The sequence below is a fragment of the Excalfactoria chinensis genome, chromosome 30, assembly GCF_039878825.1.
Source record: "Excalfactoria chinensis isolate bCotChi1 chromosome 30, bCotChi1.hap2, whole genome shotgun sequence".
In the NCBI taxonomy this organism is placed as follows: Eukaryota; Metazoa; Chordata; class Aves; order Galliformes; family Phasianidae; genus Excalfactoria; species Excalfactoria chinensis.
Window position 1 is genome coordinate 334,595 of NC_092854.1, and position 71,303 is coordinate 405,897.

Here is a 71,303-nt window from a genome sequence, read left to right on the forward strand (position 1 = left end):
TCGCTAGCACCTGGGCAAGTATGCGGTTTGGATTATAATTGTGCACGGCAACATATGGTGCTCCTGTGTGAGGCCATAAACTCCGGTGTGCCTTTTTGTTTTCTTTTTGGGGATTTTTCTTATTAGGCGTGTTTTCGGTTTATTTTTTTTGTTTGTTTGTTTTTTATATAGGGGTGTACTGAGGGGACGGCAGTGCATTCCTCCTCCAGCTGCTCGGGGGGACGACGAGTGTGCCTGGGGGTTTTTTAATCTGGGGTGTAGTGAGGTGACGGCATTGCATCCCGCAAGGGAGCGCCTCGGGGGGACGACAAGCGTGCTTTCTTGTCTTTGTAGAGATTGCCTGGGGGGGCAAGGGTCTCTTTTTTCTCTTTTTGCAGCGCAGGTACTCGTGGATTGCGATCGGGGGCGCTATATTTGCGGCAAGAGTTCCGGGGGGACGACGGGACGGGGCGGGACGACGATTATGGAATTTATCAGTGAGGTATTGTTTTCTTTTTGTAAAGAATACTGTGGCGAGACTGCTCCTTCTTTGCAGGAGATTGCTGCAGTACTTACTTATCTTGAACGGGACGGGGAACTTTCATCCCCCCGCGAGATCCTTGACTGTCGTAAATGGGATCCGCTCACTGTTCTGCTTGCAGAGCATGCAGCGACAGCCCAGGCGGCTGCCGAGCTTATGACCTGGGGCGTAATCCTGGGTGCTCTTAAAGCAGCCAGGGAGGAGGGGAAACTTGTTGAATCGTGTTTGTTAGTTGGGCTTGTGTTTGACCCGGAGCAGCCGGGAGGGCGGCCGGGAAAAGCGGCTGAGGACGGTGGGACCCAGGAGAGCCGTCTGGGGAGGAGGCGGGGAGATGGGACGGGGTCTGGGAGAAGCGGAGAAGAAAAAGTTAAAGACGGCGAAGATGGGACGGGGTCCGGGAGAAGCGGAGAAGAAAAGGTTAAAGATGGCGAATTCCAATCGACCACACCCCCTCTCGACTGCCAAGTGGACACTTCAGTCCCATATCCTTTGTCATTGGGGGGTGGGGAGTGCGGGCGCACGGCTAATTCGAGTGGTTGGAGAAGTAGGCGTGTTCCAGACCCGGGGGGAGCGCAAACGTGGTGCTATCCCGGGGGGGGGAGTAGCGGGCGTGCAGCTAATTCGAGTGGTTGGGGAAGTAGGCGGTACGGCTGCTGGCGGCGGCGGGGGAGCTCGCTGCTGCGATCAGTCCGAGGGCCGCCTGATCGGACCCGGGCCCAACTCCTGCTGCGCTGCGCCAACGGGACAGGACCGACAGAGCTTGCAGCTGCAAGTTGTTCGCTCGCTGTGGCTCCTGTTGCCTGCCAGTCATGCAGGGGACCGGGGCTCGATTCGCCGGCGCGGAGCCGCTCCGCCTTCCGGCATCGGGCTGCCGGCTGCTGCCGCGAGTTCCGTTTGCCCCTGGCTTTAAACACACTAAAGACTTTAACGGCGCATGACCCTGTGCTCCCTCACAACACTGAAAGCCTCACATGTGTGATTCTCAAGCTGGTGCAATATACATTCTGGAAAGAGGGGTGGATGACTGAGCTTGGGAGGGTTGTGGCAGCTGAACAAGATGATCCCTTTCACTCTGTGCATGGTATAGACATGCAAGAGGGAATTAAAGCAGAGTGCTTGCAGCTGGTGGGTTTTGATATTCAACCATGTGTTAAGAAACTATGGAATATGCAGAAACTGGTAGGAGCCCTCCAGTGGGTTCGGGGTGCTTTGGGGATACCTGCTCGATTGATGAAGCCCTTGTATGGTCAGCTAAAGGGATCCGACCCAAAAGAACCCCAAAATCCGTCTAGCAAAATGGCTGCAGCTTGGCAAAAGATCTTACAGAGCTGCATGGACACTGCTCAAGGTCTTGAAATGGCCCAGCTAGCTCAGTTGGTAGAGCATGAGACTCTTGATCTCAGGATGGTGGTTTGGCAGGATTCCAACCGTAGTTCACAGGCTGCTGTCTTCACAAACCGAATGGTCAGCGTGCAGATGCTTGAGGTGATGGCTGTGACGGTCGCAGTGCACCTCTGGCGAATGATACCCTCTAACATTGTTGCTGACTCCATCTTTGCAGCCAAGCTGTTGGCCTGGATGGGCCGGGAGGACTTCCCAAGTTCAGAGGCTGCTGGAATTTTAGATGAGACCTTGACCTCTCACACGGCTCCTGTTGCATCCTTATATGTGTGTGGTCACTCTGGGGTGCTAAGCCTTTTTACCAGAGGTAATGCAATAGCAGATACAGTTGCCAGCGCTCCTGTCTTTGGCCTAGGGTCACTGCAGATCTGGCAAACTGGTGTCATCTGGGAGTCTTGCTTGTCTCCCCGTCAAGGGCTGGCTGTTGCTATGAGTGCCTCCTCTTTTGTCATCACGGCCACTCAGCATGTCAGGTCTGGCTTGACTGCAGTCCGATACCATTTGGCAACCGCTGTTGCTATGGTCGGTCTGCCCAGTCACGTTGAGACTGACAATGGGTCCTGCTTCACTTCTCGTTTTACTCAGGAATGGTTGGTGAAGACTGACTATGGGAAGTGGGATAAGAGTTCTTTTCTTACAGGAGCAGTTGGTGGGGAGTCCGAATCTGGTACCTGAGACTGTTCTGCTGCTGTTGGTCTCGGTGATTAGTACCGCTCGAACAACAAGCGCGGGGACCTTCTGGATTCAGTCTAGAATTGTCGGGTCTCAGCCAACAGTAGATTCACACTTATCTGTATTTGCAACTTCACTTATCTTTTAGGATGTGTTCTTCTTATCCTATAGAGTGTGATTCTAGTTACCTAGTCACTACATATCGATTACACGTTAATGTAATGATGGTGCATGTTGCCGTGTGCTGATGAGCTGATGGACGCTATCGAGGCTACGGACAGAAGACTTTGACTACTGTTCACCATACAGAGAAGATGCATCATGCAAGAATGATGAAGAATAGAAAGAAGAATGACAAAGAATGAAGAAGAATAGAAAACATCACGGATGAGAACTGTTTCTCGGATGGTTCCAGACATCAAAGGGACTATCTTAATACACACTTCATTTAACTGTGGTGCTGTTTTCTTTTGCACAAATGTAACTTGCACTACTCATTATATCAGATAGAGCTTTTAAGGTTTATATAAAGTTTATAGAGAGTAAGTTATATTAAGAGTAATATATTAATAGATCTTAAGGTTTATATAAATTTATAGAGTAAGTTATATTAAGAGTAAAATATTAATAGAGTAATAGAGTTATGATAAGAGTAATATATTAATATCGTTAGAGTTGCATTAAGATTAGTATTAGTCTTATTAAGGTTAGATTTGACTAAGTAGATAAGTAATTCAGTTAAACTGAGTACAATAGTATAAGTATATTGCATAGAACATATAGAATAATATCAAATTTATAGTAGATTATACTTGGGATTTTAGTGTTCACATTGAAAAGGGATAAATTGTTGTCTTGGGGGGCGGGGAGATGTTGTAGATGCTAACGAGGATGAACCTTGTAGTACAAGCATATAGGCGGTAGCGGGGCTTTTTCGGGATGTGACGGTGATAGTAATCCAGCCTCTTCCGTCTCAAGGTACATTGGCGCGCATTTCAAACGTGCCCTAGGGGGCATAGACGAAGTAGTAAGGTATATAAGGTATTGATTACTCCTAATAAACGCCATTTTGCCACGTTTCTTGATGAGTCACGGTGGTCTTTTGGCTCTGGCAGAGGTTTCGCAAGAAGCTGGGAAATTGGGGGTTTCCGAGTCACGGCAACATCAGAGCTAATGGAAATGGCAAACAGAGGAGACCAACAGTGTCTGTTCCCAGCTTTCTGATCAGGGAGTGCAAGTGGAAGGCGCCCTTTGCAGGCAGATGGGAGCCTGATGTTGTCAGGCCTGTATCCCCTTTAGGGGCCTTTTTCACTCCAGTATCTGCTGCAGGGACAGCACAGCAGGGCATGTGCCATCCAGGAGATCCGAGGAGAGCACAGATGGCAGCTTCTTGACCAAGCCGTGGTGGTACCAAAGAGGAGAGGTGCTCTGCTGGATCTCATACTCTCCGTCAAGGAAGGTCTGGGGTTAACTGTGAAGGTCAAAGGGGCATCAGGCCATGTGCAAGACACAAATGGATCTCTTTCTATTAATTAATTAATTAATAAATGTTGAGGCTGTAAGCTTAAATGATGATCATAAATGTCAATAAAACAGACAAAGAATTGAAGCCCCGGTGGCGCAGCGGTAGGATTGCCGCTTGCAACACCAGGGGGCCCGGGTTCGAATCCCCCCTGTGGCGCAAGGGGTAGAAGTGCCACTCTGCTACACAGAGGGCTCGAATCCCGGGAGTTGGACTCGATGATCTCTAAGGTCCCTTTCAACTCGCACAATACTATGATGATACTATGATGAAGACACAGATAGAAATCAATGAAAATGTGTTAACCCTTCTCAACATGAGAAAATCTCATGTGTCCTGTCCATTTTGAGTTGTAAATATGAGTACTTGAGGGGATTTTGTGTCTGTTTTTCTTTTCCCATATTTGCGATCTTTTCCAGAACCGTGTTTTCAGGACACAGATGCCTTCATGTTCAGGGACACAGACAGCGGTGCCAGTGCCAATGCCCTGTGACTAAAGCCCGGTGTCCGCCGCTGCTCTTCCCTGCTGCCTATTTGATGTCCCTCATCCTCCATGTGTCTCCAGCTCTCCTAAATAAATGGCCGTGGTTAAGGCCACGTTTTCAGCAGGCCATCTGGACACACGCTCCTCCCACTGCCCTCCAGATTGCTCCATCCCTTGCATTTTGTTCAGTCAGATACCTCCCAATTATTATCCATCTGATTTCTGACTTTCAGGGGGATTACTCAAATTTGCTCCATCTTTCCAAAGTCTGATGGACTGTGTTATCAACTCCTTCACCATGATTCTGTCAATCCCTTCCTATTTATACTTTTTCTTTTTCTTCTCCTTTTTTTCTTTTTCTTCCTTTCTTTTTCTTTCACTTATTTTCCTTTTCCTTTTTTTCTTTCTTATTAAAGCACAAAGTCTGAAAGATGTTTATTAATGTCAGTAAAGGTGAATAAAAGTGTTGAAGACAAAGATAGAAATCAATGAGAATGTATTAACCCTTCTCAATGTGTGAAATACTCACAAGTCCTGTTCAGTTTTAATTTGATACCTCCCAACTACCTGGCTGATTTATCCAAGGAAGATTACTGGAATTTGATCCATTCCTCAAAAGTCTGATGGATTCTGTTGTTAACTCCTTCACCGTGATTCTATCTATAACATCCTATCTGTCTCTGGCTTATTTCTTCTACAAATATTCCCTGTGAAAGAAAAAACTCAATAGAAGCAGCTTGGACATGGCATGGAGCTGATCACTGTGTTTTACTGTTCATTCATTTGCATCATCTTTCCTTTTGTTTTCTGGCGAAAAAGATGGAGAACTCTTTCTTTGCCCTTGTGCAGCTGGTTCTCTGTGGAAAACCAGTGGGAGTTGGTGCAAAGCAGGTTTAACAATGAGTGGGTGGCTGCAGAGGAAAAGAGTGATGTAAGGAAAAGTGATGCAAGCCCCATGGGGTCAATGTGAGCAGAAGTGGGTTGAGAAGGACTTCTGTCCACACAGTAACAGAATAGAATGCATTGGGGACATCCTGGATTGCTACCAGTTGCACAGTGCTGCTTTAAAGACTTGCTTATAAACAAGTATAAATAAATAGATAGTAAATGTCTGCTGGATCCCTCCTCTTCAAGATATGTCCAGGTACCCCTCCATTTTGCTGAACAACTTCTGAAAACCTGAAGAATATGACAGGAAGGCAAAAGGCACAGGAGGCTCTTCAGGTTATAATGGGCCCAAGGGTGCATTTGATGCTGAGTCCATCAACCTGCAGTGCAGAGAGAAGACTGAACAACAAGAATAGTGCTCAACAAGACAAAGGCAGAAGTAACAGTGAAGTTTCCTGGAGTATTAATGGGCCCACTGAGAGGCACTAACAAGCCATCTTCCCAAGGGACTTGTTAGAGCAGATAATTGGAAGCCATGAGTACAGGCAGGCAAAGGCACTGGCATGGTGGCTCAGTTGGTGAGAAACCCCTCTTTTGCCATACAAAGCAAACAGGCCAAATCCTGATTCCCAGACCCTTGGCAAGGGGATCCTGTCCGTCATGTTTGCTCAGGGCCCTTCCTGGGGCAGTGTGATGGAGGTCTGTATGATGCTAAATGAACGACATGGGGACAGAAGATTCCAGGCTCTGCATGGGATGCAAGGATGATGTGGGGTTCATGTCTCATGTGTGCTCCGTCTCTCATCACAGGCTGTGGGATGTAAGAAAGGCCCAATCTGAACAAGCAGTCAATCCTAATGAAACTCTGAACTTCAGATCACTCAGTTCCAGTGTCCTCCTTTGTACACCCTCCCATAGATTGATGTCCTTTATGTTCTGCGGTGCCCAGGAGTGAACCCAGTGCTCCAGGTGAGGCTGTAGCAATGCAGAGCAGAGAGGGACAGTCCTTTCTCTCACCCAGCTGGCAATAACTTGCTTGATGCACTTAAGGGGACAGCTGAGTTTCCTGGCTGCCTGGGCACACTGCTGATTCACGTTCAATATGATGCTTACCAGGACCCCCAGTCCTGTTCAGTCAGTCTGCTCTCCAGTGTCCCATATCCAGTCAGTGTGTATGTCCAGGATTGCCCCTACCCAGGCTCACAATCAGGCACTTGTTCTTGTTATGGTTTATGCACTTGGTGCTTAGGACCAACTGGTACCCACTTCTCTGACTTGTCCGCATCTCTCTGCAAGTCCTGTCCCCCCTCAGTGGAGGCAACAGCATCTCCTCATCTGGTATCATCAGCAAACTTGCTCAGAACATCTTCTAGTCCTGCATGCAAAAACATGAAAGAGAAGTGGCCCTAAAATGGAGCCCTGGGAACCCTGATAGTGACCATCTACCAGCCCGATGGAACCCATTGACTATAATCCTTTGGGCCTGACTTATTGGCCAACTGCTCACTGACCACATCCTGTTTCTGTCTAACGGTATGCTGGACATTCTGTCCAGGAGGGTGCTGTGAGAAACAGTATCAGAAGCTCTACTGAAATCCTCAAGGATAACATCAACTGGCTTCTCTTGGTCAGCTAAGTGGGTAACCTTGTCAGAAATGGACCATAATTAAACAGGACCTTCCATTCAGAAACTTGTGTTGGCTGTGACCAGTTACAGAATTGTCCTTCAGCTGTTTTTCAGTCACTCCCACCATCATTGTCTCCATAATTTTACCAGGCTCTGGAGTGAGACTGACAGGTCCATAATTGCCCCTGTAACATTTCTTGTTCTTCCTTACAATGAGACAACATTTGCCAGCTTCCTGTCATCTGGCATGACCCCAGACTTATGTAGATGCCATTGAAATGAGAGCCCAGAGCAAACTAAGGTGTCATCAGCGAACAAACGTAGATGTGCCATAGCTTTGCAATGCCTTGAACTCCAGAGTATGCCACAGATGGAGCAGAGAGGAAGATCTGCCTCTTCTGTTGTGACCTCACCCATTTTCTAAGTAGAATACCACTACATGATACATGGGGACTGTGGCTCTGCTTTGCTCTGCTCACAGAGGAGAAGTGCAGGGCGTTGCTCTCATGTCTGTGCAGATAAACTCACTTCCTCTTAAACCCTTTTCCCTCTGTAAACTATTCCACTATTTGTACCCTCATTTACACTTCCACATACCCTCTGGTACACTTCCATATGCCATTAACAATTACACTTTATTATACCATCAAAACAGTTTGTCAAACAATACTGTTTTTTAGATCCCATGCACGCCCTTACTACCATATAACTTTTCCATTAACAGTCTTTATTGTTCAGTTTTAAACACCTGAACCAGCCCTGATTGGCCCACCTCTCTCACACAGTTCCTTGCAAGCAGAACATAGTATTACATAAATTGGTTGACACTCATTAATTTTTTTATTTTATTTTATTTTATTTTATTTTATTTTATTTTATTTTATTTTATTTTATTTTATTTTATTTTATTTTATTTTATTTTATTTTATTTTATTTTATTTTATTTTATTTTATTTTATTTTATTTTATTTTATTTTATTTTATTTAAAGTATGTTATGAATAAAAGGAATACTAGGGAGACAGTGGGTACCCTACTAAGTGAGGGTGGTATTCTGTTAACAAGAGATGCTGAGATGCTGTAGATACTGAAGGCCTTCTTTGCTTCTGTCTTCAGTGAAAATGCTCTCCTTCAGCATCCAAACGGTGGATGTGAGCAGTGTGAGGCAGTGCGAGGTGTGTTTCAGCAGTGCTAAGTGTGGGTAACCTTTGCTTGGAACATTTGCTTATGAGCATGGTATGCAGGCTCCTCTTCCCTCCCCTCAGTTTCCCATCGGTGTTCTCCAGGCTTCTCCTGACCTCCTCATGTCAGTCATCTCATTAGGGGCAGCTTTCCACCTACCAGCCTAGGCTCCAGAATGGCTCCTGTGGAACCTGGGTAACTTTAATCCGACCTTTGTGCAGGATTCCTCAACCACAGACCATCCTGGAGGCAGCAACCACCTCTGTGTCCAAAATGGAAGAAGCCATGAAGAAAGCTGTGATCAACGGAGTGGAATTGTGGACAGTGAAGTAAAATCCAGTTGGCGGCTGGTCACAAGCGGTGTCCCCCAGTGCTCAGTGCTGGGACTGCTTCTGTTTAACATCTTCATTGATGATCTGGATGGGGGGATTGAGTGCACCCTCAGTAAGTTTGCAGACAACACCAAGTTGGGAGGGAGTGTTGATCTGCCTGAGCGGGGAAGGGCACTACAGAGGGACCTGAATAGGCTTGATCGATGGGCCAAGGTTAACGGAATGTGTTTCAATAGGGCCAAGTGTCAGGTCCTGCATTTTGGTCACAACAACCCCAGGCAACCCTACAGGCTTGGCGAGAATTGGCTGGAAAGCTGCCTGATGGAAAGGGACCTTGGTGTGCTGATGAACAGTCGGCTAAATACAAGCCAGCAGTGTGCACAGGTGGCCAAGAGGGCCAATGGCATAATGCCTTGGATCAAGAATGGAGTGGTGAGCAGGACTAAGGAAGTCATCCTGCCCCTGTACATTGGTGAGGCCTCACCTTGATTACAGTGCCCAGTTTTGGGCACCTCAGTACAAAAAGTCATAGAGGAACTGGAGTAGGTCCAGAGAAGGGCAACAAGGCTTGTGAAGGGCTTGGAAAATCAACCCTATGAGGAGAGGCTGAGGAAGCTGGGGCTGTTTAGTCTGGGGAAAAGGAGGCTGAGGGGAGACCTTAATGCTCTCTTCCAGTATCAGTAAGGTGCTTACAGAGAGAACAGGGCAAGTCTCTTCTCACTGGTGACAAGTGACAGGACAAGGGGAAGTGGCCTCAAGTTGTGCCAGGGTAAGTTCAGGTTCGACGTTAAGAAACACTTCTTTACAGAAGGGGTAGCTAAACACTGGAACGGGCTCCCAGGGAGGTGGTTGAGTCACCATCACTGGGTGTGTTTAAGAGCTGTTTGGATGAGGTGCTCAGGGATATGATTTAGCTGACGGTTGTTAGAGTTAGGGTACTATGGTTAGGCTGTGGTTGGACTTGATGATCTTCTAAGTCTTTTACAACCTGGGTAATTTTATGATTCTATGATTCTATGAAGCTTGGAAAATTATGATGTGATAACCCATATCCAAGAACTTGTCCTGTGCAGGGTCTCACAGGGAATGAGCAAGAGGGGACGTGACAAACAACATGCAATCCAGCTGCTGCTGCTGGCCTCTCAGAGGCACTGGCAGATGTAAGCCTGAAAGCACAGACCCCAGCCAGGAGCCCAGGGATGGCCCGTCAGCTGTTGCAGGCTGAAGTCACTGTATATTCTGATGAACAGCTTTGTGTTTCCTACCAGACTGTGGGTTTCTGAGAACATCTGACCCTGACAGCTCCAAAAGAAGGAGGACAGACAGAGTCACTGCATGTCCTTTATTCTGCAAGGTTCACAGAGAGCCTGGTTCGTTATGTACAGTGTGTATGGGCTACACTAGAAAAATACAAACAGAGTAGGAATTCATTTCACTAATGATGATTTAGTGAAAAACATTACAGTACACATATATATAAAGAATAATTATAAATTACACATATGAAATGAATGGAACAATCAATAAAAGAGAGCTTGATTCAGAAAAAAAGCTGGATTACATTATATGAATTCCAAAAGATGGGCAGTTCACAGCTTTTGAAACACATTTAGTAATCACTTTCCTCACTGCATCCTTTATCTCCCTGTTCCTCATGCTGTAGATAATAGGGTTCAGTGTTGGAGGTACCACCGAGTACAGAACTGCCACCATCAAGTCCATGGATGGAGAGGAAGCAGAGGGTGGCTTCAGGTAGGCAAAAGAGGCAGAGATGAGAAACAGGGAGACCACGGCCAGGTGAGGGAGGCACGTGGAGAAGGCTTTGTGCCGTCCCTGCTCTGAGGGCATCATCAGCACAGCAAGGAAGATCTGCACATAGGACACCACTATGAAAACAAAGCACCCAAAGAATAAACTGATACTAAAAATGACAAGCACAACTTTCCTGAGATTTGATTCTGAGCAGGAGAGCTTGAGGATCTGGGGGACCTCACAGAAAAACTGGTTGACAACATTGCCTTGGCAGAGAGTCAGTGAAAACGTACTGGCAGTGTGCAGCAGGGAATAGAGAATCCCAGCACCCCAGGCAGCTGCTGCCATGGTGGCACAAGCTCTGCTGTCCATCAAGGTCCCGTAGTGCAGGGGCTTGCAGATGGCAACGTAGCGGTCATAGGACATGATGGTGAGAACGGAAAACTCTGCTGAGACAAAGTAGAAGTAGAAAAAGATCTGTGCAGCACATCCTGTGTAGGAGATGGCCCTGGTGTCCCAGAGGGCGTTGGCCATGGCTTTGGGGAGAGTGGTGGAGATGCAGCCCAGGTCGAGGAGGGCCAGGTTGAGCAGGAAGAAGTACATGGGGGTGTGCAGGCGGCGGTCGCAGGCTACGGCTGTGCTGATGAGGCCGTTGCCCAGGAGGGCAGCCAGGAAGATGCCCAGCAAGAGCCAGAAGTGCAGGAGCTGCAGCTGCCGCGTGTCTGCCAACGGCAGCAGGAGGAACTCGCTGATGGAGCTGCTGTTGGGCATCTGCTGTTCCTGGGCTTGGAGTCCTGTTCAGAGTGCAGAAGATAATGACAAGTCCACACCATTCTCAGACTCACTCCTCCTGCTATACTATATAAGTTCCCCTTTGCCTTTGGAAAATGTTCATTTAACTCCAGAACTTGTATTTGTTTTCATGAAATTCAGCATACCTTAAGGAGCAGAAGATTAGGGAGCTCTTACTTTCTTCTCATTTCCTAATCGTATCTCAGCCTCCTGAATACTTTCCTCTTAGGAACTAATTACATGTCTCATATCTTTACTTCATCAGGTCTTAGAGTCCCCAATCCCATCTTCTTTGCACTTCAATTTGTCTTAGACCAAGATGCTTGTTTTCATGATAAGTGCATTTATTAATGTCTGTAGAAAAGTAAGAAAACTTAAACGGATTATTTCTTTTTAGAAGCAGGACGCTGAAAGCAAAACCTGTGTGACCGTCCACGAAGCAAGCGATTGATTGAAGAAGTATTTGGGAGTAACGTAGTTTTGTTTTAAATTTTACAACCCCTATTAGATTTCTGCCTCCAATCCTTAATGCCTTCCCTATAAACAGAAAATGGAAAAAAAATCTCTGACTTGGCACTCTCCTCTTTCAAAGTACCCTTACAGACATACTGCTGTGCAGTGGAGCTGTGATCCCCTGCCCCAGGCAGCAGCTGTGGCAGCACAAGCCCCTCTACCGGGGGGCTCCTTCCCCCACACGTCTCCCCGCAGCACCCTGGACAGCTTCCTGGGCAGGCTGAGTGCTGAGCCTGGCAGGCGGCAGAGTCCCATAGCCGGCACACAGCCCCTGGGGCACAGCAGGGACCCTGCTCTGCAGGACAGCCCTGGGCACCCGCCTGCAGCCCCAGCTGCACAGCCTGCAGCCATGCAGGGACACGCAGCCCTCAGGGCTGTGCTCTGATGCTGCAGCATGGAAGCCCTCAGCTGGAGGAGAAGGCTTTTTCCACAGTAAAGAAACATGCAGTGCCTGCAGCCAGATCTGCTATGGGATGTCGCAGTTTTAGTTAACCCTCTATGAATAGCATCTGTATGGACTGAAGTGAGACTTACCGTGTCATTGTCTGTCAGCAATGCTCCTGCAGTGAGCTCACAGCCTGCTCACACCGTACACATCCTGCATGCTCTCTCCCCTTTCTCTCCTCTCCTTCCTTTACCTGCAGGCTGTGCTGTGCACTAGAGCTGCTTCTGGGCACAGCTGTCTCTCTGCAGCCCTGCCCATTTTTAAGAGCTCCCTGTGTCCCAGGAGCCCGGCCCAGCTCAGCAGAAGAATATGTCATGTTTATCCTTCCCTCTCCTCTCCCCTGAGATGTCCCTGGGTCCTCATGGCAAACAGCTCCTGAAAGACAACAGCATCATGACAGTACATTAAAATCTGTTGAATTTAACACCGGATTTCTAGTGGTCAGTGACTAGTTCCAGACATGCGGTGAGTCCTCCCAGAGAGTGTTTGCTGAAACTAAAAGGGCACCCAGAGAAGGACACAATATCATTGAATCATAGAATCACCATGGTTTCAAAAGACCTTAAAGAGCATCCAGTCAAACTGTTCATCTACCACCAATAGCTCCCACTAATCCATGTCCCTCAACACAACATCCAGTCATTCCTTGAACACCTCCAGGGTTGGTGACACCACCAACACCCTGAGCAGTCCATTCCAGGTCCCAAAGAGCAGGACGTGGCATTTGGCCTAGTGAACCTCATCCCATTGGCTTCAGCCCAGCTCTCCAGCCTGTCCAGATCCCTCCGTAGGGCCTTGCTAAACTGAGACAGATCCACACTCCCAGGCAATTTGGTGTAATCCACAAACCTACATAGGATGCCCCCAATGCCCTCATCCACGCCATCAATAAAGATAGTGAAGAGGACAGGCCCCAGCACCAGACCCTTGGGGAACACCAGGGAGGCGCACAGGTAGGTGTCCATCTTGAATATCTCCAGACAAGGAGACTCCACAACCCCCTTGAGCAGCCTGTTCCAGTGCTCAGTCACCCTCACCATTAAGAACTTCTTGCACACATTTTTGCAGAACTTCCTACGCTCCAGTTTCTGTCCATTACCCCTTGTCCTGACTTCACACACTGCTGAAAAGAGCCTGGTCTTGCCACCTTGACCCCACACCTCAGATATTTATAGACCTGGATCACGTCCCCTATCAGTCTTCTTTTCTCAAGGCTAAACAGACCCAGCTCACTTAGCCTTTCTTCATAGGGGAGATGCTTCCGACCCTTCACCATATTTGTGGACCTCTGCTGGACTCTTTCCAAGAGATCCCTGTCTTTTTTTGTACTGGAGAGCCCAGGACTGGACACAGTACTCCAGATGAGGCCTTACCAGGGCAGCTAAAAGAGGCGAAGGATCAACTCCCTCAACCTGCTGGCCATGCTCTTTTTCATGCACCCCAGAATGCCATTGGACTTTTTTGCCATGAGGGCACACTGCTGGCTCATGGCCAACCTGTCATCCATCACGACATCCAGGTCCTCTCTGCAGAGCTCCTCTCCAGCAGCTCATCCCCCAACCTGTCCTGGTGCATTCAATTATTTCTTCCTAGGTGCAAGACTCTACACTTGCTTTTCTTAAACCTCATCTGGTTTCTTGCCGCCCAGCTCTCCAGCCTGTCCAGGTCTCGCTGAATGGCAGCACAGCCTTCAGGCGTGTCAGCCAATCCTCACAACTACGTATCATCAGTAAACTTGCTGAGGGTGGCCACTACCCCCTTGTCAAGTTAGCTGATAAAGATGTTGAACAAGACCGGACTCAGCACCAACCCCTGGTATACTACCCAGGAGCTACTTACATGACTCCAACTGTACTCTGCACTGCCAACAACGATCCTCTGTGCTCTGCAAGTCAGACAGTTCACAGACCACCTCACTGTTCCCTCATCTTTCCCACTCTTCCTTATCTTTGTTATAAGGATATCGTGGGAGACAATATCAAATGGCTTGCTGAAATCAAGGTAGACGACATCTACCGCTCTCCCCCCCATCCACCCAGCTGGAGACAATGTCATAGAAGGCTGTCAGGTTGGTTGATCATGACCTCTCCTTTGCGGACCCATGCTGACTACTCCTGACAACCTCCTTTTCATCCAACTGTCGGGAAATGACTTCCAGCACAAGCTGTTCCATCACATTTCCAGGGACAGAGCTGAGGCTGCCTAGCCTGTAATTGCTCGGATCTTCATTCTTGCCCTTTTTGCAGACCAGAGTGGCATTGTCTGTCGTCCAGTCTTCAGGCACCTCCCCTATTCTCCAAGACCTCTCAAAGATGATCGTGAGTGGTGCAGAAATCACCGCTGCTAGCTCCCTCAGCATCCATGGATACACCCCGTAATGTCCCATGGCTTTATGAACATTGGTGTGGCCTAGGCGCTCATGGACCAGCTCTTCCCTGACTAACGGCACTTCTTCCATTCCCTAGACCCTCATACTAATCACCAGGGTCTGGGATTCCTGAGGGAGAGCTTTTTCACAAAAGACAGAAGCAAAGAAGGCCTTCAGTATCTACAGCTTCTCAGCACACTCCATTACCATAACACCCCCCTCACTTAGTAGGGGACCCACAGTCTCCTTAGTTTTCACTCTTAACATAGTCTAAAAAGCCTTTTTTATTATCCAATATAATAAGTGTCAACCCATTTATGTAATACGATGTACTGCCTGTGAGAAAGTGTGTGAGGTTGGTGGGCCAGTCAGTGCAGGTTCTGTGGCGAGATGTTTGTAACTGAACAATACAGACTGTTAATGGAAAGATAGATGGTATTAAAGCTGTTTGTGGAAGAACTGTATTGTTTGACAAACTGTTTTGAAGGTATAAGAAACTGCAATTGTTGATGGCATATGGAAGTGTACTTGAGGGTATGTGGAAGTATGAATGAGGGTTCAAATAGTGAAAGAGTTTACAGAGAAAAAAGGGTTAAAGAGGAAGTGAGTTTATCTGCACTGACATGAGAGCAACCCCCTGCACCGCTCCTCTGTGAGCAGAGCAGAGCAAAGAAGAGACAGCGTCCCCATGTATCAGGTAGTGTTATTCTACTTATACAAGGATGAGCTCAAAAGAGAAGAGGCGGATATTCCTCTCTGCTCCATCTGTGGCATACTCCAGAGTTCAAGGCATTGCAAAGCTATGGCATGTCTATGTTCTTTCAATGATGACACCTTAGTGTTCTCAGGGCTCTCATTTCAATTGCATCTAAATAAATGTAGGGTCATGCCAGTTGACAGGAAGCTGGCAAATGTTGTCTCATTGTAAGGAAGAGCAAGAAAGGCGACAGGGGCAATTATGGACCTGTCAGTCTCACTCCAGTGCCTGGTAAAATGATGGAGAAAATGATGGTGGGAGTGATGGAGAAAACAGCTGAAGGACAATTCTGTCATTGGTCACATCCAACACAACTTCCAGAGGGGAAGGTCCTGTTTAACTATTGGACCTCTTATGACAAGGTTAGCAAATTGGTTGATCAAGGGAAGCCAGCTGAAGTTATCCTTGAGGATTTCAGTAGAGCTTTTGATACCCCTCTGGGCAGAATGTCCTTCATACCGCTAGGCACAAATATAACATGGTGGGTGAACAGTTAGTCAATAGGTCAGGCCCAAAGGACTGTAATCACTGGGTTCCATCAGGCTGGTAGATGGTCACTATCAGGGTTCCCCAGGGCTCCATTTTAGGGCCACTTCTCTTTCATGTTTTTGCGCATGACTTGCATGAAGGACTAGAAGATGTTCTGAGCAAATCTGCTAATGATACCAGGTTATGAGGTGCTGTTGCCTCCACTGAGTGGGGAGAGGACTTGCAGAGAGATGTGGACAAGTCAGAGAAGTGGGTACCAGTTGGTCCAAAGCACCAAGTGCATAAAGTACATCAAGTGCCTGATTGTGCACCTGGGTAGGAGCAACCCTGGACATACACACTGACTGGATATGGGACACTAGAGTGTCTGACTGAAAAGATTGGGTTCCTGGTCAGCATCAAATTGAACATGAGTCAGCACTGTGCCCAGGCAGCCAGGAAGCTCAGCGGTCCATTGGAGTGCATCAAGCAAGGTATTACCAGGTCAGTGAGGGAAAGGATTGTCCCTGTCTGCTCTGCACTGCTGCTGCCTCACCTGGAGCACTGGGTGCACTTCTGGGCAACACAGAACATAAAGGACGTTAAACCATGGGAGGGTGTGCAAAGGAAGGCACTGGAACTGAGAGATGTGAAGTTCAGAGTTTCATTGGGATTGACTGCTTGTTCAGACTGGGCCCTTCTCACATCCCACATCCTGCGATGAGACACAGGGCACACATGGGACATGAACTTCACAGTGTCTCTGCAGCCCATGCAGAGCCTGGGATCTTCTGTCCCATGTCTTTCATTTAACATCATACTGACCTCCAACCCACTGCCCCAGGAAGGATCCTTAGTCAGCATGAGGTTCTCTCTACCAAGGGTCTGGGGATCAGGGCTTGGCCTGTCTGCTTCATAAGACAAAGGAGGGGTTTCTACACATCTAGGCCACCATGCCAGTGCCTTTCATTGCCTGTAGTCATATCTTCCAATTATCTTCTCTAACTAGTCCCTTGGGAAGCTTGCTTGTTAATGTTCCTCAGTGGGCCCATTAATACTCCAAGAAAGTTCACTGTTACTTCTGCCTTTGTCTTGTTGAGCACTCTGTGCAAACTTCTCTCTGCACTGGAGGTTGATGGACTCAGCATCAAATGCACCCTGGGGCTCATTATAACCTGAAGAGCCACCTGTGCCTTGTGCCTTCCTGTTATTTTCTTCAAGTTTTCAGAACTTGTGCAGCAAAATGGAGGGGTACCTGGAGAGATCTTAAAGAAAAAGAGTCCAGCAGACATTTACTGTCTATTTATTTAGAGCTGGGTATAAACAAGTTTTAAAGCAGCACTGTGCAATTGGTATCAATCCAGGATGTCCCCAGTGCGTTCTATTCTGTGTCGACAAATGTTCTTCTCAACCACTCCACCCCATTTCTACTCACATTGGCCCCATGGGACTTGCATCACTTTTCCTCACATCACTCTTCTCCTCTGCAGCCACCCGCTCAGTGTTTAGTCTCCCTTTCAGCAACTCCAACTGGCTTTTCTCAGAGAATCAGCTGCAAACGGGCAAGGAAAGAATTCTTTTTATTTTTATTTATTTTATTTTTTTTTTTTGCCAACAAACAGTAGGAAAGGTGATGCAATTGAATGAACGGTAAAACACACTGATCTACTGCATGTCATGTCCAAGCTGCTTCTATTGAGGTTTGACATTCACAGGGAATAACTGTACAAGAAATGAGTTAGACAGAGATAGGAAGGGATTGATGGAATCACAGTGAAGGACAAGCGATGTGGGCCTGGAAATGAGAAGGATCAGGACACTGAACTTTAGAAGAGCAGACTTCAAGCTACTCAATGGACTCCTAGCCAAGATCCCCTGGCGTGCTGCCCTCAAAGACAAGGATGTTGAGGAGAGCTGGCTGCTCTTCAAGGATGCCCTCCTGGAAGCACAAGAGGTCTCCATTCCACTGAATAAGAAAGTGGGCTCCACTGAATAAGAAAGGTAGGAAACCGGCATGGCTCAGCAAGGACCTGCTGAGAGAACTGAGGGCGAAGAAAGGGGTGTACAAGCTCTGGAAACAAGGCTGTGTCACCTCAGAAGAATACAGGGATGCCGTCCGGACTTGCAGACGTTGGATCAGGGAAGCCAAGGCGCAGGCAGAACTGAACTTGGCGAGGGACATGAAAAACAATAAGAAAACCTTCTACAGGTACATTGGCCAGAAGAGACGGGCCAAAATAGGCGTACCAACTTTGATAAATTTAAAAGGAGAACTGGCTTCAACAGATGAAGAGAAAGCTGAGGTGCTGAATGAGTTCTTCACCTCGGTCTTCACTGGTGGCCAGGATTCTAGTCTTTTTCACGTTTCTAAGCCTTGCACCCCCAAACCTCTATGTGGGGACCAAGGAGGTGAATCCCTCCCCACTGTAAGGGTAGAGCAAGTCCGAGATTGCCTCCTTAGACTGAATGTGTACAAGTCTATGTGGCCAGATGGCGTGCATCCCAGGGTCCTGAAGGAGCTGGCTGAGGTGGTTGCCGAGCCGCTCTCCATCATATTTGCTAAGTCGTGGCTGTCAGGTGAGGTCCCGGATGACTGGAGGAAGGGTCACGTCACTCCCATATACAAGAAGGGGAGCAGGGAGGACTCGGGGAAATACAGGCCGGTGAGTCTCACCTCCGTGCCTGGGAAGATCATGGAACAGATCCTCCTGGACAACATGCTCAATCACATAAAGAATGAGCATGTGATCCGAGACAGCCAGCACGGCTTCACCAGGGAAGGTCATGCTTAACTAATCCTGTGACCTTCTGTGATGGAGTGACAGCTATGGTGGATGAAGGGAAGGCGACCGATGTCATTTACCTGTACACGAGCAAGGCCTTTGACATGGTCCCCCACCACATCCTCATCTCCAAATTGGAAGGGAAGTGGATTTCATGGGTGGACAACTCGATGGATAAGCAATTGGTTGAAAGGCTGCAGACAGAGGGTGGTGGTCAATGACTCTATGTCCAGGTGGAAGCTGGTAGCGAGTGTTGTTTCTCAAGGGTCTGTCTTGGGACCGATGCTTTTTAACATCTTTGTTAATGACATCGATGAGGGAATTGAGTGCACCCTCAGCAAGTTTGCTGACAACACCAAGCTGAGTGGTGCGGTTGATATGGTGGAAGGAAGGGATGCCATTCAGAGGGACCTTGACAGGCTGGAAAGCTGGGCTCAGGTGAAACTAATGAGGTTCAACGTGTCAAAGTGCAAGGTTTTGCACTTGGGCCGAAGAACCCCAGGCACCTGTGCAGGCTGGGAGGAGTGATCCTTGAGAGCAGCTCAGCAGAGAAGGACCTGGGGGTCCTGATGGACGAGAGACTTAACATGAGCCAGCAGTGCGCTCTGGCGGCTCGGAAGGCAAATGGGATCCTGGGCTCCATCAGGAGAAGGGTGGTCAGCAGGGATAGGGAGGCAATTGTCCCTCTCTACTATGCTCTTGTGAGGCCCCATCTGGAGTACTGTGTCCAGGTGTGGGTCCCTCAGTACAAGAAAGGCATGGGGCTGTTGGAAAGGGTCCAGAGGAGGGTCATGAAGATGATCAGGGGGCTGGAGCACTTCCCCTATGAGGACAGGCTGAAGGAGTTAGGCTTGCTCAGCCTGGAGAAGAGAAGGCTGTGGGGTGACCTCATTGCAGTTTTCAGTACCTGAAGGGAACCTACACCCAGGAGGGGAGTAAACTCTTTGAAAGGTGGCGCAAATTTGTCCAGCAAGCATTGTCACTACCAGGACATGGCTTTCCTGAAGGTCCTCAGCTGCATTTGCCAGCTGGCTGGGGGTGTGCTGGAGACCCCAGGGAACTGCCATTCCAATGAGAGCCCTGAATAAACAAACATGTCAACTGTGAGAAAATGTAGGTGTGTCACAGTGGTGGAATGCCTTAAGCTCTGGAATTTGCAATAGATGGAGAATAGAGAAAGATCAGTCTCTGCTTCTGCTGAGCTCATCCATTTGGTCAGCTGAATAACGCTGCACTTTCAGGTGCCCATTACTCGAACATCTGATGTCATTTAGGATGGCCAAGAATACTCCCATGCCCCGTCTGGCCCCTAGCTGATGCTCAGGAAGGAGGTGGCTTTCCCAGATGTTGTCTACTACAGCTTGCAGGCACTGCTGTGCACATCTATGAGCACCACAGGCACCTTGTGCTCATTGAATGACTGTTTTTGAGCAAGTCACTTCCATCTTAAGAAAGGCCAAGGATTCAGACCAGGGGCTCATGCATACTGTCATCTCCTTGTGCACATCTGCTTCGAGTCAAGAGGAGTACCATCTCCCATGGGTCTGTGGGGAAGTGAATCTCCTTTCAACCCCAGGGTTTTACATCTGGACATGAGACACCTGCACTGATTGCCTCATCTGAATGACAGCCCTGCAAAGGGGGAGTCAGAGAGTCCCTGTCCTTGTCTGTGTGTCTTTTTTATTATGGGCCAGGAGCAGAGCTTTCCAGGTCAGGCATTTACACTCCTGCTAGGCAAACGCAATCTGTTAGGACAACCTGATACAGTAAAAGAGTTAGTCTCTGTCATGGTTTTGCAATTTTGTAATTTTGCTATCGGTATTCCACATCATAACATCATGTTAAGCATAGATAATTTTGACGAATCTGCTGCTCACAGAAAGAAGACTACATGTCCCAGGGAGCACCACGGTCAGTCATATGACCAGGACTATATAATCTCACTTCAGTGCTGGACTCGCTCTCTTGGATCCTGCCAGCCAGGGGGAGAGCCGTGTGGGAGCGTTCCAGCCGTTTCGCCTAGAGTTACAGTAGGCCTCTCGGTTTCGGGACTCACTCTCTCTTATTTCACTTGATTTGTTAGCCTTAATTCCAATTATATTGCATTATATTGTGTTATTCTGTATTCCAATATAGTATTTAGTAAAATAGTGTGCCTCTTTAGATCGTTGCCGCTGTATTTATTTTCTCTTTCTCTGTTTTCTTTTCCTTTTGGGATAGCGGCCCTGCAGGCCGTCTATACCCCTGTCATGGGTGCCGGTAGATTTTAGGCTAACCCACGACAGGATTATTGGTGGAGAATGCGGGCAGATTGCCAAGAAATTTGGGCAAAAAGGGGCAAAAGTTGGCAAAAACTGCAAAAGCTGCTGTTTTTCCTGCTGTTCCTTTAGCTTCTTACAGAGCTACGAGTTTTTTTTTTCGTTAAGGAGCTATCTAAAGTTTACGTTTCGGCACCTGGGAGCTTGACCTTGAAAGTCCAGGCGGACTGCCAATACCCCAGAATATTTTGTAAACTTTTAGCTCTGCTATCTTGTTATTGAAGAGAGGAAAAAAAAATGTGTGCTCTGTTAAAACTGCTTGTAAAACTGCTTTTCAGGGGACTGCATGCTCCTTGTCCCTTCCCTGAATCCTTAATGCAGTTTTTGAATGCCCATTTGACCACACTGTTAATTTCCCTGAACATACTGTTTGTTATTTTATTAATCTCACTCAGTATCTGGATTTATAACATTCTGAGGAAGTCTTCCCCAGAACCAGAGAATACTGAGTGGCAGGGAGTGTGGAGAGGCTTTGAGGAGACTTTAAAAAGGCAGACATCTTCAGTGTCATGGAGCTTTACTCCTGAACACTTGAAGAATCCTGAGAGCTTGATCGCATATTTGAGGCAGGAATGTTGCGGCACAGGCAGATCTCAGGAGGCACAAATGATTTGGGGCCTGGCTAATGCCTATTGGGCCTTATTCAATTTTGAAGCTGAGAGAGAGAGTCTCAGAGCTGAAAGGGCAGAGAGGGAAAAAGTTTCTGAAGCTGAGATAGAGAGTCTCAGAATCGAGATGGAGAGTCTCAGAGCTGAGAGAAATGACCTCCTATATCAGCGTGACACCTCCCGGTCCGAACTTGATGCTTTCTGGTCCAGGCAAGACGCACCCCAGTCTGTGAGAGATGCCCTTCGGTCCGAGCGAGATGCCCTTCAGTCCGAGCGTGACACTCTCCAGTCCGAGCGTGACACTCTCCAGTCCGAGTGTGACACCCTCCAGTCTGGACACGACACTCTCCAGTCCGAGCGCAACGCCCTCCAGTCTGAGCACGACGCCCTCTAGTCCAAGTGTAACAACCTCCGGCCAGAGCAAGGCTCCTTCCCGAGCCCAGACGAGGCAGCCTGTAGCGGAGCAGCGCAACCCCAAGCGGACAACACCGGTCTCGGCTCTCCCGGTGGGTCTGTTCCATATCTGGAAGGGGTTGGTGCGCTTCCAGGCTGAGCAGGCGCCCACCGCTATGGCCATGGGGCAGGAGAACTGCACTGCCCCCATCCAGCCCACTGGAGGCCTGGCTGTCCGGCATGAGGGGTGGCCTTAGATGTGGCTGAACGGGAGAGGTGGCCAATGCTTCATCTTTATACTGACTCATGGATGGTGGAAAATGCCTTATGGGGGTGGTTGCAGCAGTGGGAACAAAACAACTGGCAACGACGAAGAGGTAAACCTATTTGGGCTGCTGAACTGTGGAAAGACATTGCTGCCCAAATAAGAAACATTGTTGTAAAGGTGCGCCATGTAGATGCTCACGTGCCTAAGAGTAAGGCCACTGAAGAACATCAAAATAACCATCAGGTTGATCGAGCTGCCAAAACTGAGGTGGCTCAAATAGACTTGGACTGGCAGAACAAGACTGAATTATTCCTAGCTCGATGGGCCCATGAGACCTCAGGCCATCAAGCAACAGATGCAACATACAAGTGGTCCAGAGACCGAGGGGTGGACTTAATTATGCATGCTATTGCTCTGGTCATTCATGACTGTGAAATATGCGCCATAATTAAACAAGCCAAGAGGATGAAAACTTTTTGGGGGGAAGGGCGATGGCAAAAATATAAATATGGGGAGGCATGGTAGATTGATTATATCACCTTGCCATGATCTCGCAATGGTAAGCGTTATGTGCTCACCATGGTGGAGGCAACCACTGGGTGGCTTGAAACATACGCAGTACCAGTACCCCATGCTATCGCCCGAAATACCATATTAGGGCTGGAGAAGCAAGTTCTATGGAGGAATGGTACTCCAGACACTGCCCCAGCAGTTCCACTCCTATCCCTGTCACCTGGGCAAGAAGCAGGAGCTCATGGTGAGGATGGTGTGGATGTGCCAAGTGAGCCACCCCGCAGTGAGGGGGGTCATCCCGCAGCCACGAGGCCTGGGTTCACTGTTCCCCTATGAGGGTTTGGAGCTGAACTCTCCAAACCAGGATGTGAGGCTGCTGGCACAATCGTGTGCCCCGGTGGTGCGGTGATAGAAGTGCCGCTTGCAACACCGGAGGCCTGGGTTCGAATCCCCGCTGTGGCACAAGTGGTAGAAGTGTCGCTCTGCTACACAGAGGGCTCGAATCCCGGGAGTTGGACTCGATGACCTCTAAGGTCCCTTCCAACTCGCACAATACTGTGATACTGTGATCACCTGCTGGGGAGTTTCTTGCTGAGCCTCTCCTTGATGCTTCTGTTCCACTGAAGGGAATGGATGACTTGGAGGATGGCCATACCACCAGCAGTGATGCTGGTCTGCTTCTCCCCTCTGCTTATGCTCTGGGCTCCTGCCCTGACATCCAGTGATGGAGACAGAGGAGGACAGTCCCAAGAAGTCCTCTGTGCAGTGGCCCTGTAGCTTAGGGAAAGGATGAGTGCACCTTGACGTGGGGGACGCCCTGCTAGTGCTGCCTTTCTCCTTTTCTTCCCTCCACCGTTATCATGTTCCTCTTTTTGGCAGTTTTGCCATTTCCTCGACTTAGCAAATAATAGTGTGTTAAGTTACAGAGTTTTATTTTCAGCCTAAAGATTTGCATGAAATAGATATAAGTTGTTAAGAAAATAAGGTTGCTGATTACTCACAACTATATACGTGTGTGTGTGTGTGTAATAAGCATAATGTAATGATGTAGAATAAGGGGTGGAATGTCATGGTTTTGCAATTTTGTAATTTTGCTATCGGTATTCCACATCATAACATCATGTTAAGCATAGATAATTTTGACGAATCTGCTGCTCACAGAAAGAAGACTACATGTCCCAGGGAGCACCACGGTCAGTCATATGACCAGGACTATATAATCTCACTTCAGTGCTGGACTCGCTCTCTTGGATCCTGCCAGCCAGGGGGAGAGCCGTGTGGGAGCGTTCCAGCCGTTTCGCCTAGAGTTACAGTAGGCCTCTCGGTTTCGGGACTCACTCTCTCTTATTTCACTTGATTTGTTAGCCTTAATTCCAATTATATTGCATTATATTGTGTTATTCTGTATTCCAATATAGTATTTAGTAAAATAGTGTGCCTCTTTAGATCGTTGCCGCTGTATTTATTTTCTCTTTCTCTGTTTTCTTTTCCTTTTGGGATAGCGGCCCTGCAGGCCGTCTATACCCCTGTCATGGGTGCCGGTAGATTTTAGGCTAACCCACGACAGTCTCAAAGGTAGAAGACAGGTATATGGGCCCATAAACACGTAGGATGAGCAGTTACATTAAAGGAATAGCACCCTGTACTCTAAATGGAAGAAGCCAGACAGAACCAGACTACTTCTATCAAACATGATGGGGTAAAAGGGACCGAATGAGGAAGACATTGAGTGTTTGCAAGGAAGATGCCTGATTTCATCCCCACGACCACTGCAGGAAGAACCCAGCTACAAACAGCGCATGTGCCAGAGGGAGGGACAGAATGTAAATGAGTTCCTGGAAAATAATGAATATGTAGATGAGTTCCAGGAGATCTGCTGAATATGGATCAGCGTGACAGTAAAATAAGTAACACTTCTGCTTGCTGGTGTGCAAGGAAGAACTGATCCCCTTTGCACCCAGCGCCGAATACATGCATTCCTGCTTTAAAACCTAACTCCAGGTTAGAGAGGTTGTTTCCTCAACTCCAAACCATGCTTCTGGAATCAGTCAGTCAAGTTTATCCGACATCCAAGAGCCTTTTTCAGAGATGACCGTGCTGTCTATCAGGAACATTCAGCTCTGGAGTCCCAGGGAAATCTCCAGAGGAAGCACTGAGGAAGAGAAACTCAAATACTCTGGTGTGCTGAGCTGGGCTGGGCTCCTGGGACACAGGGAGATCATAAAAGAGGATGGTGCTGCAGAGACAGCTGTGCCCAGGAGCAGATCACGTGCACAGCACAGCCTGCAGGTGTCAGAAGGAGAGGAGAGAAAGGGGAGAGAGCTTGCAGGATGTGTATGCAGTGCGCAGGCTGTGAGCTCGGTGCAGGAGCATTGCTCACAGACCATGACATGGTAAGTCTCACTGCAGACTCTGAGCTGCTTTCCATAGAGGGTTAACTAAATGCGGGACATCCCATAGCAGATCTGGCTGTAGGCACTGCATGTTTCTTTATTGTGGAAAAAGACTTCTGCTTTAGCTGAGGGTTTCCATTCTGCAGTACGAAAGCACAGCCCTGAGGGCTGCGTGTCCCAGCACGGCTGCAGGCTGTGCATGTGGGGCTGCAGGCGGGTGCCCTGGGCTGTCCTGCAGAGCAGGGTCCCTGCTGTGCCCCAGGGGCTGTGTGCCGGCTATGGGACTCTGCCGCCTGCCAGGCTCAGCACTCAGCCTGCCCGGGGAGCTGTCCAGGGTGCTGCGGGGAGACGTGTGGGGGGAAGGAGCCCCCCGGTAGAGGGGCTTGTGCTGCCACAGCTGCTACCTGGGGCAGGGGGATCACAGCTGAACTGCACAACTGAATGTTTCTGAGTGTTCTTTGCAAGAGGAGAGCCAAGGCAGGGATTTTCTTTTTCCTGTTCTCAGAGAAGGAAAGAGGATACCAGGGAGAAATCTAAAAGGGGCTGTCAAATTTAAACACAACTCTGAGACTCCCCAGTATTTCTTCAATCCATCGTTTGTTTTGTGAACAGTGACAAAGAAAGTAGATTCAGCCTCTCCTTCCTAAAAGGATACAATCAGTTTCAGTTCTTGTGTTTTTCTGCAGACATTAATATTTCTCACGTACTGCAAATAGTCTGATTTCCCTACGAGAAGCTGAAGTTCACAGAGACTGGTGCTGGAGTCTCGAAGAGCAGTTGAAGTAAACAAGAAAATATCCAGAAGTCTGAGCTAATATTTGGAAATGAGAAGAAAGTAAGAGGTCCCTAATCTTCTACTCATTAAGTGACTGTGAATGTCATTGTCATGGTTTCGCATGAAAATTAATTCAAGTTCTGGAGTTAAATGAACATTTTCCAAAGGGAAAGGCAATTTTTTATAGAACAGCAGTGAGCAGAAAGGAGAACTTTTATAGTATAGCTGGAGGAGTGTCTCAGCGAATGGTCTGCATTTGTCACTATTTTCTTTACTCTGAACAGAACTCCAAGCCCAGGAACAGCAGATGCCCAACAGCAGCTCCATCAGCGAGTTCCTCCTGCTGCCGTTGGCAGACACACGGCAGCTGCAGCTCCTGTACTTCTGGCTCTTGCTGGGCATCTACCTGGCTGCCCTCCTGGGCAACGGCCTCATCAGCACAGCCGTAGCCTGCGACCGCCGCCTGCACACCCCCATGTACTTCTTCCTGCTCAACCTGGCCCTCCTCGACCTGGGCTGCATCTCCACCACTCTCCCCAGAGCCATGGCCAACGCCCTCTGGGACACCAGGGCCATCTCCTACGCAGGATGTGCTGCACAGATCTTTTTCTATTTCTACTTTGTCTCAGCAGAGTTTTCATTTCTCACCATCATGTCCTATGACCGCTACGTTGCCATCTGCAAGCCCCTGCACTATGGGACCTTGATGGACAGCAGAGCTTGTGCCACCATGGCAGCAGCTGCCTGGGGCGCTGGGCTTCTCAATTCCCTGCTGCACACTGCCAGTACGTTTTCACTGCCTCTCTGCCAAGGCAATGTTGTCAACCAGTTTTTCTGTGAAGTCCCCCAGATCCTCAAGCTCTCCTGCTCAGGCTCCTACCTCAGGGAAGTTGTGCTTCTCTTTTTTGGTGCCAGTTTAGGTTTTGGGTGCTTTTTTTTCATTGTTGTGTCCTATGTGCAGATCTTCATGGCCGTGCTGAGGATGCCCTCTGTGCAGGGACGGCACAAAGCCTTCTCCACGTGCCTCCCTCACCTGGCGGTGGTCTCCCTGTTTCTCAGCACTGCCTTTTTTGCCTACCTGAAGCCCCCATCCATCTCCTCCCCATCCATGGACCTGATGGTGGCACTTCTGTACTCAGTGGTTCCTCCAACACTGAACCCTATTATCTACAGCATGAGGAACAGGGAGATCAAGCACGCACTCAGGAAGGTGTTGCAATACGCACTATTTCAGCTTCCATAAAGTGCACATCTTCGTCTCAGGATTCCCAGTGATGGTTCTTTATGTTTTATGCATCTTTGATTGTTTGATATTGTGTGATATAGCAGCCTGAAAAAAAAAAAAAAAAAAAAAAAAAAAAAAAAAAAAAAAAGTGAACGAACTTATAAATAAAAATTTATTTCACTTCTTTCCTACCTCATTTCCATTTCTCAGTCCAAGAGCAGATGTAAACATGGAACCAGATTCCCTGAACTGGTTAAGGGATTTTTAAATGCACTCAAAATAGATTTTCCTTAGCTCTTCTCTCTTCCTACCTTGTCTGTCTATGGAGAAGGTAGCCACAGACAGCAGCACAACGTGCTCTTTTCATTCCTGTTCTCTTTACACTGCCGCAGTGCTCTCACATTCTCTCATTTGTGCAAGCCTGAAGATTTCGTGTGTCTGACAACAGTCCTGTTGTCTCTACAGCAGCACTGCTGTGCTGCGGTCAGTAGCCAGCAATATGAACGGCTGTGTCAGAGCTGGTCTCCTTGTTGGCACTGCCATAACAAGAGAGCCACTTCAGAGCAGGACCAGAGAACTGGAGGCCTCTTCCAAAGTTGGTGTAAGGAATATACCTCAGGAGCTGCTCCCTGAGTAGACCTCGAGATCTTCTGGTGCTCTTCACTGAGTGGCAGGAATAGTTTCAAGAGTCCCTAGGAGATCTGTAAGAGACTGAGGGCAGTGCTGTGTTTAGAATTTGTTGAGTTAAATCTATTTACTGTGACAGAGAAAAGGGAAGGGATTATGATTATGACATAGATCTGTATCTATATATATAAACACATGCTAACATACGGTATATTTTCACATATATATAACATATGCAGCTGCAAAATATTTGCATAGCTACTGACACATATGCATATCTGTTCACAAGTCCAGGAGTTGTTGCAGGGGTTTTAACAGCCACAGGGTTCACTGTAGGAGCTGAAGTGGCTGTCAGGCTGTTGCAGGAGCTGGAGTAACTGCAGAGCTCATTGCTAGAGCTGGAATCACCACAGGATCTGTCAATGAATTTGGAGCAGCCACTGGGCTCATTGGAGGGGTTGGAGTGACCACAGGGCTGTACCTCCTGGCACAGTGCACCTCCCTTGGGAGGAATTTCTTTTATTATCTTATCGCAATACTTGGAACAGCTACAGGACCTGCAGCAGGAGTGACTGCAGAGCTCATTATGAGGGGTGGAGTGACAGCGGGATCTTTCCCAGAGCATGGAGCAACTGCAGGATGTGTAGCAAAATCTTGGAGCTGCTGCATGTGAATATGTAGATGTGTTCCAGGAAATTTGCTGAATATGTATGAACTTGGCTTTGAAATATGTAATGCTTCTGCTTGCTAGTTTGCAAGACAGATGGAGTGATCCCCCTTTGCACCTGGCACCCAATAAATGCAATCCCGCTTTATAACTTAACACTGGGTTATAGAGTTTGATTCCTCAGGTCAATTTGGTGGCCCAGATGGGACCAGCTCTATTCGGCGGCAGGGCCAGCTGAGAGGGGGGACACTTTTGGTGCACCCTGAGATTTCTCTGATGGACTCCCTTCCTCTCCTGATCACTGCAGGGACAGACAAGGACCATCCATAGGCAGACCAGGTACATGTGTATGGTAGGGGGAGCCCATAAGTCTTGAGGAGACATCCTACTCAGGGTATACCCATCCATGCTGCCCCTAGAGAGGTGAGATGTGGGGTGAGTGCCGAGTCCCGATCCGTGTTTCCTTCCTCCTGCAAAGGAACTGGGCAGAGACGAACAAAGTGAAAGACTCTGTGTTGTCTGTCCACTCATATGTATGTTCTGCTTGTATGTAAGAAGACGGGAGTTTGTACTCTATAGATTAGGAACAGGGTCCTGAGGAGAGGTTTACATTCAATCCGAAAAATGAGTGTTAATGAATGTCAACCCATTTATGTAATACTATGTACTACTTGTGGGGAAGTGTGTGAGGGAGGTGGTTAAGAGAAAATTAAGGTTCAGGTGGATTAGGGGATTGTTGAGGGAAAGTTATGTGGTATTAAGGGTGTATATGGAATCTAAAAAACAGTATAGTTTCACAAACTGTTTTGATGGTATAAGAAAGTGTAATAGTTGATGGCACATGGAAGTGTACTTGAGGGTATGTGGAAGTGTAAATGAGGGTACAAATAGTGGAATAGTTTACAGAGGGAAAAGGAATAAAGAGGAAGTGAGTTTATCTGCACTGACATGAGAGCAGCCCCCCGCAACGTTCCTCTGTGAGCAAAGCAGAGACAGACTCCCCATGTAGCATGCAGTGTTATTCTACTCACCAAATGGATGAGGTCACAACAGAAGAGGCAGATCTTCCTCTCTGCTCCGTCTGTGGCATACTCTGGAGTTCAAGGCATTGCAAAGCTATGGCACATGTACGTTCTTTCACTGATGACACCTTAGTATTCTCAGGGCTCTCATTTCAATTGCATCTAAATAAATCGAGGGTCATGCCAGTTGACAGGTAGCTGGCAAATGTTTTCTCATTGTAAGGAAGAGCAAGAAAGGTGACAGGGGCAATTACAAATCAATCCAGTCCCTGGTAAAATTATGGAGACAATGATGGTGGATGTTATGGAAAAACAGCTGAAGGACAATTCTGTCATTGGTCACAGCCAACACAACTTCCAGAGGGGAAGGTCCTGTTTAACTATCGGACTTTTCATGACAAGGTTAGCAAATTGGTTGATCAAGGGAAGCCAGTTGAAGTTATCCTTGAGGATTTCAGTAGAGCTTTTGATACTATTTCTCACAACACCCTTCTGAGCAGAATGTCCTTCATACAGCTAGGCACAAACATAACGTGGTAGGTGAACAGTTGGTCAGTATGTCTGGCCCAAAGGACTATAGTCACTGGGTTCCATCAGGCTGGTAGATGGTCACTATCAGGGTTCCCCAGGGCGCCATATTAGGGCCACTTCTCTTTCATGTTTTTGTGCATGACTTGCATGCAGGACTAGAAGATATTCTGAGCAAGTTTGCTGATGAGACCAGATGAGGAGGTGCTGTTGCCTAAAATGAGTTGGGGAGAGATGTGGACAAGTCAGAGAAGTGGGTACCAGTTGGTCCAAAGCACCAAGTGCATAAAGTATAACTAGAACAAGTGCCTGATTGTGCACCTGGGTAGGGGCAATCCTGGACATACACACTGACTGGATATGGGACACTGGAGAGTGGTCTGACTGAAAAGGATTGGGGGTCCTGGTCAACATCAAATTGAACATGAGTCAGCAGTGTGCCCAGGCAGCCAGGAAGCTCAGCGGTCCATTGGAGTGCATCAAGCAAGGCATTGCCAGCTGGGTGAGGGAAAGGATTGTCCCTGTCTGCTCTGCACTGCTGCAGCCTCACCTGGAGCACTGGGTGCACTTCTGGGCACTGAAGAGCATAAAAGTCATCAAATTATGGGAGAGTGTGCATAGGATGTCACCAGAACTGAGAGATGTGAAGTTCAGAGTTACATTGGGATTGACTGCTTGTTCAGACTGGGCCTTTCTCACATCCCACATCCTGAGATGAGACACAGGGCACACATGGGACATGGACTTCACAGCATCCTTGCACCCCATGCAGAGCCTGGGATCTTCTGCTCCCATGTCTTTCATTTAACATCATGCAGACCTCCATCCACTGCCCCAGGAAGGATCCTTAGTCAGCATGAGGTTCTCCCTGCCAAGGGCCTGGGAATCAGGGCTTGGCCTTTCTGCTTCATAAGAAAAAGCAGGGGTTTCTCAGCATCAGAGCCACCATGCCAGTGCCTTTGCCTGCCTGTAGTCATGGCTTCCACTTATCTGCTCTAACAAGTCCCTTGGGAAGCTTGCTTGTTAGTGTCCCTCAGTGGGCCCATTAATACTCCAAGAAACTTCACTGTTACTTCTGCCTTTGTCTTGTTGAGCACTTTGTGCAGTCTTCTCTCTGCACTGCAGGTTGACGGACTTGTCAACAAGTATCGCCTGGGGCCCATTATCACCTGAAGAGCCTCCTGAGCCTTGTGCCTTCCTGTCATCATCTTAAGGTATTCAGAACCTGTACAGCAAAATAGAGAGCAATATGGAGAGAGCTTAAAGTGGCCGAAGCCAGCAGTCGTTTATTTATTTATATTTGAGTTTAAACAAGTCATTAAAGCAGCACTGTGCAACTGGTATCAATCCGGAATGTTCCCAGTGAGTTCTATTCTGTTACTGTGTGGGCAAATGTCCTCCTCAACCTCCCCACCCTATTTCTACTCACACTGGCCCCATGGGACTTGCATCACTTTTTTTCACATCAATCTTCTCCTCTGCATTCACCCACTCAGTGTTAAAATTCATATGCACCAGCTCCAACTAGTTTTCCACAGAGAACTAGAAACACATGGTCCATGAAAGAATTCCTTTTGTTTTTGGCCAACAAACAGCAGGAAAAGTGTTTCAATTGAATGAACACTAAAACACAGTGGTCAGCTGCATGCCATGTCCATTTCGCTTCTGTTGAGGTTTGTCTTTCACTGGGAAAATTTGTACAAGAAATGAGTTAGACACAGTCATGATGCTGTTGACTTTCAGGAGCTGTTGGCCATCAGGACCCAGGGATATCTCAGGGGAGATGAGTGGGAAGGATGAAAGTGTCATCCTATTCTGCTGGGCTGGGCTTCTGGGACTCAGGGAGATCATAAAAGTGGGCAGTGCTGCAGAGAGACAGCTGTGCCCAGGAGCAGCTCTTGTGCACAGCACAGCCTGCAGGTGACAGAAGGAGAGGAGAGAAAGGGGAGAGAGCTTGCAGGATGTGAATGGTGTGAGCGGGCTGTGAGCTCGGTGCAGGAGCATTGCCCACAGACCATGACATGGTAAGTCTCACTGCAGACCATGAGCGGCTTTTAATAGAGGGTTAACTAAATGCAGGACATCCCATAGCAGATCTGGCTGCAGGCACTGCATGTTTCTTTACAGTGGAAAAAGCCTTCTGCTCCAGCTGAGGGCTTCCATGCTGCAGCATCAGAGCACAGCCCTGAGGGCTGCGTGTCCCAGCATGGCTGCAGGCTGTGCATATGGGGCTGCAGGCGGGTGCCCAGGGCTGTCCTGCAGAGCAGGGTCCCTGCTGTGCCCCAGGGGCTGTGTGCCGGCTATGGGACTCTGCCGCCTGCCAGGCTCAGCACTCAGCCTGCCCGGGGAGCTGTCCAGGGTGCTGCGGGGAGACGTGTGGGGGGAAGGAGCCCCCCGGTAGAGGGGCTTGTGCTGCCACAGCTGCTGCCTGGGGCAGGGGGATCACAGCTCCACTGCACAGCAGGATGTCTGTGAGGGTACTTTGCAAGAGGAGAGCCAAGGCAGGGATTTTCCATTTCCTTTTCTGAGGTGAGGCAGGAAGGATGGGCGGCAGAAATCTAAAAGGCTGTCAATTTTGAGCACAGCTCTGAGACTCCCAAATATTTCTTCAATCCATCGTTTTGTTTTGTTTTTTTTGTTTTGTTTTTGTTTGTTTGTTTGTTTGTTTTTTGTTGTTTTTGTTTTGTTTTGTTTTGTTTTTTGAGCAGTCACACAGAAAGTGCTTTCAGCCTCTCCTTCCTAAAAGGATAAAGTCACTTTAACTTATCATTGCTTTCTGCAGACATTAATAGATGATTTGTCCTGCAAACTGTCTGATTTGTCTAAGACAATTTGAAGTGCACAGAAGCTGGATCTGGGGCCTCGAAGAGCAGCTGGAGTAAAGAGGAAAATATCCAGGAGGCTGAAATGTGATTAGGAAATGAGAAGAAAGGAAGAGCACACTAACCTTCTATATGGTGAATCTCATGAAAAGTAAATTCAAATTCTGGATTTAAATGAACATTTTCCAAAGGGAAAGGAGAACCTTTATAGTATAGCAGGACTGTCTCTGAGATTGATTTGGACTTGTCATTATCTTCTGCACTCTGAGCAGGACTCCAAGCCCAGGAACAGCAGATGCCGAACAGCAGCTCCATCAGTGAGTTCCTCCTGCTGCCGTTGGCAGACACGCGGCAGCTGCAGCTCCTGCACTTCTGGCTCTTGCTGGGCATCTACCTGGCTGCCCTCCTGGGCAACGGCCTCATCAGCACAGCCGTAGCCTGCGACCACCGCCTGCACACCCCCATGTACTTCTTCCTGCTCAACCTGGCTCTCCTCGACCTGGGCTGCATCTCCACCACACTCCCCAAAGCCATGGCCAACGCCCTCTGGGACACCAGGGCCATCTCCTACGCAGGATGTGCTGCACAGGTGTTTTGCTTTTTCTTATTCCTCTCAGCAGAATTTTACCTTCTCACCATCATGTCCTATGACCGCTACGTTGCCATCTGCAAGCCCCTGCACTACGGGACCTTGATGGACAGCAGAGCTTGTGCCACCATGGCAGCAGCTGCCTGGGGCTCTGGGGTTCTCAATTCCCTTCTGCACACTGCCAGTACGTTTTCATTGCCTCTCTGCCAAGGCAATGTTGTCAACCAGTTTTTCTGTGAAGTCCCCCAGATCCTCAAGCTCTCCTGCTCAGGCTCCTACCTCAGGGAAGTTGTGCTTCTCATTTTTAGTGCCAGTTTGGTCTTTGGCTGCTTTGTTTTCATAGTTGTGTCCTATGTGCAGATCTTCATGGCCGTGCTCAGGATGCCCTCTGAGCAGGGACGACACAAAGCCTTCTCCACGTGCCTCCCTCACCTGGCCGTGGTCTCTCTATTTGTCAGCACTGGTGCTTTTGCCCACCTGAAGCCCCCCTCTCTCTCTTCCCCATTTGTGGACCTGATGGTGGCACTTCTGTATTCAGTGGTGCCTCCAACACTGAACCCTATTATCTACAGCATGAGGAACAGGGAGATCAAGCATGCTCTCAGCAAGGTGTTGCAGTACACACTATTGCAGCTTTAAGAAAGTGTACATCTTCCTTACACGGTTCCCAGTGATGGTTCTTTATGTTTTATGCATCTTTGATTGTTTGACTGTGTTTGATATAGCAACCCGCAAAGAAATATTATTGAACTTACAAATAAAAATTTATTTCACTTCGTTCCTATTTATTTTCTATTTCCTTACTCCAAGAGCTCATGTAAGCAGGGAACCAGATTACCTCAACAGGTTAAAAGATTCTAGTGGTGTCCCCCAGGGGTCTGTGCTGGGTCCAGTCTTGTTCAACATCTTCATCAACGACCTTGATGAGGGGATAGTGACCACCCTCAGCAAGTTTGCTGATGACACGAAGCTGGGAGGATTGGCTGAAACGCCTGAAGGCTGTGCTGCCATTCAGAGAGACCTCGACAGGCTGGAGAGCTGGGCAGTAAGAAACCGGATGAGGTTTAACAAAAGCAAGTGTAGAGTCTTGCATCTAGGGAGGTAGAATTGCATACACCAGTACAGGTTGGGGGAAGACCTGCTGGAGAGGAGCTCTGCAGAGAGGGACCTGGGCATCCTGGAGGACAAAAGGTTGGCCATGAGCCAGCAGTGTGCCCTCGTAGCCATAAAAGGCCAATGGCATTCTGGGGTGCATTAAAAAGAGCGTGGCCAGCAGGTCGAGGGAGGTGATCCTCCCCCTCTACTCTGCCCTGGTGAGGCCTCATCTGGAATACTGTGTCCAGGTCTGGGCTCCCCAGTACAAAAAAGACAGGGATCTCTTGGAAAGAATCCAGTGGAGGGCCACAAAGATGGTGAAGGGCCTGGAGCATCTCCCCTATGAGAAGAGACTTAGGGAACTGGGTCTGTTTAGCCTTGAGAAAAGAAGGCTGAGAGAAGATTTGATTCAGGTTTATAAATACCTGAAGTGTGGGAGCCATAGTGGCGAGGCTGGTCTGTTTTCAGTAGTGCGTGGGGACAGGACTAGGGGAAATGGGCTGAAACTTCAGCATAGGAAGTTCTGCACGAATGTGCGCAAGAACTTCTTTACAGTGAGGGTGACGGAGCACTGGAACAGGCTGCCCAGGGAGGCGGTGGGGTCTCCTTCTCTGGAGATATTCAAGACCCGCCTGGACGCCGAGCTGTATGACGTGGTGTAGGGAGCTGCTTTGGCAGGGGGGTTGGACTCGATGATCTCTAGAGGTCCCTTCCAACCCCTACAATTCTGTGATTCTATGATTCTGTGATTCTGTGATTCTGTTCAGAAGGTGGCACACTGGTACGAGACCCCCTGTGGGGCTCACAGTTGTTCATTAAGCACTGACACTATCAGGGCATGGCTTTCATGTAGGTCCACAGCTGCACATGAAAGCTGGCTGGGGGTGTGCTGGAGACCCCAGATATCTTCCATTCCAATGAGAGTCCAGGACAAACGAAGGTGTCATCACTGAGAGAATGTAGGTGTGTCACAGCGGTGGAATGCCTTAAGCTCTGGGATTTGCAATAGATGGGGAACAGAGAAAGATCTGTCTCTTCTTCTCATGAGCTCATCCATTTGGTCAGCTGAATAACGCTGCACTCTCAGGTGCCCATTACTCGAACATCTGATGTCATTTAGGATGGCCAAGAATACTCCCATGCCTCATCTGGCCCCCAACTTATGCTCAGGAAGGAGGTGGCTTTCCCAGATGTTGTCTACTACAGCTTGCAGGCACTGCTGTGCACATCTATGAGCACCACAGGCACCTTGTGCTCATTGAATGTCTTTTTTTGAGCAAGTCACTTCCATCTTAAGAAAGGCCAAGGATTCAGACCAGAGGCTCACGCATGTAGGCAACTCCTGCTCATCTACTTTGAGCCAAGATTAGTCCCATCTCCCATGGGTCCATGGGGAAGTGAATCTCCTTTTAACCCCAGGGTTTTACATCTGGAGATGAGACACCTACATTGTCTGCCCAGCTGAATGACAGACCTACCAAGGGGAAGTCAGAGAGTCCCTGTCCTCGTCTGTGTGTCTTAATTATTAAGGGCCAGGAGCAGATCTTTCCAGGTCAGGCATTTGCACTTCTGCTAGGCAAAAATGATCTGTTAAAACAGCCTGATATAGTAAAAGAGTTAAACTCAAAGTTAGAAGTTAGGTATGTGGGCCCACAATGAACTAGGTTGTGTGGTTACGATAAAGAAAGAGCATCCTGCACACTAAATGGACGAAGGCAGCCAGAAGCAGACTACTTCTATCAAACATGATGGGGTAAAAAGGACAGAGTGGAAGACATTGAGCCTTTGCACGGAATATGTCTGATTTCATCCCCATGACCACTACAGGAAGAACCCAGCTACAAACAGCTCAAATGCTGGACAGAGGGGCAGAATGCAAATGAGTTCCTGGAAAATAATGAATACGTAGATGAGTTCCAGGAAATATGTTCAATATGTATGGGCTTGACTTTTAAATATGTAACACTTCTGCTTGCTGGCGTGCAAGATAGGATTGATCCCTTTTCACCCTGCACTGAATACATGCATTCCTGCTTGATAACTTAACTCCAGGTTATAGATTTTGATTCTGCAACTCCAGTCCATGCTTCTGGAATCAGTCTGTGCCAACTGTTCAAAAAAATTAACTGACATCCAAATGCCTTTTCCAGAGATGACCCTGCTGTCTATCAGGATCAGGGAGCCTTGGAGCCCCAGAGGAAGCAGTGAGGAAGAGAAACTCAAATCCTCTGGTGTGCTGAGCTGGGCTGGGCTCCTGGGATACAGGGAGATCATAAAAGAGGGCAAAGCTGCAGAGAGACAGCTGTGCCCAGGATCATCTCTTGTGCACAGCACAGCCTGCAGGTGACAGAAGGAGAGGAGAGAAAGGCGAGAGAGCTTCCAGGATGTGTGAGGTGTGAGCAGGCTGAGAGCATGCTGCAGGAGAATTGCTCACAGGCAATGGCACGGTGAGTCTCACTTCAGGCCATATAGCTGCTATTCATAGAGGGTTAACTAAATCTGGGACATCCCATAGCAGATCTGGCTGCAGGCACTGCATGTTTCTTTACTGTGGAAAAAGACTTCTGCTCCAGCTGAGGGCTTCCATGCTGAAGCATCAGAGCACAGCCCTGAGGGCTGCGTGTCCCAGCACGGCTGCAGGCTGTGCATATGGGGCTGCAGGCGGGTGCCCAGGGCTGTCCTGCAGAGCAGGGTCCCTGCTGTGCCCCAGGGGCTGTGTGCCGGCTATGGGACTCTGCCGCCTGCCAGGCTCAGCACTCAGCCTGCCCGGGGAGCTGTCCAGGGTGCTGTGGGGAGACGTGTGGGGGGAAGAAGCCCCCCGGCAGGGCTTGTGCTGCCACAGCTGCTGCCTGGGGCAGGGGATCTCAGCTCCACTGCACAGCAGGATGTTTCTAAGGGCTCTTTGCAACAGAAACACCAAGGCAGGGATTTTCCATTTCCTGTTCTTAGAGAGAGAAAAGAGGGTTGCAGGTAGCAATCTAAAAGGGGCTGTCAAATCTGAACACAGCTCTGAGACTCCCCAATATCTCTGCAATCCATCTGTTGTTTTGTGAACATTCACACAGGTAGTGCTTTCAGCCTCTCCTTCCTTAAAGGTTCAGTTATAGTTGTTTTCTGAAGACAATAATAGTTCACTTGTCCTGTTAACACACTGATTTCTCTGAGACAATTTGAAGTGCACAGAGGCAGGGGCTGGGGTCTCTAAGAGCAGCTGCAGTAAAGAAGAAAATATACAGGAGGCTGGGATACTATTATGAAATGAGAAGAAAGCAAGTGCTCCCTAATCTTCTTAAGGGATGGTGAAGCTCATGAAAATTAATTCAGCTTCTGGATGTAAATGATCGTTTTCCAAAGGGAAAGGAGAACTTTTATAGTATAGCAGGACTGTCTCTGAGATTGATTTGGACTTGTCATTATCTTCTGCGCTCTGAACAGGACTCCAAGCCCAGGAACAGCAGATGCCCAACAGCAGCTCCATCAGCGAGTTCCTCCTGCTGCCATTGGCAGACACGCGGCAGCTGCAGCTCCTGCACTTCTGGCTCTTGCTGGGCATCTACCTGGCTGCCCTCCTGGGCAACGGCCTTATCAGCACAGCCGTAGCCTGCGACCGCCGCCTGCACACCCCCATGTACTTCTTCCTCCTCAACCTGGCCCTCCTCGACCTGGGCTTCATCTCCACCACTCTCCCCAAAGCCATGGCCAACGCCCTCTGGGACACCAGGGCCATCTCCTACGCAGGATGTGCTGCACAGCTCTGTTTCTTTGTCTTCTTCTTCTCAGCAGAGCTTTCCGTTCTCACCATCATGTCCTATGACCGCTACGTTGCCATCTGCAAGCCCCTGCACTACGGGACCTTGATGGACAGCAGAGCTTGTGCCACCATGGCAGCAGCTGCCTGGGGCGCTGGGGTTCCCAATTCCCTGCTGCACACTGCCTGTACATTTTCACTGCCTCTCTGCCAAGGCAATGTTGTCAACCAGTTTTTCTGTGAAATCCCCCAGATTCTCAAGCTCTCCTGCACAGGCTCCTACCTCAGGGAAGTTGTGGTTATCATTCTTAGTGTCAGTTTAGGCTTTGGGTGCTTTGTTTTCATAGTTGTGTCCTATGTGCAGATCTTCCTTGCTGTGCTGAGGATGCCCTCTGAGCAGGGACGGCACAAAGCCTTCTCCACGTGCCTCCCTCACCTGGCTGTGGTCTCCCTGTTTGTCAGCACTGGCATTTTTGCCTACCTGAAGCCCCCCTCTCTCTCTTCCCAATCCATGGACCTGATGGTGGCACTTCTATACTCTGTGGTACCTCCAGCAGTGAACCCCCTCATCTACAGCATGAGGAGCCAGGAAGTCAAGGATGCAGTCAGGAAAATGATGACAAAATATGTTTCACAAATATTGAACTTCCCTTCTTTTAGAACTCATGCTGTTTCTTGATGCAAACTCTTTTTTTCTTTTTGTTTTGATCAATTTTTATAACTGTAATGTATTAAAACTTCTTTTTTTATATATATATATGTATATATACTGTATGTATATATACTGTATTGCTATTCACTATCACAACATTATTCAAATCAGTTACTCTTTACTTTTGTTGTGTAGACCAGACGCACTGTACATAATGAACCAGGCTTTCTGTGAACCTTAACAGAATAAAGGATGTGCAGTGACTCTGTCTGTTCTCCTTCTTGTGAGACATTTCTGGAGCTGTTGGGGTTGGATGTTCTCAGAAACCCACAGTCCAGCAGGAAGCACACGGCTGTTCATCAAACTGTGCGGTGACTTCATCCTGCAACAGCTGACAGGCCATCCCTGGGCTCCTGTCTGGGGTCTGTGCTTTCAGGTTCACGTCTGTCAGTGCCTCTGTGTGGTGGTGTTGTGATTTCTATTGTTGATATTCCACAACAGAACATCACGCAGAACAGTGGAAGTTAAAGAGTTAATGTCCTCTTTCTGTGTTACCAATGTTTGGGCCATTTTGGGTTCCCGGTTGGGGGTTGTGGGGTCGGCATCCCCAGAGGACGTGGCGTGAAGAGGAAGCAGGGTGAGACTCCGGTGAAGGCTTTACGGCCGCTGATGACTTTACGATCGTGACTCCCTAGAAGTTCGCAGCTAGGCCAGTTACCAAAGTGACACCCAGGAGATGAGCGGTAAAATGGTGATTTATTCAAGCAAACACACACTTATATAAACTATGCCTTTCAAATACGCCTACTACCTTGTACACGTCACTGATCCTTCCAGAAATGGGGGAGGGCCTGCCACGTAACAGCCCGATATTCCCCGTATTTTGCCTAATACACAACATCTCCCCCTCCCCATGCTAAGAAAGCCTAACTTGTTACAATACTCAACACTATAAACCCACTAATACACCCAACTAATAAACCCCATTCATTCCTAACACCTAATCCCTAATTCTTACCCTAAAGCCTATCCTGCATCTTATGATATTCTATTTGCGTGAAAATCATCTTTTCAGCCATACGCTGTAAGCAACCTAGCAAGCAGTGAAATACACATGGCACACACAACATTAATGCAAAAAGCATAAGAAGCCCTACAACTAACATCTTAAGCAACTGCTTGAACCATGGTGCAATTTTATCAAACCAGCTCTCCAACCAATCCCCAAAAGGATCATCCTGTATTCCAGTTTTTCCCGTATGTTCTTTTAACCCCTCCAATTTCTTATGTAAAGATTCACGGTGATCACTCAGATTAAAACAACACATCCCTTCAAAATCCTTGTACCCATGGTTCTGTGCTAGAAGCAAGAAATCAATCGCCGCTCTATTTTGAAGCACGGCATGTCTAATGCTATCAACGTCCACGAGTAGTTCACTTAGCAGTGCGGAAGTTGCATTGGCCTGTCTTATGGACCAGCAGGCTAGTCTTTCTATCTCCTTCAGTGCCTGCGCTGCGGCAACTCCTGGGGTTAAAATGGATGCGAAGATTCGTGCAGTTGGTCCCCAAAGGCAAACTCCGTCACCGCAGTCCGTCTTCAGCGTATGGATGTTCTGCTTCTTCTGAGCTTTAGTCATGTCTCTGGCCAACTGTACCCACTCAAAGGCACGTGGGGACAGGATGGTTAGCCTTCCCAGATAACAAGGTCCCTCCACAGCATTTGCTGGTACCCCTTGCCATGTCCGGTCACCACAAATCAAAGATATACCTGGCAGTAGTGCCTTTGCAGTGAAGTTGTTCCAGATATATCTCTCCGATCCCTGTTCCTTCACCCTGTTTGTTTGGCCCAAGTAACCCACAAATTCCCAGGTTGTTGAATCAAATGAACACCCCCCACCGGTGACCAACACAGAGACAAAAGACACAACAGCATTAACATGGTAGTTCTTGTAGGCAGCAGGGGTTGTTTCTCTGGGATCTTAGGTTTCTTTTTCTTCAGTATCCACAAGGAAGTTCTTCTGCGCTCCGTCAGTTCAGGATTCCTTGGGCGTCCGATCAAGAGGTCCTAGAAGAGGATACTCAGCTCTTGTTAATTCCCTGACAATTTCTTTTTCACCACCAACCTCTGGCTTAATTTTTCTTGATGGCACCCAACGTATATCTCCCGTGCCCTTACATTCTATCGCTGCACTCGGGACCGTATCCCAGCTGCTCTCTGACTCTGGCTGTCTCAGCTCCCCGCAGGGAAAAGCACATGATGCCCTCACACTATCGTCGTTTGACTCCTGTTTTGGGTACTCTTCTCTCTCTTGTTTTGTTTGATTTGGTTACATTTAGTAAATTACCCTTCCTCCGCAGATTGTTACCACTGTGTTTTCTCTTTGTTAAAACTATCTGCTCACCCTCTACCCTTTGCCCTCTCCCAGAGCTCAGGGCTAGCACATGCCAGGTCACAGCAAACCCCTTTGGTTTTTGGTTTTTGTTTGTTTTTGTTTTTGTTTTGTTTTTTTCAACTTTACTCCTTAATCTCTCCTTTATTCTTTTCCTGGTCCCTCCATCTTAAGAGCATCGCATAGAGGACTTAAGGACCATTACGTTCCTTGGAACTTGCTGGTTTCTTTTTAAGCTCCTCATCTGACAGTGGCACTTCTCTACTCTGTGGCTCCTCCAACAGTTAACCCTATTGTCTACAGCATGAGAAACAGGGAGATCAAGCACGCTCTCAGCAGAGTGTTGCAATAAGCACTATTCCAGCTTTCATAAATTGCACATCATTCCATTCCTGCTCTCGTTACACTGCCACAACGCACTGAGGACTTGAGTCCTCTCCTTTGTGCAGGCCTGTAGGTCTTGTGTGTCTGACAACAGTCCTGTTGCCTCTACAGCAGCACTCCGGGGCTGCAGTCAGTAGCTGTCAATATGAACAGCTGTGTCAGAGCTGGTCTCCTTGCAGGCACTGCCATAACAAGAGGGCCTCTTCAGAGCAGGACCAGAGAACTGGAGGCCTCTTCCAAAGCTGGTGTAAGGAATATACCTCAGGAGCTGCTCCCTGAGATGACCTTGAGATTTTCTGGTGCTCTTCACTGCATGACCTGGACAGATTCAAGAGTCCCAAGGAGATCTGTAAGGGACTCAGGGCAGTCCCTGTAAAGCTATTTACTAAGACAGAGAAAAAGAAAATGATAATAATTATGACCTATGCATATATACATATATGATACATATAGTATATTTTCACATGCGTACCATATAGGCAGTTGCAAACGTATGCATAGATACCAAGGAGATATGCATATCTGTTTACACGTCCAGGACCTTTTGCAGGGGTTTTAACAGCCAAGGGGTTAACTGCAGGAGCTGGAGCAGCTGTTGGACTGTTGCAGGAATTGGAGCAACTGCAGAGCTCACCGCCAGAGCTGGAATCACCACAGGAATCACCTTGGGGCAGAACTCTCAGGGACATTCTTGAATAATTGTTTAATCTGAGACATAACCTGAAACACATTAAGGACACATAGCAATGGGAGCATGCTGGTTTGAGCATCCCACAGATAGTCAAAATCCTCAGGAGCTAGAGCAACTAGCTCTGGAGCTCCAGGGAAAGAAGAAGTGAGAGGGAGGCTTTGGGAATGCTGGAAAGTGGACTGGATGATCTTGTAGGTCCTTTCCAACCTTGTGATTCTGTGATTCTATGAAAGTGTCCTCCCTTCTCTCCTCCATAGCCAGGCTCCCTGAGGGCACAAAGTAAAGGGTGTCATTACTAGTCCTATCAACAATCATAGAATCATAGAACTACTCAGGTTGGAAAAGACCTCAAAGATCATCGAGTCTAACCACAGCCTAATCATAGTATCCCAACTCTAACAACCCTCTGCTAAATCATATCTCTGAGCACCACATCCAAATGGCTCTTTAACACATCCAGAGACGGTGACTCAACCACCTCCCAAGGGAGATTATTCCCGTGTTTATCTACCCTTTCTGTATAGAAGTGTTTCCTAATGCCCAACCTAAACTTACCTTGGTGCAACTTGTGGCCATTTCCCCTCATCCTGTAACTTGTCACTAGTGGGAAGAGACCTCCCCGCTCTCACTGTAAGCACCTTTCAGATACTGGAAGAGAGCGATAAGGTCTCCCCTCAGCCTCCTCTTCCCCAGACTAAACAGCCCCAGCTTCCTCAGCCTCACCACATAGGGTTGATTTTCTAAGCCCTTCACAAGCCTCTTTGCCCATCTCTGGACCTGCTTCATTACCTCTATGTCTTTTTTGTACTGAGGTGCCCAAAACTGGACACAGTATTCTAGGTCAGGCCTCACCAATGCCGAGTACAGGGGCAGGATGACTTCCTTAGTCCTGCTCACCACACCATTCCTGACCCAAGTCAGGATGCCATTGGCCCTCTTGGCCAGCTGGACACACTGCTGGCTCATATTCAGCTGACTGTCCATCAGCACACCAAGGTCCCTTTCCAGCAGGCAGCTTTCCAGCCACACCTCCCCAAGCCTGTAGGGTTGCCTGGGGTTGTTGTGACCAAAATGCAGGACACGACACTTGGCCCTATTGAAACTCATGCCATTAACCTTGGCCATCGATTGAGTCTATGGTCCCTCTGTAGTGCCCTTCTCCCCTTAGGCAGTTCAACACTCCCTCCCTAGTTGGTGTCGTCTGTAAACTTACTGAGGGTGCACACAATCCCCCCATCAAGATCACAGAATTACAGAATTGTAGGGGTTGGAAGGGACCTCTAGAGATCATCAAGTCCAACCCCCCTGCCAAAGCAGGCTCCCTACACCACGTCACACAGGTAGACGTCCAGTTGGGTCTTGAATATCTCCAGAGAAGGAGACTCCACCACCTCCCTGGGCAGCCTGTTCCAGTGCTCCGTCACCCTCACTGTAAAGAAGTTCTTGCACACATTCGTGCGGAACTTCCTATGCTGAAGTTTCAGCCCATTGCCCCTAGTCCTGTCCCCACGCACTACTGAAAACAGACCAGCCTCGACACTATGGCTCCCACACCTCAGGTATTTATAAACCTGGATCAAGTCCCCTCTCAGCCTTCTTTTCTCAAGGCTAAACAGACCCAGTTCCCTAAGTCTCTCCTCATAAGGGAGATGCTCTAGGCCCTTCACCATCTTTGTGTCCCTCCACTGGATTCTTTCCAAGAGATCCCTGTCTTTTTTGTACTGGGGAGCCCAGAACTGGACACAGTATTCCAGATGAGGCCTCACCAGAGCAGAGAAGAGGGGGAGGCTGGGACATGATTAGGAAGTGAGAAGAAATTAAGAGCTCCATAATCTTCTGCTCCTTAACAAATGGTGATGCTCATGAATATAAATTTTAGTTCTGGAGTTAAATGAATATTTTCCAAAGGGAAAGTCAAACGTTGATAGTGTAGCAGGAGGAGTGTCTCTGAGAGTGGTCTGGACTCGTCAGTATCAGGGGGTTTCCTGAGGAGAACCTTCCATGTGAAACTGCTATCAAGTGTCATCCACCTGCTTTGCACTGATCTCAAAGAATATTAGAGGATGGACTGGCCTGAAGGTAAAAAGTTTAGAACATCACCAGCAGAAGAAGTGTCACGTGCCAAAGAGGCCCCACCATGCAACGAACTACCAGAAAATGAAAAGAAATATGCCCTGTTCACTGATGGATCATGTTGTATTGTAGGGAAGCATTGCAGATGGAAAGCTGCTGTGTGGAGCCCCTCACAACAGGTTGCAGAGGTCACTGAAGGTAAAGGAGAATCAAATCAGTTGGCAGAGGTAAAGGCTGTTCAGCTGGCCTTACTTGTTGCTGAACGGGAGAGGTGGCCAGTGCTTTATCTTTATCCTGACTCATGGATGGTGGCCATTGCCTTATGGGGGTGGTTACAGCAGTGGGAACAATATAACTGGCAACAGAAGGGTAAAACTATTTGGGCTGCAGAACTGTGGAAAGACATTACTGCTCAAACAGAAGATATGGTTGTAAAGGTGCGTCACGTGGATGCACACATGCCCAAGATTCGGGCTACCAAAGAACAACGAAACAACCATCAGGTAGATCGAGCTGCCAGAATTGAGGTGGTTCAAATAGACTTGGACTGGAAGAACAAGGGTAAATTACTCCTAGCTTGATGGGCCCATAAGACCTCAGGCCATCAAGGAAGAGACGCGACATATAGGTGAGTTAGAGACCGAGGGTGGACTTAATTATAGATGCTATTGCTCAGGTTATTCATGACTGTGAAACATGTGCCATAGTTAAATTAAAAATAAGCCAAGAAAATGAAACCTCTCCAGGGGGAAGGGTGATGGCAAAAGTATAAATATGGGGAGGCATGGCAGGTTGATGATATCACTTTCCACGATCTCTCAATTGTAAGTCTTATGTGCTTACCATGTTGGTGGCAACCACTGGTTGGCTTGAAACATACACAATACCCCTTGCTACCTCTGGAAAGACCATATTAGGTCTTGAGAAACAAGTCCTGTTTCAACATGGCACCCCAGAAAGAACTGAGTCTGATAAATGGACCCCTTTCAAAAATTCATTTATAAGTACTTGGGCCAAAGATCATAGCAGTGAGTGGATTTATCATATCACAGTATCACAGTATCACAGTATCACAGTATCATGTGAGTTGGAAGGGACCTTAGAGATCATCGAGTCCAACTCCCGGGATTCGAGCCTTCTGTGTAGCAGAGCAGCATTTCTACCACTTGTTCCACAGGGGGATTCGAACCTGGGACTCCGGTGTTGCAAGCGGCACTTCTACCACTACGCCAACGGGGCACACATATCCCCTAACATGAACCAGTTTCTGGTAAAATTGAACGAAAGAATGGGTTGTTGAAAACTATGTTGAAATCAGTGGGTGGTGGAACATTGAAGCACAGGTAGAAGCATTGTTCAGAAGCCACTTGCTTAGTCGATACTAGAGGATCTGTCAATCATGATGGTCCTAGCCAATCCAGCCCCCTACACACTATAGAAGGAGATAAGGTCTATGCTGTACATGTAAAGAACATGTTGGGAAAAGCTGTTTGGGTCCTTCCAGCCTCTGGAATTGGCAAACCTCTCTGTGGAACTGTTTTGCCCAGGTACCTGGATGCACTTGGTGAGTGATGCAGAAGGATGGGGATGTTCAATGTGTACCACAAGGGAATCTGATGCTGGGGGAGTATAGTCAGTAATTCCATGTATATGTACGTATACAGTCCTGTGTGTGTAATGCATTTTAATTATTGTTTATTTCTATATAGATATGTTTTCTAAGCATGATGTAGTGATGTAGAATAAGGGTTGGAATATCATGGTTTTGTAATTTTTCCTATTGGTACTCCACATATCATAGTTAGTAAAACAAGTTTTCCTCCTTAGGTCACTGCCATTGATCTGTTTGTTTCCTTGAGCCCACCTCCCAAATCTGTACCTTGTTCCTTTTGCCATTCCCATTTGTTTGGGGGCAAGGGGACCCACGGCCCTAATGTCGCTTCTGTCATAGACATAGATAGATCTAGATAACTCCACTAAAGTGCCACCAAAGAGACCAGCCCTGACACAGGCGTTCATATTGCTGGCTACTGACTGCTGTCCCAGAGAGCTGCTGTAGAGACAACAGGGCTGTTGTTAAACACACAAGACCTTCAGGCCTGCTCAAAGGCGAGGACTTGAGAGCACTGTGGCAGTGTAAAGAGAGCAGGAATGAAAAGAGCACGTTGTGCTGCTGTCCGTGGCTGTAGCTTCCCCAGACCCAGGCAAGGCAGGAAGAGAGAAGAGCTAAGAAAAAGTCTATTTTGAAAGCTTTTTAGGCATTTTTTAACCAATTAGAGAATCTGGTTCCATGTTTGCATGAGAAAATCGAAAGTGGATTGGAAAGAAACAGTGAAATAAATTGCAGGGTATTTTTGAAGATTACTGTATCACAAACAATCAAAAATAGAAACTAGCCTAAAACATAAAGAACCACCACAGGGAATCATGTGAGGAAGATGTGCACTTTACTGAAGGTGGAGAAGTGTGTATTGCAACACCCTGCTGAGAGCATGCTTGATCTCCCTGTTCCTCATGCCATAGATAATAGGGTTTAGTGTTGGAGGAAACACAGAGTACAGAAGAGACACTGTCAGATCCAGGAGTGGGGAGGAGATGGAGGGGGGCTTCAGATAAGCAAAAAAGCCAGTACTGAGAAACAGGGAGACCACGGCCAGGTGAGGAAGGCACGTGGAGAAGGCTTTGTGCCGTCCCTGCACAGAGGGCATCCTCAGCACAGCCATGAAGATCTGCACATAGGACACAACTATGAAAACAAAACACCCAAAGACTAAACTGCCACTAAAAATGATAAGCACAACTTCCCTGAGATTTGATTCTGAGCAGGAGAGCTTGAGGATCTGGGGGATTTCACAGAAAAACTGGTTGACAACATTGCCTTGGCAGAGAGGCAGTGAAAACGTACTGGCAGTGTGCAGCAGGGAATAGAGAAGCCCAGCGCCCCAGGCAGCTGCTGCCATGGTGGCACAAGCTCTGCTGTCCATCAAGGTCCCGTAGTGCAGGGGCTTGCAGATGGCAATGTAGCGGTCATAGGACATGATGGTGAGAAGGGAATACTCTGCTGAGATGAAGAAGTAAAAGCAAAACACCTGTGCAGCACATCCTGCGTAGGAGATGGCCCTGGTGTCCCAGAGGGCGTTGGCCATGGCTTTGGGGAGAGTGGTGGAGATGCAGCCCAGGTCGAGGAGGGCCAGGTTGAGCAGGAAGAAGTACATGGGGGTGTGCAGGCGGCGGTCGCAGGCTACGGCTGTGCTGATGAGGCCGTTGCCCAGGAGGGCAACCAGGTAGATGCCCAGCAAGAGCCAGAAGTGCAGGAGCTGCAGCTGCTGTGTGTCTGCCAACGGCAGCAGGAGGAACTCGCTGATGGAGCTGCTGTTGGGCATCTGCTGTTCCTGGGCTTGGAGTCCTGTTCAGAGTGCAGAAGATAATGACAAGTCCAGACCATTCTCAGAGACACTCCTCCTCCTTTAGTATATTATTGGATTACAAGAAAAGCTGTTCAGAGCAGCAGCTGTGGAGCAAGATAAATAGCAGTATATAAGTTCTTCTTTCCCTTTGGAAAATGATCATTTAACTCCAGAACTTTTATTTATTTTCATGAGTTTCACCATCTCTTAAGGAGTAGAATATTACGGAGCTCTGACTTCTCATATTCTAATCATATCCCAGCCTCCTGGCTATTTTCCTCTTTACTGCAGCTGTTCTTTATAACCCCAGCCCCAGCCTCAGTGCACTTCGAAATGTCTTAGGGAAGTCTCCCTGCTTGCAGGACAAGTCATCTATTAATGTCTGCAGAAAGCAATGATAAGTTAAAGTGATTGTTTCCTTTTAGAAAGGAGAGGCTGAAAGCACATTCTGTGTTTTCACCTTGTTCTCTGACTGTCCACAAAAACACTAACTGACTGCAGAAATATTTGGGTGTAACATAGCTATGTTAAATTAGACATCCCCTTTAGATTTTTGCCCCAGTCCTTTCTGACTTCCCTCAGAACAGGAATAGGAAAATCCATGCCTTGGCTCTCCTCTGGCAAAATACCCTCAGAAACATTCAGTTTTGCAGTGGAGCTGTGATCCCCCTGCCCCAGGAAGCAGCTGTGGCAGCAGAAGCCCTGCCAGGGGACTCCTTCCACCCGCACATCTCCCCCTGCACAGCAGGGACTCTGCTCTGCTGGACAGCCCTGGGCACCCGCCTGCAGCTGTGCTGGGACACGCAGCCATCAAGGCTGTGCTTTCATACTGCAGCATGGAAACCCTCAGCTGGAGCACAAGTCTTTTTCCCCTGAAAAGAAACATGCAGTGCCTGAAGCCAGTTCTGCTATGGGATGTCCCGCATTTAGTTAACCCTCTTTGAATAGCATCTACATGGTCTACAGTGAGACTTACCGTGTCATGATCTGTGAGCAATGCTCCAGCACTGAGATCACAGCCCGCTCAGACCATTCACATCCTGCAAGCTCTCTCGCCTTTCTCCCCTCTCTTTCTGTCACCTGCAGGCTGTGCTGTGCACAAGAGCTGCTCCTGGGCACAGCTGTCTCTCTGCAGCACTGCCCATTTTTATGAGCTCCCTGAGTCCCAGGAGCCCAGCCCAAGAGAATAGGATGACATTTTCATCCTTCCCACTCCTCTCCCCTGAGATGTCCCTGGGTCCTGACGGCCAACAGCTCCTGAAAGTCAACAGCATCATGACTGTGTCTAACTCATTTCTTGTACAAATATTCCCTGTGAAAGACAAATCTCAACAGAAGCGGAATGGACATGGCATGCAGTTGACCACTGTGTTTTAGTGTTCATTCACTTGCAACACTTTTCCTGCTGTTTGTTGGCCAAAAACAAAAGGAATTCTTTCATGGACCATGTGTTTCTGGTTCTCTGTGGAAAGCTAGTTGGAGCTGGTGCATATGAATTTTAACACTGAGCGGGTGAATGCAGAGGAGAAGATTGATGTGAAAAAAAGTGATGCAAGTCCCATGGGGCCAGTGTGAGTAGAAGTAGGGTGGGGAGGTTGAGGAGGACATTTGCCCACACAGTAACTGAATAGAACTCATTGGGACCATTCCGGATTGATACCAGTTACACAGTGCTGCTTTAATGACTTGTTTAAACTCAAATATAAATAAATAAACAATAAACGACTGCTGGATTCGGCCACTTTAAGCTCTCTCCGTATTGCTCTCTATTTTGCTGTACAGGTTCTGAATACCTTAAGATGATGTCAGGAAGGCACAAGGCTCAGGAGGCTCTTCAGGTGATAATGGGCCCCAGGCGATACTTGATGACAAGTCCGTCAACCGCCAGTGCAGAGAGAAGTTTGCACAGAGTGCTCAACAAGACAAAGGCAGAAGTAGCAATGAACTTTCTTGGAGTATTAATGGGCCCACTGAGGGACACTAACAAGCAAGCTTCCCCAGGGACTTGTTAGAGCAGATAATTGGAAGCCATGACTACAGGCAGGCAAAGGCACTGGCATGGTGGCTCTGATGCTGAGAAACCCCTGCTTTTTCTTATGAAGCAGACAGGCCAAACCCTGATTCCCAGCCCCTTGGCAGGGAGAACCTCATGCTGACTGGGGCAGTGGAATGGAGGTCTGTATGATGTAAAATGAAAGACAAGGGGACAAGAGATTCCAGGCTCTGCATGGTGTGCAAGGATGCTGTGAGTTTCATGTCCCATGTGTACCCTGTGTGTCCTTGCAGGCTGTGGGATGTGAGAAGGGCCCAGTCTGAACAAGCAGTCAATCCCAATGAAACTGTGAACTTCAGATCTCTCAGTTCCATTGCCCACCTTTGCACACCCTCCCATAGTTTGTTGTCCTTTATGTTCTGCGTTGCCCAGAATTGCACCCAGTGCTCCAGATGTGGCTGTAGCAATGCAGAGCAGACAGGGACAATCCTTTCCCTCACCCAGCTGGCAATACCTTGCTTGATGCACTCCAAGGGACCACTGGCCTTCCTGGGTGCCTGGGCACACTGCTGACTTATGTTCAATTTGATGCTGACCATGACCCCCAATCTTTTCAGTCAGACTTCTCTCCAGTGTCCCATATCCAGTCAGTGTGTATGTCCAGGGTTGCTCCTACCCAGGTGCACAATCAGGCACTTGTTCTTGTTATGCTTTATGCACTTGGTGCTTAGGACCAACTGGTACCCACTTCTCTGACTTGTCCACATCTCTCTGCAAGTCCTCTCCACCCTCACTGAAGGCAACAGCACCTCCAATCAGCAAATTTGCTCAGAACAACTCCAAGTCCTGCATGCAGGTCATCTGCAAAAACATGAAAGAGAAGTGGCCCTAAAATGGAGCCCAAAGGAACCCAGATAGTGACCATCTACCTGCCCGATGGATCCCATTGACTGTAATCCTTTGGGCCTGACCTGTTGGCCAACTGCTCACCCACTACGTTCTGTTTCTGTCTAGCTGCATGCAGGACATTCTGTCTAGAAGGATGCTGTGAGAAATAGTATCAAAAGCTCTACTGAATTCCTCAAGTATTTCATCCATTTTCAACTGGATTACCTTGGTCAGCTAAATGGATAACCGTGTCATAAAAGGACCTGAGATGAAACAGGACCTACCCCTCAGGAACTTGTGTTGGCTGCGACCAATGACAGAATTGTCTTTCAGCTGTTTTTCCATAACTCCCAACATCATTTTCTCCATCATTTTACCAGGCACTGGAGTGAGACTGACAGGTCCATAATTGCCCATGTCATCTTTCTTGGTCTTCCTTACAAGGAGACAACATTTGACAGCTTCCTGTCAATGGGCATGACCACAGAATTATTTAGTTGCAATTGAAATGAGAGCCCAGAGCAAATTAAGGTGTCATCAGTGATAGACCTTACATGTGCCATAGCTTTGCAATGCCTTGAACTCCAGAGTATGCCACAGATGGAGCAGAGAGGAAGGCCTGCCTCTTCTGTTGTGACCTCCTCCATTTGGTAAGCAGAATAACACTACATGATACATGGGGTCTGTGTCTCTTCTCTGCTCTTCTCTGCTCTGCTCTTCTCACAGAAGAGTGGTGCGGGGGGTTGCTCTCATGTCAGTGCAGATAAACTCACTTTCCCCTTAACTCCTTTTCCTCTGTAAACTATTCCACTATTTGTACCCTCATTTACACTTCCACACACCCTCAAGTACACTTCGATATGCCATCAACAGTTACACTTTCTTATACCATCAAAACAGTTTTTCAAACAATACTGCTTTTTAGATCCATATACACCCTTACTACCATATAACTTTTCCATTAATGGTCTGTATTATTCAGATATAAACACCAGAAACAGCACAGATTGGCCCACCTCTCTCACACAGTTCCTTGCAAACAGAACATAGTATTACATAAATTGGTTGACACTCATTAAAAAAGAAAAATAATATTTATTTATTTATTTATTTATTTATGAAGTATGTTATGAATAGAAGGAAGACTAGGGAGACTGTGGGTCCCCTACTAAGTGAGGGGGGTATTCTGGTAATGAGGGATGCTGAGACGCTGGAGATACTGAAGGCATTCTTTGCTTCTGTCTTCAGTGAAAAAGCTCTCCCTTAGGAATCCCAGACCCAGTGAGAGGGTCTGGGGAATGGAAGGCTTGCCTTTAGTCAGGGAAGAGGTGGTCCGTGAGCGCCTAGGCCACACCAATGTTCATAAAGCCATGGGACCTGATGGGATGAATCCATGAGTGCTGAGGGAGCTGGCAGAGGTGATTGCTGAACCGCTCTCTATCATTTTTGAGAGGTCTTGGAGAATGGGGGAGGTGCCAGAGGACTGGAGGATAGCCAGTGTCACTCTGGTCTTCAAAAAGGGCAAGAAGGAAGATCTGGGTTATTACAGGCTAGGCCGCCTCACCTCAGTCCCTGGAAAGGTGATGGAACAGCTTGTGCTGGAAGCCATCTCCAGACAGTTGGAAGAAAAGGAGGATATCAGGAGTAGTCAGCATGTGTCCACCAAGAGGAGGTCATGCTCAACCAACCTGGTGGCCTTCTATGACTTTTTCACTTGCTTGGTGGATGGGGGGAGAGAGGTGGACATCATCTTTCTTGATTTCAGTAAGGCTTTTGATACTGTCTCCCATGACATCCTTATAACAAAGCCTAAGTAGTGTGGGATAGATGAGTGGACAGTGAGGTGGGTTGAGAACTGGCTGACTGGCAGAACACTGAGGGTCGTCACTGGTGGTGCAGAGTCCGGTTAGGGACCTGTAAGTAGTGGTGTTCCCCAGGGGTCGGTACTGGGTCTGGTCTTGTTCAACATCTTTATCAGTGACCTTGACAAGGGGATAATGGCCACCCTCAGCAAGTTTGCTGATGATATGAAATTGGACGGATTGGCTGACACGCCTGTAGGCTGTGCTGCCATTCAGCATGACCTGGACAGGCAGGAAAGCTGGGCGTTAAGAAACCAGATGAGGTTTAACTAAAGCCAGACAAAAAGTCCAATGGCATTCCAATGGCATTCCAATGGCATTCCAATGGCATTCATTTACAGTGAGAGTGGGGCAGGTCTTACAGTGAGAGTGGGGCAGGTCTCTTCTTACAGTGAGAGTGGGGCAGGTCTCTTCTCACTACCGACTTGTGACAGGACGAAGGGAAATGGCCTCAAGTTGCGCCAGGGCAAGTTTAGGTTGGATATTAGAAAGAACTTCTTTACAGAAAGGGTGGTTAGGTACTGGAATGGGATACAAATGGTTAGGGACTGGAATGGGATACACATGGTTAGGGACTGGAATGGGCTCCCCAAGGGGGTGGTTGAATCGCCATCCCTGATGTGTTTAAGAGCCGTTTGGATGTGGTACTCAGGGATATGATTTAGCAGAGGTTTGTTGTTGTGGTATTGTTTTGTGGTTGCTTTTTAAGAGATCGGCTACTGGTTGGGCTGCAGTTGGACTTGATGATCTTCAAGGTCTTTTCCAACCTGAGTAATTCTATGATTCTATGATTCTGGGGTGCATGAAAAAGAGCATGGCCAGCAGGTTGAGGGAGTTGATCCTTCGCCTCTAAACTGCCCTGGTAAGGCCTCATCTGGAATACTGTGTCCAGTCCTGAGCTCTCCAGTACAAAAAAAGACAGGGATCTCTTGGAAAGGGTTCAACAGAGGTCCACAAATACGGTGAAGGGTCGGAAGCATCTCCCCTATAAAGAAAGGCTAAGTGAGCTGGGTCTGCTTAGCCTTGAGAAAAGAAGACTGAGAGGGGACCTGATCCAGGTCTATAAATATCTGAGGTGTGTGGTCAAGGTGGCAAGACCAGGCTCTTTTCAGCAGTGTGTGAAGTCAGGACAAGGGGTAATGGACAGAAACTGGAGCGTAGGAAGTTCTGCAAAAATGTGTGCAAGAAGTTCTTAACGGTGAGGGTGACTGAGCACTGGAACAGGCTGCTCAAGGGGGTTGTGGAGTCTCCTTGTCTGGAGATATTCAAGATGGACACCTACCTGTGCGCCTCCCTGGTGTTCCCCAAGGGTCTGGTGCTGGGGCCTGTTCTCTTCACTATCTTTATTGATGGCGTGGTTGAGGGCATTGGGGGCATCCTATGTAGGTTTGTGGATTACACCAAATTGACTGGGAGTGTGGATCTGTCTCAGTTTAGCAAGGCCCTACGGAGGAATCTGGACAGGCTGGAGAGCTGGGCTGAAGCCAATGGGATGAGGTTCACTAGCCCAAATGCCACGTCCTGCTCTTTGGGACCTGGGATGGACTGCTCAGGGTGTTGGTGGTGTCACCAACCCTTGAGGTGTTCAAGGAATGACTGGATGTTGTGTTGAGGGACATGGATTAGTGGGAGCTATTGGTGGTAGGTGAACAGTTGGACTGGATGCTGTTTAAGGTCTTTTGAAACCATGGTGATTCTATGATTCAATGATACTGTGTCCTTCTCTTGGTGCCCTTTTAGTTTCAGCAAACACTCTCTGGGAGGACTCACCACATGTCTGGAACTAGTCACTGACCACTAGAAATCTGGTATTAAATTCAACTGATTTTAATGTACTGTCATGATGCTGTTGTCTTTCAGGAGCTGTTTGCCATGAGGATCCAGGGACATCTCAGGGGAGACAAGTGGGAAGGATAAACATGACATATTCTTCTGCTGAGCTGGGCCGGGCTCCTGGGACACAGGGAGCTCTTAAAAATGGGCAGGGCTGCAGAGAGACAGCTGTGCCCAGGAGCAGCTCTAGTGCACAGCACAGCCTGCAGGTGACAGAAGGAGAGGAGAGAAAGGGGAGAGAGCATGCAGGATGTGTACGGTGTGAGCAGGCTGTGAGCTCACTGCAGGAGCATTGCCCACAGACCATGACAAGGTAAGTTTCACTACAGACGGTGCAGCTGCAATTCATAGAGGGTTAACTATAACTGCGACATCCCATAGCAGATCTGGCTGCAGGCACTGCATGTTTCTTTACAATGGAAAAAGCCTTCTGCTCCAGCTGAGGGCTTGCATGCTGCAACATCAGAGCACAGCCCTGAGGGCTGCATGTCCCAGCAAGGCTGCAGGCTGTGCATGTGGGGCTGCAGACGGGTGCCCAGGGCTGTCCTGCAGAGCAGGGTCCCTGCTGTGCCCCAGGGGCTGTGTGCCGGCTATGGGACTCTGCCGCCTGTCAGGCTCAGCACTCAGCCTGCCCGGGGAGCTGTCCAGGGTGCTGCGGAGAGACGTGTGGGGGGAAGGAGCCCCCCGAAAGGGCTTGTGCTGCCACAGCTGCTGCCTGGGGTAGGGGATCACAGCTCCACTGCACAGCAGGATGTTTTTGAGGGTTCATTGCAAGAGGAGAGTAAAGGCAGGGATTTTCCATTTCCTGTTCTGAGGGAAGTCAGAAAGGACTGGGGGCAGTAATCTAAAGGGGATGTCTAATTTAACATAGCTATGTTACACCCAAATATTTCTGCAGTCAGTTGGTGTTTTTGTGAACAGTCAGAGAACAAAATGAAAACACAGAATGTGCTTTCAGCCTCTCCTTTCTAAAAGGAAACAATCACTTTAACTTATCATTGCTTTCTGCAGACATTAATAGATGATTTGTCCTGCAAAAAGGGAGATTTCTCTAAGACATTTCGAAGTGCACTGAGGCTGGGGCTGGGGTCTTAAAGAACAGCTGCAGTAAAGAGGAAAATAGCCAGAAGGCTGGGATATGATTAGTAAATGAGAAAAAAGTAAGAGCTCCCTAATCTCCTACTCCTTAAGGGATGGTGAAACTCATGAAAATAAATAAATGTTCTGGAGTTAAATGACCATTTTTCAAAGGGAAATGAGAACTTATATACTGCTGCTTATCTTGCTCCATAGCTGCTGCTCTGAACAGCTTTTCTTGTATTCCAATAATATACTAAAGCAGGAGGAGTGTCTCTGAGTATGGTCTGGACTTGTCATTATCTTCTGCATTCTGAGCAGGACTCCAAGCCCAGGAACAGCAGATGTCCAACAGCAGCTCCATCAGCGAGTTCCTCCTGCTGCCGTTGGCAGACACGCGGCAGCTGCAGCTCCTGCACTTCTGGCTCTTGCTGGGCATCTACCTGGTTGCCCTCCTGGGCAACGGCCTCATCAGCACAGCCGTAGCCTGCGACCGCCGCCTGCACACCCCTATGTACTTCTTCCTCCTCAACCTGGCCCTCCTCGACCTGGGCTGCATCTCCACCACTCTCCCCAAAGCCATGGCCAACGCCCTCTGGGACACCAGGGCCATCTCCTACGCAGGATGTGCTGCACAAGTGTTTTGCTTTTTCTTCTTCCTCTCAGCAGAATTTTACCTTCTCACCATCATGTCCTATGACCGCTACGTTGCCATCTGCAAGCCCCTGCACTACAGGACCTTGATGGACAGCAGAGCTTGTGCCACCATGGCAGCAGCTGCCTGGGGCGCTGGGGTTCTCAATTCCCTACTGCACACTGCCAGTACGTTTTCACTGCCTCTCTGCCAAGGCAATGTTGTCAACCAGTTTTTCTGTGAAGTCCCCCAGATCCTCAAACTCTCCTGCTCAGAATCAAATCTCAGGGAAGTTGTGCTTCTCATTTTTAGTGCCAGTTTGGTTATTGGCTGCTTTGTTTTCATAGTTGTGTCCTATGGGCAGATCTTCATGGCCGTGCTGAGGATGCCCTCTGAGCAGGGAAGGCACAAAGCCTTCTCCACGTGCCTCCCTCACCTGGCTGTGGTCTCCCTGTTTGTCAGCACTGGTATTTTTGCCAACCTGAAGCCCCCCTCTCTCTCTTCCCCATTTATGGACCTGATGGTGGCACTTCTGTATTCAGTGGTGCCTCCAACACTGAACCCTATTATCTACAGCATGAGGAACAGGGAGATCAAGCATGCTCTCAGCAAGGTGTTGCAGTACGCACTATTGCAGCTTTAAGAAAGTGTACATCTTCCTTACACGGTTGCCAGTGATGGTACTTTTTGTTTTATGCATCTTTGATTGTTTGACTGTGTGTGATATAGCAACCCGCAAAGATATATTATTGAACTTACAAATAAAAATTTATTTCACTTCGTTCCTATTTATTTTCTATTTCCTCACTCCAAGAGCTCATGTAAGCAGGGAACCAGATTACCTCATCAGGTTAAAAGATTCTAGCGGTGTCCCCCAGGGGTCTGTGCTGGGTCCAGTCTTGTTCAACATCTTCATCAACGACCTTGATGAGGGGATAGTGACCACCCTCAGCAAGTTTGCTGATGACACGAAGCTGGGAGGATTGGCTGACACTCCTGAAGGCTGTGCCGCCATTCAGAGAGACCTGGACAGGCTGGAGAGCTGGGCAGTAAGAAACCAGATGAGGTTTAACAAAAGCAAGTGTAGAGTCTTGCATCTAGGTAGAAATAATTGCATACACCAGGACAGGTTGGGGGAAGACCTGCTGGATAGGAGCTCTGCAGAGAGGGACCTGGGCGTCCTGGTGGACGACAGGTTGGCCATGAGCCAGCAGTGTGCCCTTGTAGCCAAAAAGGCCAATGACATTCTGGGGTGCATTAAAAAGAGCGTGGCCAGCAGGTCGAGGGAGGTGATCCTCCCCCTCTACTCTGCTCTGGTGAGGCCTCATCTGGAATACTGTGTCCAGTTCTGGGCTCCCCAGTACAAAAAAGACAGGGATCTCTTGGAAAGAGTCCAGTGGAAGGCCACAAAGATGGTGAAGGGCCTGGAGCATCTCCCTTATGAGGAGAGACTTAGGGAACTGTGTCTGTTTAGCCTTGAGAAAAGAAGGCTGAGAGGGGATGTGATCCAGGTTTTTAAATACCTGAAGTGTGGGAGCCATAGTGGCGAGGCTGGTCTCTTTTCAGTAGTGCGGGGGGACAGGACTAGGGGAAATGGGCTGAAACTTCAGCATAGGAAGTTCCGCACGAATGTGCGCAAGAACTTCTTTACGGTGAGGGTGACGGAGCACTGGAACAGGCTGCCCAGGGAGGTGGTGGAGTCTCCTTCTCTGGAGATATTCAAGACCCGCCTGGACGCCTACCTGTGCGACGTGGTGCAGGGAGCCTGCTTTGGCAGGGGGGTTGGACTTGATGATCTCTAGAGGTCCCTTCCAACCCCTATAATTCTGTGATTCTGTGATTCCTAAAAAGCTTTCAAAGTAGACATTTCCTTATCTTTTCTCTCTTCCTACCTCGTCTAGGTCTGGGGGAAGTACAGCCTTGGGTAGTAGCACAACGTGCTCTTTTCCTCCCTGCTCTCTTTACAATGCCACAGTGCTCTCAAGTCCTCTCATTTGTGCAGGCCTGAAGGTCTTGAGTGTCTCACAGCAGTCCTTTGTCTCTACAGCAGCACTCCGGGGCTGCAGTCAGTGCTTAGTAATATGAATTGCTGTGCCAGAGCTGGTTTCCTTGCTGGCGCTGCCATAACAAGAGGGCCACTTCAGAGCAGGACCAGACAACTGGAGGCCTTCTCCAAAGCTGGTGTAAGGAATATACCTCAGGAACTGCTCCATTAGGAGGCCTCGAGATCTTTTGTTGCTCTTCAGTGTGTGACCAGGTGAGATTGAATTGTCCCAAGGAGATCTGTAAGCGACTCGGGGCAGTGCTGAGGTTGAAATTTTATGGGCTGAGATAAAGAGAAAAGGAAAAGGATAATTATGATAAATGTATTTATACATTTATAATATATTTAGTATATTTTCAAACATATACAATATATGCATGAGCATGCATATATTCACATATACTTGTTGGAGAACCTGAAGGCAGTAGGTCAGCATGCACAGACAAACAGCCACACACCAATAAGGTTAAATATAGCTGCGTCCATTTATTGCCCAAAAAGCCATACGTTTATAGCAGACAGATAAGGGCATCCAAAAATCACACACAGGAAGGAAAGCTACTGCAATAACTACCATAAACACCCCTTCATAGCCACGAGCCATTCATTCTTTTCCTAGAGGTGCCCTTGGTTCTCATGCTGTTTATCCTGCTCCGCAGCTGCTGCTTTGTGAAGTCTTTGTCTTGATCCACGAGCTGTATATGTATGATCACGATTCAAAAATTCAGCACAAGCAAAGCCTTACATAATTTTTCTTGTGGTGTGTCCCCCATGTTCCCCTTTTTTGTATAATAATGGACTTCAATGTTTGATGAGTGCGCTCAGTGATAGCTTGTCCCATGGGAGAATGAGCAATGTATGTAATGTGTTTAATCCCCCATTCTTGGAGGAAAGTTTGACTGGTCGGAACATCCTTGTTTTTAACCAAGTTATGTGTAGGCTGCAGAGACGAAGCAGCAAATGATGTAGACGCGGCAGAGAGAGGCAGCATCACAGTGAGCAACGTGGGTGGGGTGGAAGGCAGCTGTGGCACCGCCAGCGTTAGGGCCAGAGTGGCAGCAGAAGGCACGGGCGTGCAGGGAGGTCACGATTTCTCTTCTCCTCACCATCGGGGGGGTCGGAGCCATGGATCGAATCTGGGCAGGGACTGTTTTCGGCTCTGAGGAGCAGCAGCGAGGGTGGGAGGGAGGGCAGTGGGGAACAGTCAGAAGAGTTTTTTCCTTGTCCAATTTGTTTAAACCCTTCCATCCATTCCAGAATAAACAACACATATTCTGATGGCGTTAGTAACAACCAAGCAATATTACGAGTGTCCAGCTGCATTTGCACATCCGCAGTGAAAATCCATTGAATAATTTGCTTAGAAGCTTTGGATTTTATCCCGTAGTCAGTCACAGTCCTACGAGCCTGTTGTAACAATTTCCAGTCATGCACTTCCCACCAAGCAGCTCCCTGCTGATCGTATATCACCAGACAAGCGAGCTGAGACGCAGCTTGCCACTGTCCCTACAATATTGCATCTCTAATAGGCCCAGACCAACATGAAGATGGAGGTCTGCTGTGTCAGGGGTAAAAGTGGCATAGGCAGGGTCTGTAAAGACATCAGGGCTCGTAGAGACTATTGCCTCCTTCATATGCAGTTCCAAGTCCTGCAGATTCTCAGTTAATGTTTTAATATATTCCTCTAACGCTTTCCCATTCCCACCATTATCTGAGTTGCTTTCTCTCTCAGGATCTTCTTGCTGCTCTGCACACTCCTCCCCCCCCTTAGACACCCCCCATACCTTCCTCACTTGCTGCCACTGGCCCTGCTGGGACATCAAAGAGGTTGAGGTCAGGGGAGTATTCGGAGCTTCTGCAGAAGCCCTAACTTGTGAGGCTGATGAGCAAACTGAGTACGAGACTTCTGGTAACGGAGTTAAATTCTGACCTTGACTGTGCACTAGGTCCAGATAGGGCTTGTACTGCAGCAGCAATCTGACGCTTGACTTGCATATTCTTTGATGTATTTATAATCAGCTTCCATGTAGGACCCAAGCCTTGCAAATGCTTAGGTTCCTTATTTTCCAAGATAACAGAGTCCCACATACGGTCCCCTATTTCTCACCATATGGTTACGCTGAACATCAGTGCCAACTCCTGAAGATGTCCACTCTTCCGAACCCATTTTACCAGCTCAGATTTGCCTATAGGAGATACCTGCTCCCCTCTCTTAGAGAGAATACTTATGAGCAGTTTCTCCGCAGCTTCCCACTCCATCGTGGCTTTCAGAGGGCGGGATGCGACCCCGCTTCCAGCTACCACAACACTTACAGCTTTTTGCTAGCCAATGCCAACCATCTGCTGCGACTGCTGTCCTCTCGCAGTTTACCCACTATCTTTGTTCCAGACAGTGCTTCGGGAGCCTGTCACATCAGCTCAGGTCCCGGTTTCTCCAACTTCACTCTCCCATTCCTTCAGTGAAGTTTTGAGGTCCAACCTTAAAGTGCCCCACATTGAGCGCCAATTGATGGTGAGTGTGAGGGCAAAAAGTCAGAGCGCTGGGACAAACAGCCACACACCAATAAGGTTAAATATAGCTGCATCCATTTATTGCCCGGAAAGCTGTACTTTTATAGCAGACAGAAGAGGGTGTCCAAAAATCACACACAATAACTGAAGGAAAGCTACTGCAATAACAAACCTACCCTCCCGCCCTCCCCCCCGGCTTCAAAGCCGAGAGCCATTCATTCTTTTCCTACAGGTGTCCTTGGTTCTCATGCAGTTTATCCTACTCTGTAGCTGCTGCTCTGTGAAGTCCTTATCTTGATCCATGGGTGCTGCTCTGTAAAATTCTTCTTGTATTACAACAGAATGACAGTTCCATGGGGTCTCCAGCACACCCCCAGCCAGCTGGCAGATGCAGCTGAGGACTTTCAGGAAATCCATGCCCTGGTAGTGACAATTCTAGCTGGACAAATTTGAGCCCCACAATGTGTCTCGTACCTGTGTGCCACCTTCTGATCACCAGTACCACGGTGTAGATGCAAGGCTCAACCAGGCTAAATCAAAACATCTGTAAGGGGATGCTTTCTGAAGAGTCTTTACACTAAGGAGAGGACCACAATCATTCACTCAGCGAGACTGAAATCGCTGTGCATTTGCAGGCCTAGGGTCTTGTTTGTCTCACAGAGACATGGTGGGTTGATTCTCACCTCTGAACTGTAGCAAAGCAGATTCAGACTCTTCATGATGGATGGGCAAGGAAGATGAGGAAAGGCTGCTGCCCTCTGTGAGAGTGCACTGAGTTCTGCCTGGGGATGGCAGAGGAGCCAGCTGAGAGCTGATGGAAAGGGCTCAGAGAGGAAAGCAGCAGATTCTGTTCCTTGCTTCCTGATCAGGAAGAACAAGAGGAGGGGGACAGGCAGGTAGCTGAGTTACAGCTGGGATGGCATTGTTTCCTTCAGACTGTCTGCTCTGGTGCAGCGTTTTGGTTCTAGGAGAAAAGTATTGATAACATTGTAGTGTTTACAGCTGCTGCTAAGCAGTGTTGTACAGAGCCAGTGCCATGGTCAGTGGAGGGCACATGGAACTGGGAGGGAACAGAGTGAGGACAGCTGACTGAAAGTGGCCAAAGGGATGTTTCGTACCAAATTAGAGTGAGTAAAAGGAGTATTGAAAGGGGTGGGAGTTCATCTCACTCTCTTCTGCTGCCCAAGGCCCAACTGGGCATCAGTCTGGTGGTGCTGAGCAACTGCTTGTGCATCAGTTGTTACCTACTGTTCCATATAAATGGATTCATACTGATAACTATTACACCTCTCCTTGTATCTCTCTTAGTAAATAGCTCCATTTCAACCCACAAATTGTACTTTGTTTCCCAATGCTCTTCCCCATCCCACTGGGTAGAGGGCAGTGCACAAAGCACTGTGTGCTGCTGAGTCACCTGCTGGGTTCTGCCACCACCGTCTTTTTGGTGCCTGATGTGGGGCTCCAAGGATTGAGATAACAGCGCATCTGTCCAGAGCAAGTCAACACAGGGCTTTGTGGGAGCTGGAGAATTGCTGGCCATGATGCTGATTGTTTCCCTATTTGTAGAGCTCACTGAGACTTCTCATGATGCTGCATTGCACAGCTCCTTGCTTGCTGCTTGTTTTCCCTTCTGCACTGTTTGTCAACTCTGGGGCCATGTTTGGGGTATTTATTTTGCTATGCTGTTTGGCTTTGGTTTATGTTGCGATAAAACTGGCAGCTGTCAAACATTGTCTCCTCAGGGTGCCTGGCTATGGAGGAGAGATGGGAGGACACTTTCCAGCTGTCCCTCAGCCTTCCTCTCACTTATCTTTCCCTGGAACTCCAAATGTAGTTACAACAGCTCCTGAGGATTTTGACTATCCATGGGATGCTCCAACCATCATGCTCCCATTGCTACATGTCATTAATGTGTATCAGGTTGGGTTGTGTCTCAGACTAGAAAATTATTTGAGAATGTCACTGTGGGATCTGCCCCAAGGTAAGATGGCGCTGCATGACAAGGGGTGATGGATGGTCTGGGCAGCTGCCTGGAGCGGTGGGCACCACCAGGGCTTAGGAACTTCATCTCTGAGAAACTGAAGGATCCTGAGAAACTGGTGGAATATTGGGGGAAGGTCTGCTGTAGCCCTGGTAATCTCCAAGAGGCGCAAATGACTGCAGGTGGCCCATACCTACTGAGCGGTGTTCAACACTCTTCAGCACCCTCAAGGAGAAGAGTGCTGGATCTGCTGACAGTGCTGCAGCCTCTGCAACTCCTGGCACAGGCCCTGCAGCAGCTCCAAGATTTTGCTACACATCCTGTGGTTGCTCCAAGCTCTGGACAGATCTTCCTGTCACTCCATCCCTCATAATGAGCTCTGTTGTCACTTTTGCCACATGTCCTGTAGCTGTTCCAAGTATTGCGATATGAAAATCAAACAAATTCCTCCCAAGGGAGGTGCACTGTGCCAAGAGGTACAGCCCTGTGGTCGCTCCAACCCCTCCAATGAACCCAGTGGTTGCTCGAACTTCAGTCACAAGTCCTGTGGTGATTCCAGCCCTGGCAATGAGCTCTGCAGTTGCTCCAGCTCTTGTAACAGCCCGACAGCCACTTCAGCTCCTACAGTGAACCGTGTGACTGTTAAACACCCTGCAACAAGTCCTGGACTTGCAAACAGATAGGCATAGGGATTAGTATCTTTGCAGATATGCCTGCAACTGCATATGATGTATATGTGTGAAAATGAACTAAATATATTATTTATGTATAAATATATTTATCATAATTATTATCCTTTTTTTTTTCTCTTTATCTCAACCCATAAACTTTAAACCACAGCACGGCCCCGAGTCGCTTAAAGATCTACTTGGGACTCTTGAATCTGACCCAGTCACGCAAGGAAGAGCACCAAAAGATCTCAGAGAGCAGCTCCTGAGGTATATTCCATGCACCAGCTTTGGAAAACGCCTCCAGTTCTCAGGTCCTGCTCTGAGGAGTCCTTCTTGTTATGGCAGTGCCAGCAAGGAGACCAGCTCTGGCACAGCCATTCATATTTCCGGCTACTGACTGCAGCACAGGAGTGCTGCTGTAGAGACATCAGAACTGTTGTCAGACACACAAGACCTTCAGGCCTGCACAAATGAAAGTACTCGAGAGAACTGTGGCAGTCTAAATAGAGCAGAAATGAAAAGATCATGTTTTGCTGCTGTCTGTGGCTGTACCTCCACCAGATCCAGACAAGGCAAGAAGAGAGAAGAGCTAAGGAAAAGTCTACATTGCAATTTTTATTTATCTCTTAATATATTTAGAGAATCAGGTTCCATGTTTACAGGAGCTCATGGAGTGAGAAAATATAAAGAAGGTAGAAGTATAAAAATGTGAAACATATTTCTGCAGATTACTGTAACACACAAAATCAAACTATCAAATATGCAAAAAACATAAAGAACCATCACTGGGAATCATGTGAGGAAGATGTACACTTTATGGAAGCTGAAATAGTGCGTATTGCAACACCTTCCTGAGAGAGTGCTTGATCTCCCTGTTCCTCATGCTGTAGATAATAGGGTTCAGTGCTGGAGGCACCACCGAGTACAGAAGTGCCACCAACAAGTCCATAAATGGGGAAGAGAGAGAGGGGGGCTTCAGGTTGGCAAAAATGCCAGTGTTGACAAACAGGGAGACCACAGCCAGGTGAGGGAGGCACGTAGAGAAGGCTTTGTGCCGTCCCTGCTCAGAGGGCATCCTCAGCACGGCCATGAAGATCTGCACATAGGACACAACTATGAAAACAAAGCACCCAAAGACTAAACTGACACTAAAAATGATAAGCACAACTTCCCTGAGATTTGATTCTGAGCAGGGGAGCTTGAGGATTTGGGGGATTTCACAGAAAAACTGGTTGACAACATTGCCTTGGCAGAGAGGCAGTGAAAACGTACTGGCAGTGTGCAGCAGGGAATTGAGAAGCCCAGCGCCCCAGGCAGCTGCTGCCATGGTGGCACAAGTTCTGCTGTCCATCAAGGTCCCATAGTGCAGGGGCTTGCAGATGGCAACGTAGCGGTCATAGGACATGATGGTGAGAAGGGAAAACTCTGATGAGATGAAGAAGAGAAAGAAAAAGAGCTGTGCAGCACATCCTGCGTAGGAGATGGTCCTGGTGTCCCAGAGGGCGTTGGCCATGGCTTTGGGGAGAGTGGTGGAGATGCTGCCCAGGTCGAGGAGGGCCAGGTTGAGCAGGAAGAAGTACATGGGGGTGTGCAGGCGGCGGTCGCAGGCTACGGCTGTGCTGATGAGGCCGTTGCCCAGGAGGGCAGCCAGGTAGATGCCCAGCAAGAGCCAGAAGTGCAGGAGCTGCAGCTGCCGTGTGTCTGCCAACGGCAGCAGGAGGAACTCGCTGATGGAGCTGCTGTTGGGCATCTGCTGTTTCTGCGCTTGGAGTTCTGTTCAGAGTGCAGAAGATAATGACAGGTTCAAAGCATTCTCAGAGACACTCCTTCTGCTCTACTATGAAATGTTTTCATTCTCCTATGACAATGTTCATTTAGCACCCCAGCTTTATTTAATTTCATGATGTTCAGCATTCGATAAGCAGAAAAAGCATATGAAGCTGTAACCTTCCAATGATCTTACAGTCTTATTCCATCTCCGTGGTTATTTTAATCTGTTTCTTGTCTCATAACTTTACCCATACAGCTCTTAGAGCCCCCAAACCCAACCTCTGTGCCTTTTAGTATTTATAAGATAAACATGCCTGTTTGCAAGTTAAGTGCATTATTCATGTCTAGATGAATGTATAATAATTTCAACTAATTCCACCCTCAGAGAGAGGAGAAGCTGAAACACAACACATGTGACTGTTATCAAAATAAACAGCAGACTAAAGAAAATTTCAGGAATCTCAGAGCTGTGTCCAGATGAGGCAGCCTATTTTAGATTTACGCCTCCAATCCTTCTTGCCTTCCCTAAGAACAGGAGATGGAAAGTCCCTGTCTAGGCTAAGCTGTCCTCTTGCAAAGAACTCTTAGAAACATTCAGTTGTGCAGTTGAGCTGTGATCCCCCTGCCCCAGGCAGCAGCTGTGGCAGCACAAGCCCTGCCGGACATCTCCTTCCCCCCACACGTCTCCCCGCAGCGCCCTGGGCAGCTCACCGGGCAGGCTGAGTGCTGAGCCTGGCAGGCGGCAGAGTCCCATAGCCGGCACACAGCCCCTGGGGCACAGCAGGGACCCTGCTCTGCAGGACAGACCTGGGCACCCGCCTGCAGCCCCAGCTGCACAGCCTGCAGCCTTACTGGGACAAGCAGCCCTCAGGGCTGTGCTCTGATGCTTCAGCATGGAAGCCCTCAGCTGGAGCAGAAGGCTTTTTCCACAGTAAAGAAACATGCAGTGCCTGCAGCCAGATCTGCTATGGGATGTCCCAGTTATAGTTAACCCTCTATGAACAGCAGCTATATGGCCTGAAGTGAGACTCACCGTGCCATTGCCTGTGAGCAATTCTCCTGCTGCGTGCTCTCAGCCTGCACACACCTCCCACATCCTGGAAGCTCTCTCGCCTTTCTCTCTTCTCATTCTATCATCAGCAGGCTGTGCTGTGCACAAGAGATGATCCTGGGCACAGCTGTCTCTCTGCAGCTTTGCCCTCTTTTATGATCTCCCTGTATCCCAGGAGCCCAGCCCAGCTCAGCACACCAGAGGATTTGAGTTTCTCTTCCTCACTGCTTCCTCTGGGGCTCCAAGGCTCCCTGATCCTGATAGACAGCAGGGTCATCTCTGGAAAAGGCATTTGGATGTCAGTTAATTTTTTTGAACGGTTGGCACAGACTGATTCCAGAAGCATGGATTGGAGTTGCAGAATCAAAATCTATAACCTGGAGTTAATTATCAAGCAGGAATGCATGTATTCGGTGCAGAGTGAAAAGGGATCACTCCTATCTTGCACGCCAGCAAGCAGAAGTGTTACATATTTAAAAGTCAAGCCAATACATATTCAACATATTTCCTGGAACTCATCTACGTATTCATTATTTTCCAGGTACTCATTTACATTCTGCCCCTCTGTCCAGCATTTGAGCTGTTTGTAGCTGGGTTCTCCCTGTAGTGGTCATGGGGATGAAATCAGACATCTTCCGTGCAAGGGCTCAATGACTTCCACTCTCTGTCCTTTTTACCCCATCATGTTTGATAGAAGTAGTCTGCTTCTGGCCGCCTTCTTCCATTTAGTGTGCAGGATGCTCTTTCTTTATCGTAACCGCACAACCTACTTCATTGTGGGCCCACATACCTAACTTCTAACTTTGAGTTGTACTGAGGGCTTCATACCTGGACACAGCACTCCAGATAGGGACTCACAAGAGCACAGTAGAGAGGGACAATCACTTCCCTAACCCTGCTGGCCACCCCTCTCCTGATGGAGCCCAGGATACAATTTGCCTTCCGGGCTGCCAGAGCGCACTGCTGGCTCATGTTAAGTTTCTCATCCATCAGGACCCCCAGGTCCTTCTCTGCTGAGCTGCTCTCAAGGATCACTCCTCCTAGTTTGTACAGGTGCCTGGGTTTCTTCCAGCCCAAGTGCAAAACCTTGCACTTTGCTGTGTTGAACCTCATTTGGTTCACACAGGCCCAACTTTCATGCCGGTCAAGGTCCCCCTGAATGGCATCTCTCCCTTCCTCCACGTCTACTGCACCACTCAGCATTGTGTCATCAGCAAACTTGCTGAGAGTGCACTCAATTCCATCATCAATGTAATTGATAAAGCTGCTAAATAGCACGGGTCCCAAGACAGACCCCTGGGGCACACCGCTCGTTACCAGCCTCCACCAGGACATAGAGCCATTGATCACCACCCTCTGTCTGCAGCCTTTCAACCAATTTCCTATCCATCGAGTGGTCCTCCCATCAAAAACATATGCTTTCAATTTGGAGATGAGGATGTGGTGGGGGACCATGTCAGAGGCCTTACTCAAGTGCAGGTAAATGACATCGGTCGCCTTCCCTTTGTCAACCAATGCCATTGCTCTATCATAGAAGGCTACAAGATTGGTTAAACATGAGTTTCCCTTGGTGAAGCCATGCTGGCTTTCTCGCATCACATGCTCATTCCTCATGTGATTGAGGATGTCGTCCAGAAGGATGTGTTCCACAATCTTCCCAGGCACAGAGGTGAGACTCACTGGCCTTTAGTTCCCTAGGTCCTCCCTGCTCACCTTCTTGGATATGGGTGAACTACAGGTGAACTGCTCTGCCTGGATAATGGGTGCACAGAGTGGTGTGTTCACAGCCCCACAACAGAAAGCAGCTCTGAGAATTAAACCTTTTACGGACCTCTCTTCAACACTCTCCAAGGAATTCTCTCACCTGAATGGCTCTTGGGGACAGAGAAGGGAGGAAAGAAAGGAAGGGGCAAAGGAGATGTGAATTCCATCCTGACTGAGAAGTTTGAGTGAACATATTTTAAAGACCAGGTCATCACTCAGAGTTATAGTTTTCCAAAGGGTGGAGGGGCATCAGGTCCACTGCTTTGGCTTTCTAGCCAGATTTCTAGGTGTCATGGTTTTGTAATTTTTGCTATTGGTATTCCACATCTTAATATCATGTGGAGCACAGATGTGCTCCACACTTCCCTGAGGAGCACATGGGTGTGTGTGTGCTTCCAAGCTGTGCAACTTCAATTTCAAAGTAGGCTTCTCAGTCTTTGGAAAACTTTCTCTCTCTCTCTTTTTTTACTTGATTTATTAGCCTCAATTTCAATTAGATTTTATTAAATTTTGTTATCTTGTATTCCAATATCATAGTTAGTAAAATAAGTTTTCCTCCTTAGATTGTTGCTGTTTCTCTGTTAGCTTCCTTGATCCCAGCTCCCATCTCCCTACCCCTTTCTCTTTTTCCCTTCCCATTTTTTTTTGGAGGCCAGGGGGGCCCATAGGCCTACTGTTCCCTCCCCCATTTCCCCCCCCCCATCACGGACATAGATTGATCTAGGTAACTCTGTGACAGGGACGTTTGCCTTTGATAGCTGAGACTTTTATCAGTTTCACCAGCTCCTTCAGCAGATTCTTTTGATCGTCCTAGTCTTCATCAGGTGTTTCTGATACTGCCACAGGTTCATCACGATTAATCACCAGGGACAATTCCTCCTGCAAGCCATCCTGGCTCTTCTCCATTTTATCTAGTATTTCTGTCATTTGGCAGATGGCAAGTATGGAGGCATGGGATGGTGGTAATTTTTGTTCCAATTTTTGAAGTGTTAGAATCAGTTCATAAATTGGGGGTCTTCTGTCTAGGTCTTCAAATCTATTAGTAGTTGCTACCAGAGAAATGGTATACCTCTCTGGTCTTGTTCTTGTATGCTTCCACCATATTTCCATTGTACTCATCACTCTCTCAGGATCATGGTCTTGGTGTGGATCATTAGAAACAAATGTGGGATCTATGCCTTTTTCTCTCAAATACTGGATGCCTTTCTCAACAGTATTCCATCTTCTCAGCCCAGGCTCCAGCTCGACTTTGAAAGGATATCACAGTATCACAGTATCACAGTATCGTGCGAGTTGGAAGGGACCTTAGAGGTCATCAAGTCCAGCTCCTGGGATTCGAGCCCTCTGTGTAGCAGAGTGGCATTTCTGCCACTTATGCCATGGGGGGGATTCGAACTCCGGGCCTCTGGTGTTGCAAGCAGCAACTTATACCACTGCGCCACCGGAGGCACACAATCTTTACCTAACACATATCTTTACTTCACAACCAAGAACATTCTTTCCCAGAGGGTTGTGACTTCACCCAGACATCTACTAATCCCTCTGTCAATAGCTGAGTCTTGGGCAATGTTTCCTACTTGATGAGCTTCAGTACTATTTGGGGACACATTACTGGCCCCATTGTCCCAACATCAAAGCAACCAGGCGACAACAGTTTCATGCGGGTATCTCATAAACTCCTTTCTTGTGCCTTGGATTTCAGTCATTTTCAGGGGTTGGCAAATAGTGGTAACAGTGACTCCCTACCCATCACTCTGCTCTCCATGCCTCTTACTTCTCTCTGTTGCCTTTCTGGGTGCGAGTTTTTGAGGAGGGCCCCTCGCCTGGATCTTCCTCTTCTTCCTCCATTTCTTCTTCTTTCTGTTCCAGACATGAGGACACCTGTTTCCATTTCAGGCCTTCCACAGGGGCAACTAACAGTGATACTGCTGCCGCCTGAGACTGACCAAGATCGACTTGGAGGTTTCCCGTTTTGGTTTGGGTCTCAGTTTGGAAAATCTCTCTCACCATAACAGTATTATACGGAGTTCGGTAAGCACAAGCTAAGCCCCAAATAAGTCATTCCTCCTCAGATCTTTCTGAGCTGCACCATCCCTTACTCAGATACTTGCTTCATTCCTGAGGGTCCCATGGGTGTTCAAGAGTAAAATCCCATGACACTGGGTGTCCCCACACTTCTAAGCTCTCTCCTAAACCTCTCCATATTCTGCACCACTCAGCATTCTCCAATTTTGGAGAAGGCTTCCCCCACAGAATGTAAATTACAATTACAAGGAATGCATTCAGGGAGACTGTCAACATGGTACCTAAGCTGGCACCCTGAACATGCATAAGGAACTGGGATGAGTACCTGGAGACCAGTCCAAACACTGTATTGTCAGTTACATTAACTAGGATGGAGAGGGACCAGGCAGGTATCTCCATCCATGCCCTTACTTGATTATAGGTATGTGCAACTCTGACACAGAACATGAGGAGCTTAAAAAGAAACCAGCAAGTTCCAAGGAACATAATGGTCCATAATCCTCTATACAATGCTCTTAAGATGAAGTAGATGCCCATAGTTGCTTGCATTCTCCATGAATAATTGTCGCGGGGTTACCCCTAAATGAAAGTCCATGGCTGGGCGGCACAGGCCCCAGGAAATTAAAAAAGGAGAGAGAAATAAACAAAGAGGAAAATAATAACAACAATAATAATTAAATAAAATGAAAGGTTGTTGCTGCAACCTGGCCTGTGCTGGCCTCACACTGCGGGAGAGGGGAAAGGGCAGAAAGTGAGCAGATAGTTTTAACAAAGAGAAAACACAGTGGCAACAATCTGAGGAGGAAGGGTTATTTATTAAATGTAACCAAATCAAACAAAACAAGAGAGAGAAGAGTACCCAAAACAGAAGTCAAACCACGATAGTGCGAGGGCAGCACGTGCTTTTCTGCGCAGGGAGTGGAGACAGCCAGAGGCAGAGAGCAGCTGGGATCTGGTCTGGAGTCCCACCCTTCGTAATCTTCATGCCAAGTCCTCCGAGGATGCATCCCCCTCCCCCCCGCCCAAAATCCCCCAAACGACGGTAACACAGAAAGAGGACATTAACTCTTTAACTTCCACTGTTCTGCATGATGATCTGTGGTGGAATAATGACAACAGAAATCACAACACCAACACACAGAGGCACTGACAGATGTGAACCTGAAAGCACAGACCCCAGACAGGAGCCCAGGGATGGCCGGTCAGATGTTGCAGGCTGAAGTCACCGCACAGCTTGATGAACAGCCGTGTGCTTCCTGCTGGGCTGTGGGTTTCTGAGAACATCCAACCCCAACAGCTCCAGAAATGTCTCACAAGAAGGAGGACAGACAGAGTCACTGCACATCCTTTATTCTGTTAAGATACACAAAGATCCTGGTTCATTATGTACAGTGCATCTGGGCTAAACTACAGAGGTACAAGCTAAAGAGTAATTGACTTGAATAATGTTGTTTTAGTGAATAGCATTGCAGTATATATATATATATATGTATAAAAAGAAAAAAG

General features: G+C 48.1%; 3 protein-coding genes across 3 annotated transcripts; 2 read left to right on the forward strand and 1 right to left on the reverse strand.

Annotated features, from left to right (window-relative positions):
• Window positions 1–26,080: 26,080 nt before the first annotated feature.
• On the forward strand, window positions 26,081–27,016 carry LOC140263404 (olfactory receptor 14J1-like). The gene has a single exon (XM_072358280.1). It carries the CDS (start codon window positions 26,081–26,083, stop codon window positions 27,014–27,016), a length of 936 nt encoding a protein of 311 aa, XP_072214381.1.
• Window positions 27,017–32,959: 5,943 nt separating this feature from the next.
• LOC140263433 (olfactory receptor 14J1-like) lies at window positions 32,960–33,892 on the forward strand. The gene has a single exon (XM_072358318.1). The coding sequence runs from the start codon at window positions 32,960–32,962 to the stop codon at window positions 33,890–33,892; it is 933 nt and encodes a 310-aa protein (XP_072214419.1).
• Window positions 33,893–46,733: 12,841 nt separating this feature from the next.
• Window positions 46,734–47,669, reverse strand: LOC140263432 (olfactory receptor 14C36-like). The gene has a single exon (XM_072358317.1). The coding sequence runs from the start codon at window positions 47,667–47,669 to the stop codon at window positions 46,734–46,736; it is 936 nt and encodes a 311-aa protein (XP_072214418.1).
• Between the last annotated feature and the right edge of the window lie 23,634 nt (window positions 47,670–71,303).

Bases quoted from the DNA above. Each gene is read 5' to 3' on its own strand.
- LOC140263404 (XM_072358280.1), top strand. From the start codon at position 26,081: ATGCCCAACAGCAGCTCCATCAGCGAGTTCCTCCTGCTGCCGTTGGCA.
- LOC140263432 (XM_072358317.1), bottom strand. From the start codon at position 47,669: ATGCCCAACAGCAGCTCCATCAGCGAGTTCCTCCTGCTGCCGTTGGCA.
- LOC140263433 (XM_072358318.1), top strand. From the start codon at position 32,960: ATGCCGAACAGCAGCTCCATCAGTGAGTTCCTCCTGCTGCCGTTGGCA.